General features: G+C 35.2%; 1 pseudogene; it reads right to left on the bottom strand.

The window, feature by feature from the left end:
• Nucleotides 1–11,867: 11,867 nt before the first annotated feature.
• On the bottom strand, nt 11,868–12,772 carry LOC101718302 (small ribosomal subunit protein uS2 pseudogene; annotated as a pseudogene).
• Nucleotides 12,773–60,948: the final 48,176 nt, after the last annotated feature.

Raw genomic sequence — 60,948 nt, 5'->3', positions numbered from 1 at the left:
ACCATGCTTTTTAGATTTTGCATATCACCAGTGATAAGAACATAATCATCAGTTTGGACAGTGAAAAGTAATAATAACATTAATAGCTAACTTTAAGATTCTACTACATTCTAATTCTGTGATAATGACATAACATATTCTTCATATAATCTCTGCAACAATCCTATGTAGATGAAAATCGTTTTCATTTTGCATGAATATTTTCATATAATCACACAGCTAATAAATTTGATTCTAAAACTTATAATATCAACCACTATATTTGACAGTCTTCCCATTAATTTCAGTAGAATTTTTTCACAATCCTCTAGAAATAGTGAATTAAAACTTGAGCTGAAAAAGATAGAGATGAGTGAATACTGTTTCTGGTAACTTGTGTACCTTGGCTAAGAAAAGTCATATTGGGTATGAATATTTTCTATGCCTCAGTTTACTCTCCAGGTATACTAACATGTTTTAGTAAATGATAATGAGTTGATTTGGCTTTTTAAAAATATTTGGTCTATTTCATCTGCAAAACGTGGCTTTAAGTTAATTATTTTACCAATTTTGGAAATAAAATTCTGTTCAGCACAGAAGTAAGCATAACATACAAATAATAGCTTTTCCTAAGGTTTTTAGTCTTGGGAATAGGTTTAAAGTAGTGGAAATAAATACTAATGGTGATAGAATAAGAACACAATGAACTTCAAGTGATGAATTAGATGGTATTGGTATTGACCAAAAGATCTTTGAAATATTTTGGCTTTTAAGATAAAAATGTTTTATGGCAAAAGTGTTGTTTAAAGACTTGATAAATGTAAAAGGTTAAAATCAGAGTATGTGATTGTTGTTTTGATCAAATGGGATTTACAAGATGAGAATATTTGCATCTAGACCTGAATACAGCCTACATGGCTTTGGAATGCCTAAGGGTACAAGGAACAGGTTGCAAAGAAAAAGCAAGAGAGCAAGAAAAATATTGAGTACAGAGCAGAAGAAGGGGAGTTTAGAAAGTGGAATGTTAGAAAAAAGGTAATATTGATGGAATGAAAGGAGATCAATAGAAGAAAGCTCTCTTCTTGGAGGAAATAATTAACTGTTGCCTTAGATGCTTATGTCATAATCTTTATCTTTAAACACTGGTGTGGTAGAATTTATTTGATCACTGAATGCTGTCCTTGTTTGGGTTGCTATACAAATACCACAAACTAAGTACTCAATAAGCAATAGAAATGTATTTCTCATGGTTCTGGGTGCTGGGTAGTCTAAAAGGAAGGCACCGGTAGTATTGGTGTCTGGTGAGGGCTGTTCTGTTTTTCCAAGATGGTAACTTGTATTCTTTGGAGAGGAATGCTGTGCTGTCACATGGCATGAGAGTGGAAAAGCTAAAAGAACCTATATTAACTTTTCTGAGATGTGATGTGATTAATGTGATGCATTAATCCACTTATGAGGTCAGAGCACTTATTACTTCATCTCCAAAAGCCACACCTCTTAAAACTGTTTCATTAGGGAAAAAGTTTCAACACACATTTTGGAGAGGATAACATAGTTCAAACTGTAGATCCACTATAGGACAAACTACATGGGGAACCATTTATTCCTTTTCTTTCTTCTTTTCAAAACAAAAGTAATATAATATATAGCTTTCTGCTCCTTGCTTTTTTCTTTATTGAACGGATTTCATTTTTTAATTTATATGTTAATTGGTACATTTTAGGTGTACAATACATTTACATTTATCATTGGGTGCTTGTACCTGAACATGATGTATCTTAATTCTTATTTTTCCCCCCATTACCTATGCACCCTTCACCCCCAACACCCTTCCCTATTTACATAGACTTTGTTTCCATTTTTTTTTCTTTCTCATAATTTTTCCTTTCCCTTCTTTCCTTTCCCCTTCCCCTCCCGCCACCCCTACACCTTTGGACCTTTTCCTATTTCAAGTTATCAGTTATTCATTTTAATCATTTTCATCCTTATTTACACTTTCAGTTTCTCACACTAGAGAAACTATTTGGTATTTACACATGTGTGTCCTATTTATTTCACTTAAGAGTATGGCCTCAATATGTATCCATTTAGCTATAAATGACTCTAGTTTCTCATTCTTTATGGCTGAGTAGTACTCCATTTTATAAAAAAACCACATCTTCTTTATCCAGTTTCCAGTTGATGGGCACTTGGGCTGTTTCCAAACTTTAGCTTACAAACTGTGCCACTATAAACATAGGTGCACATATTTCGCTGTAGTATGATTCTTTTAATTCTTTGGGGAAGATACCCAGCAGGGGAATAGCTGGGTCAAATGGGACCTCTAGCCCTAGTTCTTTGAGGTATCTCCATACAGATTTCCACAGTGGTTGCACCAGTCTGCACTCCCACCAACAATGGAGAAGAGTTCTTTTTTCTCCACATCCCCACCAGCGTTTGTTATTGGTTGATTTCTTGATAGCAGCCATTCTTTCTGGGGTGAGGTGGAATCTCAGTGTTGTTTTCATCTGCATCTCTCGAATGACCAGTGATGTTGAACATTTTTTCATATATTTATTTGCTGTTTTTACTTCTTTGTCTGAGAAATGTCTGTTCATTTCAGATGCCCATTTTTGAACTGAGTCCTTGAATTTGGGGGGTCTGATTTTTTTCAATTCTTTATATATTCTAGATAGTAGACCTTTGTCTGAGGTACAGCTGCTAAAAATTTCTTCCCATATTGTAGGTTGTCTCTTAGCTCTGTTGGTAGTTTCTCTTGCAGTGCAGAAACTTTTTAATAAAATGAGATCCCAGTTGTTAATTCTTTGTGTTAGCTCCCGTGCTTACTGAAGATTTTTTCATAAAGTCTTTTCCTATGCCAATGTCATTGAGAGGTCTACCTAATTTATCTCCCAGCAAGTTTACTGTTTCTGTCTTGATATTTAGCTCTTTAATCCACTTCAATCTTAGTTTAGTGCATGGTGATAGGTATGGGTCTAGTTTTAATCTTTGACAGGTTGAAATCCAGTTTTTCCAACACCATTTATTGAACAAGCTATCTTTCCTCCAATGAGGGTGGTTGGCTCCTTTGTCAAAGATGAGGTGGCTTAGTATGTCTGGAGTTGTTTCTGCATCTTCTAATGTATTCCACTGATCTTTGAATCTGTTTCTTTGTCAGTACCATGCTGTTTTTATCACAGTAGCTTTGTATTATACTTTCAAGTTGGGGATTGTGATACCCCTAGCCATGTCTCTGTTGCCTAGAATTGCTTTTGCTATTCTAGGTTTCTTCTGCTTCCAAATGAATTTTTGGATTGTTTTCTCTAGTTCTGTGAAGTATATTGTTGGAATTTCAATTGGTATTGCATTGAATCTATATAGTAGTTTTGGAAGTATGGCCATTTTCAGTACATTGATTTTTCCTACCCAGGAACAAGGGATATCTTTCCATTTTCTTATATCCTCTTTGATCTCCTTCTTCAGAGTGCTGTAGTTTTCAGTATAGAGGTCTTTTGCTTCCTTTGTTGGGTTGATTCCTAGATATTTCATTTTTTTTAGATACTATTGTAAAAGGAATTATTTGCCGAATTTCTCTCTCAAAGGGTCTGCTATTTGCGTATAAGAAGGCTATTGTTTTTTGAGTGTTGACCTTGTATCCAGCTACTCTACTGAATCTGTCAATTAGGTCTAGAAGACTTTTGACTGAGTTTTTTGGGTCTTCTATGTAAAGTATCATATCATCAGCAAATAATGACAGTTTCACTTCTTCCTTTCCTATCTTTATTCCTTTGATTTCTTTCTCTTTTCTAATTGCTATGGCTAATGTTTCCAGAACAATGTTGAACAGGAGTGGTGATAGTGGGCATCCTTGTCTTGTTCCTGATTTTAGCGTGAAAGTTTTCAGTTTTTGCCTATTTAGTATGATGTTGGATGTTGGTTTTTCATAGATAACCTTAATCAGGTTGAGATAAAGCCCTTCTATTCCAATTTTCTGTAGCGTTTTTATCATGAATGGGCATTGGATTTTGTAAAATGCTTTTTCTGCATCTATTGAGATGATCATATGGTTTTTGTCCTTGACTCTGTTAATATAGTGTATTACATTTATTGATTTATGGATGTTGAACCGTCCTTGCATCCCTGGTATAAATCCGACTTGGTCAGGGTGTATGATCTTCTTTTTTCATCCCAAAACCAGGGAAAGACCCAACCCAAAAAGAGAACTACAGACCAATCCCACTAATGAACATAGATGCAAAAATCCTGAACAGATTTCATTTTTAAGACCAATTTTAGTTTTAAAGCAAAATTGAGCAGAAAGTACAGTCATTTCCAAGGTCCACAAATATGCATAGCCTCTCCCATTATTAACATCCCTCACCAGAGTGGTACATTTGCTATAGCTGATGAACCTACGTTCACATGTCATTTTCACTCATTGTCCATAGCTTGCATTAGGGTTTACTCTTAGAATTGCACATTCTATAGATTTGAACAAATACATAATGACATGTATTCAAACATGATAGTAACACACAGAATAATTTTTACTGCCTAAAAATATGTGCTCCACCTATTCATTCCCATATCCTTCTTCTCAGACCCCTGACAACCATTGATCTTTTTACTTTCTTCATAGTTTTGCCTTTTTCCAGGACATAGTATAATTATCATATAGTAGATAGTTTTTTTCAGATTGGCTTCTTTCACTTAGTAATATGCATTTAAATTTCCTCTTTGTCTTTTCATGGATTGATAGTTCATTTCTTTTTAGCCTCGAATAATAGTCCATTGTATAGATGTAAGTACCACAGTTTATTTAACTATTCACCTACTGAGGAGTATATTGGTTTCATCCATATGGAATAGCAATTGCACTCACTAATATTTACCCAAGAAGTTAAAACAAGGGGTTTTTGAAAATATATAATAAATGGCTACTGGATTATGTCAAATGCTTTTCAATATCTACCAATGTCATTTTGTGATTTTTCTTCTTTAGACTATTAATGTGATGGAATACACTGATTAATTTTCAATTGCATATCTGATTAAATTGCTGTTATTTGTAGCATATAACTTTTTTACATTTTTTGATTTGATTTGCAAATACTTTTAAGGATTTTTACATTTATGGTCATGAGAGATGTTGGTATATAATTTTCTTGTAATGTTTTTGATTTTGTTATTAGAGTGATACTGCCTCATATAATGAATTAGGAAGTGTGCCTTCTGTTTCTGTAGAGATTATACAGAATTAGTTTAATTTTGTCCTTAAATGTTTGACAGAATTCACCAGCAAGCCTGATACTTTCTCTTTTGGAAGGTTATTAATTACTGATTCAATTTCTTTAATAGATATAGCACATTTAGATTTTCTTACTGTGTATGTTTTGGCAGATTGTGTATCTCAAGGAATTGGCCTATTTCATACTAGGTTATCAAATTTGTGGGGATAGAGTTTTCCATAGTGTTCCTTGTTTACCTTTTCAATGTCTTTGGGACCTGTAGTGATATGCTCTCTTAGATTTCTGAGATGAGTAATTTGTGTCTTTTCTCTTTTTGTTTTCTCCCTTTGGGATAACCAGAGGGTTGTCACTTTTATTGATCTGTTTAAAGAATCAGAGTTTTGTATCTTTGATTTTCTTAATTGATTTTCTGTTTTCAGTATCTTTGATTCCCTCTGTAATATTTATTTTTTCTTTTCTTCTAATTATTTTGGATTTAATTTGCTTTTCGTTTTTTCTGGTTTCCTTAGGTGAAAGCTTGGGAGATTGATTAGATCTTTCCTTCTTCTAATATATGCACTCAATGGTATAAATTTGTCTACAAATAAAGATTTTTTTTCAGCCCACAAATTTTAATTTTGTTCAAGTTATTTTAAAATTTTGATTGACATTTAAAAAACCATGTATTATTCAGACATGTGTTGTTTAATATCCAAGTATTTTGGGATCTTCCAGTTGACTTCCACTTACTGATTTCTAGTTTAATGTTATTGTAGTCTAAGAAAAAGACATTTTATGGTTTCTAATCTTTCAGATTTGTTAATCTATGTTTTATGGTCAAGAACGTGATATATCTTGGTTATTGTTCTCATAGCAGCATGAGAACAACATGTACTCTGCTGTTGTTTGATGGAAATTTGACCTTAAAATCATTATATTAAGTCTCTTTATTCCTGATAGCTTTCCTTGCTCTAAAGTTTGTTGTGTCTGAAATTAATATAGTTACTCTTTTTTTTATTAATGTTAGTATGGTATACCTTTATTTATCTGCTTACTTTCAAGCTATATGTGTCTGTATATATAAAGTGGTTTCTTTTAACAATAATCTTCAAACTCTTCTAAAAAAAATCAAAAAAAAGAATAAATTCAAACTAATTTTATGAGATGAGCATTACTTTGATACCAAAGCCAAACACAGATGCTACAAACAAACTATAGGCCAATATTCCCAATGAAAACAGATGTAAAAACTCTCTACAATGCACTACAAAATTGAATTCAACAGCACATTAAAAGTATTATATACATGGCCAAGTGTTATTTCTTTTTGTCATATAAGAGTAGTTAAATATATCTAATCAAAATTAGCACATCACATTAAAAGAATGAAAGGTAAAAGCATGATAATCTCAATAAATGCTGAAAAAGTAGACAAAAATCTAATGCCTGTTTATAATAACAGTTTTCAACAAACTAGCTATATGAATTTACCTCAACTTAATAAAACCCATATATAGCAAGTTCCCAGTAGCATTACACTCAATGGTGGAAAATGGAAAGATTTTCTTCTAAGATCTGGAGCAAACCAATAATGCTCAGTCTTACAACTTCTCATTAATACAGTACTGGAAATCCTAGCCAGAGTGATTAGAAAAGAAAAAGAAATAAAAAAGGATCAATCTGGAAGGGAAAGACTAGTAATCTATGTTTTCAGGTGACATGTTTGTGGATGTATGTATAAAGACTCCAGAAAATATTACTAAAATTTACAGCAAATTCAATGAAGTTGAAGTATACAAATGGAGCATACAAAAATTGGGCTAACTTATGTACAATGAACTGTACAGAAAGAAAGTTAAGAAGATATTCCCATTTTACACAGCACTGAAAATAATAAAATAATTAGGAATAAGTTTAACCAAGGTAGTGAATAACCTGTGCATTGGATATATACTTATACCACATTGATAAAGAAATTAAAGAAGACACAAATAAATGGAGAAATATTTGTGTTTATAGACTGGAAGACTTAATGCTGTTAAAATATCAGTAATATTCAAGACAATCTGTAGAGTTAATGGAATCTCTAATAATGCATTTTTTTTACAAAAATAGAAAAAAATCCTAAAATTTAGATGGTACTACAAAAGACCATAAGTAGTCAAAATAATTTTGAGCAAAAACAAAGCTAGAGACATCAAATTTCTGATTTCAAATATTACAAATGTATAGTAATTAAAACAGTCTGGTACCAACATAAAAATAGACATGCAGACCAATGGAACACAGTACAGAGCTCAGAAATAGACCTACCTTTATATGGCCAACTCATCTTCAAAATTGATGGTAAGAATAAACAAAGCAGAAAAGATGGCTTAAACAAATGATGTAGGGATAAATGGATATCCACATGAAAAAGAAGCAAATTGGATCCTTTTTGTTTTAAATCATACACAAAAATCAACAAATTGATTAAAGGTTTAAATGTAAGATCTGAAATTATATAACTTCTAGAAGAAAAAAGGAGGAAATATGACATTTGTCTAGACAATGAGTTCTTATTTATGACACTAAAACAACAAAATCAAAAATAGAAAGAGGTATTACATCCCTAAACTAAAAATTTCTCACAGAAAAGGAAACAATTTAGAGTAAAAAGGCAGCATACAGAATGGAAGAAAATATTTACAAAGTGTATATTTGATAAAGGATTAATATCCAAAATGTATAAAGAATATTTACAACTCAATAGAAAATACATTAGAGATTGATTAAAATGGAAAAAGAACTTGAATAGACATTTTCACAAAGAAGATGTACAAATGGCCAGAATGTATATGAAAAAGTTCTCAATATTACTAATCATCGGAGGAATGAAAATCAAAACTGCAATGAGATATCACCTCACATTTGTCAAGAGAGCTGTTATTAAAATAGGTAACAAGTGTTGGTGAGGATATGGAGCAAGAAAAACCTTTGTACACTGTGGTTTAGAATTTATAATGGTGCAGTTGTTGTGGAAAACAACATGATGTTTCCCAAAAATTTTAAAATAGAACTATTATGTGATACAGCAATCCTACCTTTAGATATATGCTATAGATTGGACAGAGTTTGAGAGTATTCTTCAGGGCTTCATCTATTAAAATTTAATCCCCATTGTGAGGTATCAAGAAGGAAGAAACTTATTCTGATTATGGTGTTTAGATGTGGGGCCTTTGGGAATTTTTAGGATTAGAAAAAGTATCATGTAAAGCCTCTATTACTATATAGTGGTGGCTTTCTGCAGAGGGAGATGGGAGACAGAGAGAGAGAGAGAGAGAGAGAGAGAGAGAGAGAGAGAGAGAGAGAGGAGACAGACAAACATATGTAAACATGTATGCTCCTTGTTCTCACTGTGTGATTCCTTGTGTAGCCTAAAGATTGTGCCAGCCAGAGGCTATTACTAGATGTGGCCTCTTGATCTTGGCCCACAACTATGAGTCAAAATAAACCTCTCTTCTTTATCAAGTTTCCTAGCATCAAGTATTCATTATAGCAATGCAAAGTAGTCTGATATAATTACCATATTCTGAGGCTACTGAATGATTTATCTTCTGTTGTCCTTATCTTAATTTTCAACTTCAAAGTGTTAACCTGTGCACGGCACTCAGAAAAAAATTTGGGAAAGTATCATCTCAGGGACATGAGGGCCCAGTTAAAACACAGACAATGAAGCTTGATCACCTGGGTTTGAATCTCAATGCTGCCACTTCCTGCTTCTGTGACTTCAGGCAAATTATTTAGCCTTTCTCTGCCCCAATTCCTTCATAAAATGTGGGGTATAATAATAATCCCTACCTCAGAGATTATTGATAGGATTACATGAGTAAATGAGGATATGCAAAGAATATGAAATATACCCAGCCAGCAGTAAGTTGTTATTATTGTTTCAGATTCCTTGTCCTCATTTCTCTGGGCCTCTTGGCTCTATAATCTGCCATATCAGAACTTGGATACACCACTTCTTAGATATTAGAGAGCAAATGCCACTCTTATCAAGGGCATTTCTCTTTAAAACACTCACACTGAATGGTCTTGAAATATTTGATCCTCTAAGCGCTGAGTATACCTTCTTGGCATAGCTCGTTACACCACACTTCTAGTTCCAGTCTTATCTAAGACATCTGCATCCTTTCATCTTTCCTCACAAGTATAGAGACATAGAGCCTTTCAAACATGTGTTGCTTTTCTTTTCTTATGCGGATACACTTTAACTAGGAGCTGAATTGGTGACATGACTTAAGTTTTTAAGTTTGTTGTTGAGCTCTCAATATGTGTGTCAAAAGATCGTAAATATACAGAATTTTATGGATCAATTAAAAATTTAATAATTCATCATAAATGAGCTAAAGTCATGACTTCATATCTATCACTGTACTTCTTTTTCATGTAACTTGCATGTTCTGTGCTGAGTTGAGAGCAGGGGTAGAAATCAAAGCTCTGATCAGTAGTTGGAAAGTCAGTATTATGTTATTGAGTTTCCACAGGGGAGAAATGTAGGGGAGCATAATCAGAGCTATTCCTTCTCCATCTGAAGCTTTCTGCTCTTGTATCTGCTATTCCATGAAGCTTTTTTCCCCAGCAATCTGCTGACATCCTTACTGCCTGGTTACTGCTGGATCTCAGACTTCTGGTTTCCTCCACCAAGCTTCCTACACAGGCTCAGTCCTGGTGGTGGACACAATTCCTGGAACCTGGGTTCCTGTCACACTCACTCTATCCACTCAGCCAGGCTTTACTTCCACTTGTTCAGTTTTTATTTCAATGCTCCCCTGTCTCTTCCTCCAGTCTGGGCTCTTTGGAGTACTCCCAGATCATACATATCTGAACCACAATTGCTGGTCATGTTTAAGTTCTTTCCTACAGAGCTCCTGAGACCCTCATGGATCAGAGTCTCTGGACATTCTATGTCAGGAAACAGTTTGAACCATTCAGAGCACGAGGAAATTTCTAGAGGGTGGTGTGGCCTGACTCTTCAAGTCACTCTAAGGATCCTTAACTGGAAGCTGGTCCAGAATACTTTCATCTCACCCAAGTGAGGAGCAGCTGCCTGAGTTTTCAAGTGAGAGTGGCAATCAATTTGGTGGAAGAAAGCCCAGAATCTTAAAACTTAGAGAGTGATAATTATTTGCAAAGTCAAATAAAAGTGTTTTCTATGAAATTCCATGGGTGAAAAATAGCAGTGTTTGAAAAATTTTAAAATGACTATTATAGAAAAATCCTAGACAGTGTACTCATAAAGGTTTGAATGGAATGTCTCAATCTATGATTTATCGATACCTAAAAGAGCCACATAATGTGGTTCCTTTCCTTTTGCCTATTAATAATGTATGTTTTTGTTTCACAAATTTATTAGACTGGTCATGACTCTTGGCTGTCTCTGTTCTATGAACAATGATCTGATGACGGGCATGACAGAGAATCTCTTTAAGCTCATGTTTAGTATTTTATTAGACTACATTTTAGGGATTTGGGAATCTAGTCATTTCACATGCATAAAAAGTAAATCTTCATAATGCAGAGGGACAAATGTTTGAGGACAAGGAAGAAAAAAAATCAGTGGGGAGGCCAGATGTGTGTACTGCTACATATAACACAGAAAATGCTATGGTATCATATGATAACATATATGGAATTTAGAGCTTAGAATAATGGAAATTAATTAGATTTCACAAAAGTTTTTACATAAACAAGTTTCACAAAACAGCACAAAGCCAGAGCAAACTAGAGATTTCCAGGGTGGAACCAAGGAGACATATGGGAGGCAACTACAGGATATCCCAGATGCTCTGACACAGGATTGGAATCTTAGACACGAGGTAAGGCAAGACCTTCCTCCTTGTAGGCCAGAGAGGAAGGAAGGTCATCTAAAGGTCATTGTATCTGGATGGAGGCATTTCTAAAATAGTGAAATAGCCAGAAGTCTTGGCTTGAAGCTTCAAAAACTGGTTTCTGGCTGAGTTTAGTATTATTACAAAACAGAAAGAACAAGTGGTTAAAATAATTCAAATTCTTGCTAAAAGTAAGCATTATCAATAGCAGAAATCTCTTCTAATGCAAAGCTTATTTTACATGAAAACCATCCAAAAATTGGTAGGATTTACAGGGATAATATATAATTCTTTTTCTAATTCCCACTGAAGAAATGGAAAAGCTTTTAGTCCAGTTGAGTGAGCACATAAACTCTATTGAGCTGCAAAATGAGCTCAATTTAGTTGTGACATAGTCTTTCATATATGGAGATGAATCTATTAAACCACCTTTGGAGGAAATATCTTTTGAGGATTCCCCTAATCACCTCCTTCAAAGGTGAGGTAATTGGGTTGATGCCCTGTTCTCACTTGATTACTGAATAGCTAACAGTGATAGCTACCAGACAAAACAGTGTGGAAGGTACAAGAAACACAGAGTTGTGTGATGTGGTGTATCTTGTCCCAACTTTCATACAGTTTAAAATCTTGAAAGAAGGCCATAAGTAAAAGCAATACTAGTTAAGATACTTTTAAGGCACACACTAAAGACTTGAATCAGAGATCAGTAATGGGGTTCATCCATAAGCCTAGAATTTTTTTTTTTGAAACTTGTGTTTTATTTTCCATCAACCTCATTTCCATTTTGTATAAGTGTCTGCAGAACAGCTCAAGACCACTCAGTGGTGGTTCCTACCCACTCAGTGGCCTGAGGAGTGGGGGCTGCAGACCAGTCTTCCGTGGCTGGTGGAGCATTCCAGTCTTCCGTAGGGAACTGCTGAATGGGCACAGAGGGCACCTGCACACGCTCAGACCAGTCTGCAACTTCAGGCTGAGCAGCAGTGAACTCTGGAGCCGGTGCAGTCCATTCGCCCTGAAATTTCTCCTTGGTCACAGCCTTTTCAGCAGCAGTCTGCTCTTCTTTTCCAATCTCTTCAGTATCCCTGTAGAAGTAGAGATCAGGCATGACCTCCCATGGGTGTTCACGGGAGATGGTGCCACGCATGCGCAGCACTTCCCGGACCAGCATCCACCACATCAGACCCACTGAGTGAGCCCCCTTGTTGTTGCACGGGATGGCAATGTCCACATAGCGCAGAGGAGAATCTGTTACACAGAACAACGGTCGGCAGATTGACATAAGACGCCTCCATGAGGGGCTGGTGGTCAGCCCTGGGATCCGTCACCACCAGAAGACGCGGGTCTCGGAAGGCTGCCTGGATCTGGTTAGTGAAGGTCCCGGGAGTGAGGCGGCCAGCGATAGGAGCAGCTCCAATGGCAGCCGCAAACTTCAGCACAGCCCGCTGGCCAGCGTTCCTAGAGGATATGACGCTGACATCAGCAGGGTTTTCAATGGCGACTATGGCTCGTGCTGCCAAGCAGAAGTTTTTCCCAGGTGCGCTTCAGATTTATGATGTGGATTCCATCGCTCTTCCTTTTGTAGATGTACTGTTCCATCTGGAAATCCAGGTTGGTGCCACGTAAGTGGGTTCCTGCGGCGAGGAATTTGAGGACGTCCTCCTTCATTTGCAGGACATCAAGGGCTTCGGACATTGTGAAAGTTTCCCTGTAAGTTACGATGGGATTCATGAGCAACGCCGTATGGACCCCGGCCTGGGCAGCGTGGAAAGCAAGCCTAGTATTTTTTAAAAATCCAGAATATCTATAGTATGTGCAAGCAACTGAGGCCAGACATTTCTCCAAACTTTAATTAGGACAATTCACTGAAAATCAATTTCCAAGACATCAATTTTTGAACACTGATGAATTATGGAAAATTCTTTTCAAGGTTGTAATTTTGCTATAATCTTTTCACTTCAATCATTTTACTAAGGATTTTTTTGTTCAGTTTAGCTGGACACTAATTTCCCACATGTTTTGTAATTTAGGAACCTGATATTTCTCAAATGCTTTCTGCTTTATTTCTTAATGGCTGTTCTTTTTCTTAGAGTATACAATCTTCTCTACGTTGAAAGACCCCAAAACTTTCCTCAAATTTGTTACCGCAATGTTTCCTGTAGTCTTAGGATATACATTTGACCTTTTCCTCCAGGTATTTATTTTTGAGTGAGTTTGCCATGTAGTAAAATGGCTTCCAATAAATTGAAGTTTAGGAAATTAATCCAAAGAAGGTCAAATCAACCTATACTTTCTAAACTATCTCTTAATTTTCTATCTCTTTAATCAAAGTCTTTTTAAAAAATACATTTCTGTCTTTATTCATCCTCACTTCCTTTTCTCTGGCCTTGGAGGATGAAGGTTTTCTTTTTAAAAAACATTGTATATATTTTTTATTAGTACGTGTTTGCAGTTACTAATGATTACAATTGTCATAGGAAGTTGGTTCATGTACATAATGCATCATGATTTTTTTTCTCTTTTTAAATTTTTGTCATTTAATCTTCACCTCCCTCCCTGCTCCTTCTAACACTTGGTCCCCTTCCCATTTGCAAAAACTTTATTTTCATCATTTTTTCCTCTTCAATTCTTTTTTTATTCCTCTTTTCTCCTCCTTTCTCTCCATCCCTTCCTTTCTTGTTCCCCTGTCCATTTGAAAAAGTGAAGTATTTATATCTCTAACTTATAAAATTAGAAATCACCTAATTTTTTATTGAAGTCAAACTACTTTTTATTATCTTTCCTCCCAGAATTGTTGGTGGTATTGGGCTGGGGATGTAGCTCAGTGGCACCATGCCTGTCTGGCAAGCAAGAAGCCCTGAGTTCGATCCCGAGTACCAGGAAGAACTGATGATAGTATTAAAGGTAATCTTTAACATAATTCTTAAAAGCCTACCTTTTAATCTCTTCAAGGAAAAGAAGCTTAGATCTAGTACAGTTTAAATGAACTGAATTGATATCAGAAACTTAGATTCCAGTCTCAAATTACTTAAGTAAATTCCTTAACTTCTGAGTGCTTAAATTTTTATCTTTACAAAATAGAGCTAATATATCAGGTTCTTCTTTCCTGTGAATAATGTACAGGAGAACTTGAGGTGGTAAACTACTATGATCATTTAGAGAGCAAAGAGTAGATTAATTGAACTTTATTTCCAGTGAGTAACCAAGCACTGAAAATTTTAAACAAGAGGTATGAAGTAGAATATACAAGAATATACTTAATCTGGCAGTAGTGTTTGGGGTAATTCCAAGAGGTGGATGTGAATTGAAGAGTACAGGCCAAAATAAAAGGAATTTCAAGTATTGGAAAGCAGAAACCTGATGAGCAGACAAAACCTGTTACCATTTCCTAGGCATGAGCCATAAATCTAATAACTACAGTCATAAATAAATAGTGGTCTAGGACAAAGGGCAAAGTCTTCAACAGGCTGTGTAAGGTCCCTTTTGATCTGGTTCTTATCATCTTCTTAGCTTTCTCTCTCACCACTTTCCCCAAATCTTCTCTGCCTCTGCATGCACCACATACATCTGTCTAACTATTCCATAAAAGCCTCAGTACCTATTTCTTTGCTTTGTCTTCAGCCGGGAGGACTTTGTCCTTCTCTTTTGTCCAGTTAAATTACAGTGATTCTTGTTTTTCCAGTCTCTCTTTCCTTCACCCTCTTTTTATGCTGATTTATAGGCTCTTCTTTTTAATTCCATACCCTCTCGTAGATTTTGTATTCTGTTGTTGTAACTGTCTATTTTCTTGGCTACCAATTTTGGAGAGCTAAGACCACTTGATTAATCTCTCTACATAGCAGCTAGCATAGCCAGGGACACTGAGTAGGTGCTCAACAAATGCTGAATAAATGACCAATTTAATATAATATCTCAAGTATTTATTTGGTAAGTTATATTCTCAGCATTTGTATAAGCAGTAAGAAAATAAGAACAAAAGAAGGGCTAACCCTTTAACTGACAAGCCAAAGCCATCTACCAATATTGTTACAGCAAATACATAGCTGTGCATTCCATGTTTTAGAGGTAAATGCCAAAAGACTTTAAAAAAAAGATGGCTCATGGTAGGACTAGTGAGGGGAAGCTTTTCATAAACTAAAACAATCAAGTAATAAAGGAATTAATGCTTGAAAAAAGAGAACAAAGGTCAAGTATGGTCAAAGCATTACTGAAGGTTTATCTGTTACTGGGATATGGGGCTTATTTTCTTTTAGATCCTTCCTCATACCTTGTAAGTCACTAAGTAAAGAACACAAAGGCCAATGTGAGAAAGAGAAAAATCCACTTGAAGCCACGAAATACAGACATCACAGAATTGTTTCAGCAATATTTTGTTATCAGGAAATTATTTAAAAGATAAGTCAGTATGAGTTGCCAGGGGTTATGCTATGGGAATTTTGATTATCAAATGACTAAGAACTACTACAAGAGGCATATTTGCAGTCATTCCTTGCTAGAGATGAAAGAGGATGATGTAAGCTTTAAAAGTAAAGTAATGTGTGATAGATTTTGGAAGAAATAACTGGAAAAAATAACAAAAGCTTCTGTCTTGTTTTTTCAGGAGTAGAGTTAAGCAGGCCAACATTTTATTAAAAGAAAAAAGTGCATATTACAGAAATGAAAAGACAACTTTGAATGTATGAGGAAGGGCTGTAATGTTTTAAGCTGGATGAATAAAATGGAATGTGGTAATGGAAATATAAACAAGAGGCATAGAAAATGGAGCTAGAAAAAAAATCAGATGTAGGAAATTCTTTCCTGGGAGGAGATAGAAGTTAATACTGATAAGTGAAATCAGTATACACCTATTCTTATCAATGAATTTGTGAATACCGAGGAATTGGTTGACTTGTGCTCACATGTTAAAATATTAGGAAAATTGTATTTAATGCAGGGATAAAAACCTTAATCTTGAGGAGGAACATATATTCTAGGCCTTTAAAATAAAATACATAAATGTATTTAAATGTATTTAAATAAAAAATATGGAATAAAGAAAAAATAGGAAAATCAAATGTCACTGAATTTGTTCCTGCTTATGTTTTGCAGAAGCAGATAAAACATCTTTTAAGAACAATATTTTTATTAATTAGAGAGTACAATTATTCAGAGGGAATGGAGAACATAAAGTCTGGAAAAATTTTTGCATGGATGAGACAACAACCCAGATTTTATTTTGTAACCACTCACCTACAAGGCGGTACTGTGCATCTTCACCTGCTTTCAATTTTTTGTTTTATTTTTAGCTATTAGAATAACTGAAATGACATCCTTGTAACTAAATTCTGCTGGCAACATTATCTTAGGACATGGATTCCAAAAATTATATTTTATGCATAACAAGGACTAGAAAAGAAAAGATGTAAAAAGAAGAAAGAAAATATTAATGAAAACTGACAGCATACCCATTTCAGAAAAGGACAATGTAAGGTAAAGTAAGATACTGGGGAAACATCTGGCCAGGACCCAAATTATCAGAGAAAGGCCTTAGAAAACTAGAAGGGGACGCAATGATGGATCAAAATCTATCTGATATCTTAACGTGCATTGGTCCAATGAGTAGTAGAAATTCTAAGCATCTTTATATTTAGATTTTTCTGTTTTTGACAATAGAAAACCATTTTGGAGGCCAAATTATCATGAGACAACTAATCAAAATAGACAAGTTTCTTACTCTTTTGTCTTAAATCTTTGGCATATTTTTATGTCCTATGAATACACTGAGTTCCATATAACAGAAATGTAATATGCCTTTTGATAGTTCAAATTCACATATTAATTCATGTTTTATAATTAATAACTCATATATATTATAATTCATATAATGTACTAATAGCTAAAGTGTACTGAATGTTCTGTGCAATAAAGTATTTCTGTACACTAGCGGATCTACTCCTCATAGCAACTCCTTGCGGGTGGTTCCGCAGTTTTTACCATTATAAAAATGAGAAAACAGACAAGGAAAGAAGTAACTTGCTGTTACCCATAAGTGATGGAGACAAGACTTAGACCTAGGCAGTTCATTTGGAGTTTATGTCTAAAATTTGTGTTAACGTCATATATCTTCTTTGCTCTTTGAAAAGTCAATCTTTAATGTATTGAATGCCCTGAGAATTTCTTTTCTGATAACAAGAACAAAATATTCTTGTTCACTGGCCTTTGTGTCTGTTTATGCTGAAGTCACAGTAGGTTAGCTGGGTAACGTAACTTAGGTCTAACTTGATTAATTGGAATACAGAGCCCTGGATTACTCTCAGGCCTAAAGAATATGTGCTATATAATTATGTTTATATCAAAGTCAAGAAACTCCCATTTATTGTAAGAAAAATCAGAACATGGTGAATTCTAAAGGATGAGGATAGCTTGGGAAGTGGCACCAGAGCTCTTTCTGGGTAACAGAAATGTTCTATGTCTTTCGAATGTAGCTGTATAGTTGTATGTTTTTTTCAAAATTTATTAATATTTACACTTAAAATTTATGCATTTTATTATGTGTGAATTATGAGATATTAAAAACACAGTGAATGTCTAAAAAATTCAAAAAATTATGACAGTAAAAGGCATATTGCCATTAACCCTGCTCAAAATACTCTCCTTTTCTTTGAACACACTTATGCCATTGTTCTTGCTACTTTCTGTAGCTGTTCTGGAAGTCATCTTTTGTTTCTTTTTGTGGCTGTTTCAATGTCCTGATGAATTTAAAACATTTATTGTAACTACTGTGAAATAAAAATGTTAAAGTGTATCCTCATCCTTATTCATCAAACCTGCACTGTGCAACTTCTAACTCTTCCCCAAAGTGAAAATGACCGTAAAAAGTATACATTTTGAATTGGTTCAGGACATCAAGGCAGCTACAACAGTACAACTAAAAACACTTACAAAAGAGGATTTCCAGAACTGTTTCAGAAAATGGTAAGATGATGGGATAAATGTGTTCAAAGTGAAGGGGAGTATTTGTGTGGGGTTAATGGCAACCTGTTTTTTACTGTAATAAGTTTTTTCAAAAAATTAAAACCTTCATGGTTATGTTTTGATCACACCTTGCATGCTGAATAAAAAGATATGAAAGTCCATAGAAAATTGTTTCCTTTATTTTTATCACTGAAAAATTGTAAAGGAATAGCTGTAGGTAGTTATGGAGGAAGTTATGCAAATTCTAGCAACTCTCATATCCAAAGTTTTCTTGTCAGTATAGCTGTTGATCTTGAGGTGGAAGCTGCATGGGCCAGGATGCCCTGTATCATTTGTGTCTTAGCACTTGTTTTGTGTTATAAATGAGTCTCATGAAGAAATAGCTCTTCCATGGTTCTGCTGGTGTCTTTTCCTGGATTGATTTATAAGAGGAAGATTAATGACATGAACCTCAATCTTTACCATTGATGTTGGTTTCAGTTTAGATCTACCCCCCCCCCGCCCCACCAAATCTCATAAATTTGAAAAGTGATTGGATCTAGGGGTCCTATAGTCATCAGTAGATTCATCCATGGATGAGTTCAGTAGCTGAATGTGTGGTTAGCGGGTAGGGGCTTGATCAGAGGTGGATCACTGGGAATGTGATCTGGAAGGGTATGTTTCTTGTCCCCAGCTCCTCCTCTGCTTCTTAGCTGCCATGTGTTAAGCAGCTGTCTTCTCCCAGGACCCCTCATCATCATAATTTCTGTCTTGGAGCTGGCCAACTTTGGACTAAAACCCACTGGAAACTGTGAGCCAAGTAAACCTCTACTCTTTTAAGTTATGGGTGTTGGGTATTTTGTCTAGGCATCAGGAATGTGACTAAATACATAGAGTCACTGTAGTATTAATGATTTCCTTCCTCTATTACCCATTCTAGCTCCTCTTCTCTTAGACAACACTCTGCTGGTTTAGGTGAAATAACCTGAATCCTTATCTCTGAATGATCTGAGCCCTGGGTCATCATGTCCCTTCCAGATTCTGCAATTTGAGTGTATTTTCCATAAAAATAGGCAGAATATTTCCAGAAGATACTCTACAAAGTTTTCTGGGAGCTGATCATATCTTTTCATATTCCCATAGTGAAATGGAGTTGTGGTGACTTTTCCTTTCTTCCTTATCACTTTTCAAAAGTTGCTCAAAGTGCATGGAGAATAACTAGCTCAGAATTTCTGAAACTTTGTGTTGTCCAGTGGACGCATTCCCGCTGTGCTAACTGAGCCCTTGCACCTCTCCTGTAAAGGATCAGATAGTAATACTTCAAGCTCTGTAGGCCATACAAGATTTCCTCCTGTTCCTTTCATAGCTTCCTCCTTTTCTTTTGTTCCCTATCCACCTTCTTTCTTTTTTTGATACTGGGACTCAAACTCAGGACCTTGTGCTTGCCAGACAGGCGTGGCACCACTGAGCTAAATTCCTATTCCCCCATCCATCTTCTTTTCTTCCCCAAACTTTTAAAACTCTAAAAGCCATTTTTAGCTCATGGGCAACAAAAACAGGCCATGGACCAGATTTGGGAGGGAAAAGTTTACTGACCCCTGCTATAGACCCTTGGGCCTTAGAGTTCTGGCAACATGAAGCCTTGATTCTCCATAAGCCTTCCTTAGGCTGTGAGGCTGATGATAAACAGAACTGCTCATTTCATCCTGTGATTCCAAGACCTTTATGTTCTATTTAATGAGAACAGAGCACCATGAATCTTATTTTATGGTAAATGCTGCTTCATGGAGCAGGGCACCCTCTCATTGTAGGGCATTATCTTCAAGCTCTTGACTCTGCTATGCTTTCAAAAGATCATTCTACATATATATCAGGGTGGCAACTTCTGACATGTGATGAGATTAGAGAATCTCATGCTTATGTGTCCACTACCTAACTTCTTTTATTTTTCAGTGGGTTATTTTGTTCCCTATAATATTATGTGAATCCCAAATCAGTAGGTCAGATGTTTTACAAGCACTCTGAAGTGACATTGGCTGAGGCCCTGTAGGCAAGAAAGGCAAATTTACATTAAGAATATGTATTGGTTCTAGCTAAGGTAAATTACTATATTTTCAAGTATGAAAGGACTGTAATGTAATCAGCTTGCCACCAACTTGATCTCCTTGAGAAGTAATGCTATACTAGGGGCTCAGTACTGGTTTTTGTTGCTATGAGTTGACCATTAGGCAGAAACAGTACCTAGATCAGCCTTGATGAGTGGGAATAGATATGATCATGCTCATGTCTCTACCTACCATCCTAGCTATCCTAATCATGTATGCATCATGCCCAGGAGCCAGATAAGAGTGGCCAAGTACAGAAGCTACTGATTTCCACTGGCTAAATCATTCTGCTTATTTCTTTGGTACTCATTTTCTTTGTGGTAGGTGTGTGTGTGATGGTTAAGCTTGACTGTCAACTTGACTGGATTGAGAAATGCCTAGGAAATTAGTAAAGTAGATTTCTAGGTGTGTCTGTGGAGGATGTTCCCAGAGATGACTGGCATGCAGGACAGCAAACTGGGAGGAGAGTCAACCTGAATGCAGGTGACACTATCCAATGGGCTGGGGGCCCAGATGGAATAAAGAAAGAGGAAGCCTACCAGCACAGCGCTGACTAGCTTCTCTGCTTCTTGGCTGCTGTAAGGTGAATGAATAGTTTTATTGTACCATGTCCTCTGCCACGATGTTCTGCTTCACCTCTGGCCTAGAGACAATGGAGCTGGACTGAAACATTTGAAAGAGTGAGCAAAAATAAACCTTTCCTCCTTTAAGTTGTTATTCCCAGGTATTTTGCCAAAGTGATGGAAAGCTAACACAGTGTGCTTGATGAGTTGCATGCAAAATTTCCTACTCTCTCCCACAGATTCATCCACATAGTTTTTCCTAGATCTCCTGGCATTCAGCCTTATTATTTAGTGTTTATAAAATGTTTATTCTTGCCTCATTCTCCTTCTCCTTCCACACGAACTGGATGGCCAGATGGATTTCCAGAACCCTGTCCCTTGGGAAGGAGGCATTCCCTCATCACTGTTTCACAAGGTCACCTGGAGTAGGGCTGTAGAGTTATAGCCATTTGGTTTTGATTTATACTGACATATTGAACTGTTTTTTTTTCTATGAACCAGATGTAGCCATTTCCTCCTGCACTTGATGATTATAATGGGCTTCTCATGGAGAGGTGTGTGCTGAGAGGGATTTCAGTGATAGTGATGGGTAACATGAGGGTCTAGAATAGCTTACTTGTGGCCTCACTAGTACCCAGTAGGTGGCATTTGCATCCTGTTATGAAATGCTGCTAGGTCCATGCATCCTGGCAACTTAGTGGGTCTGACAGAACATAGGTTGTGAGAGATATGAAAGTCCTATATAATCTCTCAAATCTTTAATGTGAAAGAAGAATTCTGTAATTCATTGAAGTTACTATAGTTGAGTCTGTCTTAGCAGCTGAATAAAAATTCTGGAGCTCATTTCTGGAGTGAGGGTAGGAGGGAAAAAGAGGGGAAGAGGAGGTGGAGGAAAGGGAAAAGGGGAGAGAGGTAGAGAAGCAGAGGGAGAGGGAAAAAGATAGGAAAGGAGACACATAATCCCTACTACCTAACTTTGCTATATCTTTTTACTTTCATTTGTGTAAATATTCACGCTGAAAGTTTGCTGTTTCCCCCCATTTTTTCATAAATAATTGGTACATAGAACTGCCTCAGTTTAGCTGTGTTCTTTTTTTTTGGCATTGGGGATTGAACTCAGGACTTTGTGCTTGCAAGGCAAGTTTAGCTGTGTTCTTAAAAAGAGGTGACTACTACAGTAGAAGTATAATCAAACCAGAAAATCAAACCAGAAATTCAAGTCAGTCTCCACTGACTTCTGGTATTCTGGGTAACTATTTTTGTTTCCTTTACTCTTTAGCTGAGAAAGGTGATAAGTAAAATAGAGGCAAGGAAAGTAAATATCTACTTAATTTTTATAAATCTTTCACCTGGTTTAACTATTTTAACCTATTAACTCATGACTGTGATGTATGAAGTGATTCATGTAGAATTTGCCCTTCATTGCCTGTTTCCAATAAATTTTTTCTGCTTGAGTGCTAGGTAAACTTTCATTTCTGGCTCCCATTGCTTAAGGTTTTATCTTTCTATTGTATCCCTACATTTGTTCATTATTGAATCGAAGCAAAGTTGCTACCTGCATACCAGCCACTCTGTTCTCTTTAGCAGAGGAAGGGAAGAGTTCAATTTTTAAATAGATGAAAACTTTACCAAAAATGTAGTGAACATGGAATGCTTTACCACTTAGGTTAAAGACAAAGGTGTCAAAATTTAAAGACCTAATTAAAAAATGGGCATCTAAAATAAACAGACATTTCTCAGACAAAGAAGTAAAATCAGCAAATAAACAAAAGAAGAAATGTTCAACATCACTGGTCACTTGAGAGATGCAGATGAAAACAACACTGAGATTCCTCTTCACTCCAGAAAGAATAGCTGCTATCAAGAAATCAACCAATAACAAATGGTGGTGGGGCTGTGGGGAAAGAGGAACCCTGCTCCACTGCTGGTGGGAGTGCAGACTGGTGCAACCACTGTGGAAGTCAATATGGAGATACCTCAAAGAACTAGGACTAGAGGTCCCATTTGACCCAGCTATTCCCCTGCTGGGTATCTTCCCCAAAGAATTAAAAGAATCATACTGGGCTGGGGATTTAGCTCAGTGGTGTCACCTGCCTCGCAAGCGCAAGGTCCTGAGTTCGATCCCCAGTACCAAAATAAAAAAAAAAAAGACTCATACCACAGCGATATATGTGGACCCATGTTCAATGAGGCACAGTTTGTAATAGATAAAACTTGGAAACAGCCCAGTTGCCCATTGACTGGAGACTGGATAAAGAAGATGTGTGTTTTTTTTTGTTTTTTGTTTTTTAAATAAAATGGAGTACTACTCAGCCACAAAGAATGAGAAACTAGAGTCATTTATAACTAAATGGATGCAAATTGAGGCGATACTCTTAAGTGAAATAAGACAGACATGTGTAAGTAAATACCAAATAGTTTCTCTGGTGTGAGAAACTGAAAGTGTAAATAAAAATCAAAATGTATAATAGATAATGTGAAATAGGAAGAAAAGGTCTAAATGGAGGAGGAAGTGGGAGGAGTAGGGGAAAGGAAAGAAGGGAAAGGAAAAAATATGAGAAAAGGAAAAAATGGAAACAAAGTCTTTGTAAATAGGGAGAGGTAGAAGGGTTGAAGGGAGGGCAGGGGAATGGGGAAGAATAAGAACCAAGCTATATTATGTAAAGGTACAAATTCCCAATAATGAATGTCATCATATTATATACCTAAAATTTACCAATATACTTAATGAAGAAAAAAAAAAGATAAAGGTGTCAGGAGATAGACTGACAATTTAAAAAGTTTAGGGAGGCAAGCATGGTGATGCATGCCTGTAATCCCAGTACTTGGGAGGCTAAGGCAGGAGGATCACTGTAAGTTCAAGGCCAGCCTGGGCTACACCGTGAGTTCAAAGACTCACTGAAGCCTGAACTACATAGTGAGACCCTGTGTCAAAAAAAGAGTTTAGGATATTTTATGCACTTTTTAAGGTTAGGGGATGGTAAAAACAATCCTTAATTTTCATCAGAGAGACAAACTTACAAAATCAGATTCTTAGAGCTATAAGGTATTTAGAAAATGATTTTCTATTGTGATCTTTTTACCTCACAGATAAAGCAACTGAAGAAAAGAAAATGTAAATGAATTAGCATGGATCTGAAAAGATACTCTTTCAAATGTATTAGTAAGTATGAAACCTTCATCAGTACTACATTTCATATATTGAGGATTATGGCTGGGATATTAGAAGGCAGCTTTCAGTTAAAAACATATAATTTGCAAAGATTTATTATCATCTTAAATGCATTTTTAATATTTCTAATGGATTAAAAGAACTTTTTATTTTTGTTAGTGTAAGTTTACAGTACATAATGATTATGTTCATCATAGAAAGTGGTACACATATATAACACATCTTAATTCTGTTTTCATCCCCTTCCCCTCTGTTTCCTCCCTCTCTTAATCCTTTTTCCCTTTGCAAAAGATCTATCTCCCTGTTTCATGTTATCTATCTTTTACTTTGCTCTTTAATTATTTATAGTTTCATTTCTCATATAAGACAAACCATGCTATATTTAAGCTTCTGTGAATGAAGTACTATTCTACCATAAAGAATGCTAAACTTGAGTCATTTGAAGGAAAATGGATGCACTTTGAGACCATAATGTTAAGTGAAATAAATCAGACACTTACATGCAACTTTTAAATTATATTCATGTCAAAATTTTTCTCTAATTTCAGGACATATTGGTATAAATATTAGGTAAATCTGTAAGAGAACAAAATTTATAAGTAATTTCCACTAATCTTTTTAGCAATGTACTAATAGTAGTAATAAAGCAGGACTAGACAGAATGTTGAGGATTAACTAAAAGATGAAATATAAATTATGATTGAGATTAAACAAAGACATAAAGTAAATGAAGAGTAAAGAAAGGAGAAAAAAGCAACACTGCATAAAGTGATCAGGAAACAGCAACTTTATGTGTGCGTTTGTATTTATTTGTGTTTTACTAGTAGTGAAACTGGAATTGTTTTATGTAGCTTGATGGATTCTATTAATAAAATATGATTAAGTCATTAGAATCAAGGAGTAGAAACATCTTATATATGTTTTAGCCAAACCAAATGCATTCTTTAACTATTTTTTGAATTCTTGTCTCCCTATACGAATTACTTTAGCCAAATGCTAGTGCCACAGAAGCCACCAAAATCTCAAGGGAGGGAGGGAGAAAAGAAGGAAGGAAGGGAAGGAGGGAGGAAGGGAGATAGAGACAGAGAGAGACAGAGACAGAGAGACACAGGGACAGAGACAGAGAGACAAACAGAGAGAGCAAAAAGGTAGAGATTTTAAGTAAAAGCAAGTTCAAATTAGAAAATGAATCTAATATTTTTGGAGTTATTATAAGGATTTATAATTCCAATCTTTCTTTTAATATACTTTAAGGATAATATTTTCCTAATATTCACTGAACCAAAATGAATTCTACAGTGCAGAAAGGTCAATCAAAGTCAAAGTCCTAAGACAAAAATGAGAAAATTGAGTACAGTCCTCCTTCATCTAGTTTTGGGACTTGAAAAAACCTTACGCTAAAGTAGAAATAATGTATGAATGGGCCGGGGATTAAGCTCAGTGGTTCTGTCGCTTGCCTTGAAAGTGCAAGGACCAGAGTTCGATCCCTGTTACCAAAATAAATAAATAAATAAATAAAGTATGAATGTTTTGTTCATGTCTGGCTCAAAAACCTCAACATACAATTCTTCCATAAGGAGCTTTTGAAGAATAGAAATATTCATAAAATGGCCTGTGCAAGTACCATATAACTAATCCGTGAACAATTTAGCTCTACTCTGGCATTTTGAAGGGAAATCTTATCCATTCCAACATATTTAAAGTTTTCAGTTTAAAAATATTTTACTCATATAACTTTATAGTACACAGCAAAAACATACACATAAAAGTTAAAAAACTGTTGTGCAGTGAATCTGCCACCGATTGGATCTGAGCATGCAATTAAATGGGCCATACTGGAAGGACGAAAGATCAGCTACTGGGCAGTTGCCAGTGACATCCTTTAATTTTTTTGTATATTCTTTTATTGGTACATTTTAGCTGTACAATATAATGACATTCATCATTGGAAATTTGCACCTTTACATACTCTCTTGGTTCTTATTTTTTCCCCCTTCCTCTGCCCTCCCTTCAACCCCTCCATCCCTCCCTATTTACAATGACTTTGTTTTCTTTTTTTATTTTCTCATATTAATTCCATTTCCTTCTTTCCTTTCCCCTTCCCCTCCCACTTCCGCTTCCCCTTTGTCCCTTTTCTACCTATTTCACATTATCTGTTATACCTTTTAGTCCTTATTTACACTTTCAGTTTCTCACACTAGAGAAACTATTCGGTATTTACACATGTGTCCTATTTATTTCACTTAAGAGTATTGTCTCAATGTGCTTCCATTTAGCAATAAATGTCTCTAGTTTCTCATTTTTGATGGCAGAGTAGTACTCCATTTTATTTAAAAACCCTCCACATTTTCTTGATCCAGTGTCCAGTTGATGGGCATTTGGGCTGTTTCCAAGTTTTATCTATTACAAACTGTACTGTTATGAACATGGGTGCACATATATCACTGTGGTATGATTCTTTTAATTCTTTGGGGAAGACACCCAGTAGGGGAATAGCTGGGTCAAATGGGACTTCCAGTCCTAGTTCTTTGAGGTATCTCCATACTGATTTCCACAGTGGTTGCACCAGTCTACACTCCCACCAGCAGTGGAGCAGGGTTCCTCTTTCCCCACAGCCCCGCCAGCATTTATCAGTTGATTTAATGATAGCAGCTATTCACTCTGGAGTGAGGTAGAATTTCAGCATTGTTTTCATTTGCGTCTCTCGAATGACCAGTGATGTTGAACATTTTTTCATAACTTTGTTTGTCATTTCTACTACTTTGTGTGAGAAATATCTGATCATTTAAGATGCCCATTTTTGTATTGGGTCTTTAAATTTGGGAGGTCTGATCTTTTTTAAGTTCTTTATAGATTCAAGATAGTGGACCTTTGTCTGAGGGACCGCTGGTGAAAATTTTTTCCCACATTATGGGTTGTCTCTTCACGCTGCTGGTGGTTTCTCTTGCTGTGCAGAAGCTTTTTAGTAAGAAGAGATCTCACTTGTTGATTGTTTGTGCTAGTTCATGGGCAACTGAGGTTTTGTTCATGAAGTCTTTTCCTACCCCAATGTCTTCAAGAGATCTACCTAGACTGTGTTCCAGCCAGTTCAGCGTTTCAGTTTTAATATTTAGATCTTTAATCCATTTAGATTTTAGTTTAGTGCATGGTGAGAGATATAGGTCTAGTTTTAGTCTTTGGGAAGTTGAAACCTAATTTCTCCAGCACCATTTATTAAAGAGGTGATCTTTCCTCCAGTGAGGGTGTTTGGCTCCTTTGTCAAAGATGAGGTGGCTGAGTGTGTCTGGCATTGTTTCTGCATCTTCTAATCTGTTCCATTGGTTCTCAAGTCTGTTTCTTTGCCAGTACCATGCTGCTTTTATCACAGTAGCTTTGTAGTATAGTTTCCAGTAGGGGGTTGTAATACCCCCTGCCATGTCTCTGTTACCTAGAATTGCTTTTGCTATTCTGGGTCTCCTCTTGTTCCAAATGAATTTTTTGGATTGTCTTCTCAAGGTCCATGAAGTATGCTGCTGGAATTTCAATTGGGATTGCACTGACTCTATATAGCAATTTTGGAAATATGGCCATTTTCACTATGTTGATCCTTCTTACCTAGGAACAAGGGATGTCTTTCCATTTTCTGATATCCCCTTCAATCTCTTTTTTCAAAGTGCTATAGTTTTCAGAGAAGAGGTCTTTGATTTCTTTTGTTAGGATGATTCCTAGGTATTTCAGTTTTTTTGATGCTATTGTGAAAAGAATTGTTTGTCCTATTTCGTCTCAGTGAGTCTGTTGTTCCTGTAGAGGAAAGCTATTGATTTTTGTGTGTTGACCTTGTGTCCAGCTACTTGACTGAATTTGGTTATTAAGTCTAGAAGACTTTTGGTGGAGTTCTTGGGGTCTTCTATAGAGAGTATCATGTCATCCGCAAATAATGACAATTTGACTTCTTTGTTTCCTATCTTTGTTCCTTTTATTTCTTTCTCTTGTCTAATTGCTTTGGCTAATGTTTCCAAAACTATATGGAACAGGAGTGGTGATAGTGGGCATCCTTGTCTTGTTCCTGATTTTAGAGTGAAGGATTTCAGTTTTTGACCATTTAGTATGATATTGGCTGTTGGTTTTTCATAGATGGTTTTTATCAGATTGAGGTAGAGACCGTCTATTCCAATTTTTTTGTAGGGTTTTCATCATGAATGCATGTTGGATTTTGTCAAATGCTTTTTCTGCATGTATTGAGATGATCATATGGTTTTTGTCCCTGGCTCTACTGATAGAGTGTATTACATTGATTGATTTGCATATGTTGAACCATCCCTGCATCCCTGGGATGAATCTCACTTGGTAAGGGTGTATGATCTTCTTGATGATCTTCTGCATTCTATTTGCCAGTATCTTATTAAGGATTTTGGTGTCTATGTTCATTAGTGAGATTGGCCTGTAGTTCTCTTTTTCAGTTGGGTCTTTCTCTGCTTTGGGGATCAAGGTGATGCTTGCTTCCAGGAATGATTTTGGGAGTATTGCTTCCCTTTCAATTTTGTTGAAGAGTTTAAATGGTAGTGGTGGTAGTTCCTCTCTAAATGTCTTGTAGAATTCAGAGGTGTTGTGATCAGGACCTGGGCTTTTCTTGGTTGGTAAGTTTTTAATTACATTTTTAATTTCATTGATTGATATTAGGTTGTTTAGAATTTTTAGGTCTTCTTCCTTCAACTTTGGTAATTCATATGTATCTAGGAATCTGTCCATTCCTTCTGTGTTGTCCATCTTATTGGCATATAGGTTCTGGAAGTAGGTATTGATGATCCTCTGGATTTCTGCTGGGTCTGTTGTAATTTCACCCTTTTCATTCCTAATGGCATGGATTTGGGCCTTTTCTTTCCTTTTTCTGATAAGGTTGGCTAAGGGATTGTCAATTTTGTTTATTCTTTCAAAGAACCAACTCTTGGCTTCATTGATTTTTTTGTGTTGTTTTCTTAGTCTCCATTGCATTGATTTCTGCCCTGATCTTTATAATTTCCTCCCTTGTATGAGCTTTGGGTTTGTCCTGCTCTTCTCTTTCTAGAAGCTTGAGATTCAGCAGCAGGTTGTTTAATTGGGCTCGCTCTCTTTTCCTAGTATGAATATTCACTGCTATGAATTTCCCTCATAAGACTGCTTTCATTGTGTTCTATAGATTCCTATATGTTGTATTGTCTTTGTCATTTAATTGAAGGAACTGTCTGATTTCTTGTTTAATTTCCTCTGTGACCCATTGGTTATTCAGAAGTGTGTTGTTCAATTTCCACGTGTTTATGAAATTTTTTGAGTTTGTTTTGCTATGGATCTCCAATTTCATCATGCTATGGTCTGACAAAATACAGGGGATAACTTCAATTCCTTTGCACTTACCTAAATATGTTCTATGAGTGAATATGTGGTCTATTTCGGAGAATGACCTGTGTGCAGCTAAAAATAATGTGTATTTTGATTTTGTGGGGTGAAATACTCTGTAAACATCGGTTAAGTTCATTTGTTTAAGAGTTTGATCGAGTTCTAGTATTTCATTGCTTGTTTTTTGTCTAGTTGATCTATCTATTTGTGACAACGGGGTATTGAGGTCCCTAACTACTATTCTGTTAGTGCTTATGTGGTTTTTCTTGTCCATTACTATTTATTTTATATTGGGTGCACTAGTGTTTGGTGCATAGATATTTATGATTGTCATCTCTTCCTCTTGGATTGTTCCCTTTACAAGGATATAGTGTCCTTCCTTGTCTCTCTTAATCAGTGTTGGTTTGAAATCCACTTGATCTGCAAAGAGGATAGCTACTCCTGCTCTTTTGGGGGTTCCTGTCACAAAGAGTATTGTTTTCCACCCTTTAACTTTCAGTCTATGCATTTCTTTTTGAATTAAGTGTGTTTCTTTTATGCAGCCTATTGTTGGATCTTGCTTCTTGACCCATTCTTCCAGTCTGTTTCTTTTGATTGGTGAGTTGAGACTATTAACATTGATGGTTATAACTGATACGTATTGAGTTATTATTGTCATGACTTCTTCTTTTGGTTTGATTGTCCCCCTTTGCATTTAATTTCTTGTCGTGCCCATTGGATTCATTCTGCTAGACTTCCTGGGGTTCTGATCCTTATTGTCTTTTTCTAGGATTTTGTCTAAAATTCTTTGGAGTGCTTGTTTGGTATTCATGAAGTTCCTAAGGTGCTCTTTGACATGAAAGTATCTTATTTCTCCATCCATTTTGAAAGATAGTTTTGCAGGGTACATCAATCTGGGTTGAGGTTGTTTTCCTTTAGGGATTGAAACACATCACTCTAAGCTCTTCTTGCCTTGAGGGTTTGCATTGAGAAGTCTGCTGTGAATCTGATGGGCTTTCCTTTGTATGTGATTTGTTTCTTTTTTCTAACTGCTTGCAGAAGTTTGTTCTTCTGTTGGGTTTCTGGAATTTTAACAATTATATGCCTATGTGTAGATTTTTTTTATTCAAGGCTAGTTGGAGTCCTATATGCCTTGCTTATCTGTATGTCAAATTCTTTTCCCCTGCTTGGAAAGTTTTCTGTCTTCACTTCTTTGTACAGTTTTTTCATGTCATCTGCATTCTCTCCTGTTTCTTCATTGACTCCAATTAATCTTATGTTATTCTTCTTTACATCGTCTAGCAGCTGCTGGATTAATTACTGGTGGTCCCTTACAATTTTGAATCAATTTTTCTTTTCCGGGTCACTAATTGAAATCTTATCTTCTATATCTGAAATTCCATCTTCACATTGGCTTATCCTGCTGCATAGACTTTTGATTGAGTTTTTAATCTCCTGGAAATCTGTTTGCATCTGTTTTATGGATTCAATTTGTTTCCTATGGTGGCATTCCATCATGTTCCTCAGCTCCTCTATTTTTTATCTGTATCCTCTCTAGATTTATTAATCATGTCTTGCACTATGGGCACAATCTTTGCTGTTATGTGAGAAATTATTTCTGATTTCATTTTTTCCAGATCCTCTTTCATTGCTAGTTCAGGGAGTCCAGGTGGTTAAGAATCAGAGTGTTTCATTTCGTTTCCCTTTTGGGTTGCTGTAGGTGATCTGGAAGTCTGGTTCTGAGGCTTGTTTATGTGTCTTCTCATTTTGATGGGAGTGTGGGGGGGTGGTGTTCTGCGTGGCTCACCTCCTCTGTGCTGGGAGCTGTGGCACGCCTACCCAGAAGCCTCCTCCTGGCTGGGAGCTGTGGCATGCTGACCTGGAAGTCTCCTCTGGGCTCTTGAGGTGACATTTTAGATATAAGTCATACCAGAAGGATCACACAGTTTCAGAAGTTTCGGTCCATGCTTGGTAGGCTCAAACACAGAAATAATGCAGTGAAAGCCTGCAAGAGGAGGAAAGGGACTTTTAAAGAATTTTAAAAATTTACTTATATCAACTTTACAGAGACATGTATGCTTGTGTAATGTGAGGAGTATTGAAAAAAAGGACAAAGAATCTGACCACATGTGACTAGCTGTGTAACGAGGAACTGGTCACTCCATTACTCTAGGTCTCTGATCCTTGTTTAGAAAATAACTTTTAACTAGTAACTAACTTGAAAAACAAAACAAAACAAAAATAAAACAAAAAATGTCATTAAAAATAGATTTCTGGATTATTTTGAAAAATTGGAATATCTGATAACTCAAGACCCATTGTTCTGTAAAGCAACACTACATGCACAGGAACAGAGTGCAGAGAGCTATCACATCTAAGGGGAAATGTTCTCTTTAAATTGTCCTGCTGCCAGCTGCAGGTCCCATCCCTTTTGCTGCATTTATGTACTTTACATGTTTGAACTTTTGCATATCTTAAGTTCCATCTCTGGTTTCTAAATGTGTTTTTCTGAGTGCTAGTTGTTAGAGGAACCACATGGGGACAAGACCATGAGTGGGTGGAGGAGTGAGGTTTCCAGACTCTTAGCATGGCCCTTCTTCAAAGAGATCAATTTTTCTTTGTTTTTCATTTTACAATTAAAATGACTTCTGGGCTTTAAATTGTCTTCTAAAACCTCTTGTGTCCTTCCTCCATAATAATTGAATTTTAGCAAGGCAATGGCTGTTTAAAATAAACAGCCTCTTTTGCATCTAGGTATAGCCATGAGATCTAAAAAGAAATGATATGTACAATATGTAGAGGATACTTGATGCAGGAAGGAGGTGAGGTACAATATTGGATCATGTGGACAGCTATCACACTAGTGATGACAAAGGAACACACTGGGATCCTGGGTTCCTGGATGCCTCAGGGAGCAGAGTATCCCCCATAAGTAGTATTTACCTACTTCTGCAGTGTTTCATGAGAGAAGGCTTAACTTCTGTCTTGCCAGTACTAATTTGGATCTTTGTTACATATATCTAAATTTATGTCAGATTAAAGATAGCCTCTTTGGTTCTTTCAAACCCAAAGAGTCTCTTTGATTTTGAATTTTAGTATCTTTAAATAATTTTCACTGACAAAAGTAAAAGCATTACTTTGAACTTTTTGCTTTTCCTCCTTGAATGTTTTTTGCCAAGAGGAGCTTTAAAAAATTTATTTTCAGTCATGCACCTGGTTATGTTTTTATGAAATCATTACACAAAAATATTAGTGACCTAATATATGTTGAACAGGACTTGTACATTCTGTTTCCTTTTAAATGATCAAGTATTACAGACTCCCATTATAGTCCCCTTTCATTCAGAGACTAAATTTGCCCTCAAAGAGTGGAATTAAATTGGAAAAGAAATGATGTGAGTTTATTCTGCTTAACTATGTAGATAGCTTGAGTAGAAAAAGATAAAGTCACTAAGCTACCTAAGAGTCTTTGAAGTAGACTCTTTCAGATTCAACTTAAAATGTATTGAAGGTGGTCCCTAAAGTTTCGATTGCTATAAATATTATAAATAAACAGAAGATTTTATTTTTCTAAGTTTGAGAAAATAACAGCTTTTTATGGCAATAAATTTTATTTTTTAAAAAATTAATGTACCTGAGTGAAGATTATGAATGTAGCTTATCATTGTGAATACACGTAGCTGGCTAACAAAATCCAGAGGTTGTTCAAACAAATAATAATAAAAAAGAAATCCAAGACAAACCAATCTTCGACATTATTCAAGGGATACCTTTGGAATGTTTTTAGTGAGTTTCACATTACTTCCTTCCTGCCCTAAAATTTTTTATATAATATTTACAAGATCTTGGAAAAATTTCAAATTCTAAAGTCTAGAACTAAGTCATCAGCAGAAATGAAAAATTTGAGCTTGTTCTGATGTTGTCATAACCATATACTTGATTTTTGGAAAATAAAATTCATTCTTCTTGTTGTATATGGGGTGTATTTGTAATGGTATAAGTATCTTACAATAATAAACTACTCCTTGAACAGAAACAAGTTATTTTAGACCAACAGACCATCATAAAAAACCATAGCTATTTCGCTAATAATGTAATACAGATTTCAAATGTCATCAATTTTCTCATTTCAAAATTTGATTTAATAAACTACAGGAACTATTCTCATAAAGGCTAGGCAGAAAAAACATTAATTTTTAAGTTATAAATTATCATACAATAAATCATTTACATGTATGGAATTAAATAGAGGAAACTATTTTCTCTGTGAGTTAAATCAGAATATTCGGAGTTAAGAGTTATTATAAGAGCATTAATCATATTCTTGGTGCCTATTAGTTCAAAGACATGTTAAATTCCTCTTTTCTGGTTGAATCTCAGAGTAGAACAAATATTCTCAAGACTTACTGAAGAAAAATTTAACGTTTCTTTCTATTTACAATATCAGTAATTCAAATAAGGGATACAAAAGTCAATGTCTTTCAGGAAAGTGTATGAAAGCTGGGTCTTTTAATCTCATTCTGAAGTAGGCGTATTTATCTCACAAATCTGTCTTTGCATATGCCAAAGCGGTCTAGAGAACTCTTTAGTCTTGGATGTTTGTATGTTATTGATGCTAAGGTTCTGGAATTCACATTATATATCTATGCACAAAAATATATGAGAGAAGACGTCTTATATAAAACAATGATTTGGGAGTAATCTCAATTACTTAACATTAATTTTAGTGAATAATTTGACTTTTTTATGTCTTACTTTCCCAACAAAACAATATATAATTTTGGTAGTTATTGCCTTAGGATGCTGTCATATTTATCTCACATTTTATTCTACAGTGCTGGGAAGTGATGAGTATCTGAGCAACTTAGTGAGACCTGTCTCAGAAAATAAAAAATAAAAAAGGTCTGGGGATGTAGCTCAGTGTGAAGGTCCCAGGTTCAGTCCCCAGTAGTGGAAAAATAAAATGAAATAAAACTAAAACAAGCAAAAATTCCACAAAATAATACGTATTTTAAGCAAACACTGAAATGAATTCTCTAATGTAAAATAAGATGCTATATTCTGAATGTAGTTAAATATTGGTCCCTGTAGTAGCCATGGAAAAATTCTTTTAGAGCTCCTGTTGCTCCTGATGTCCCAGTGGTTGTATTCTGAATCCAACATTGAATTCACACATTTACATCCCCCCCCTCCCCAAGTCTGTGAGTAAACAAGGTAGAAACACTAAGACAGGCATTACTTTGCTAGGAAGAACTCCTTTGGTGGGAATCTTTGGTCTAGGATCCACAGAAACCTTGCAGAACTTCCTTAGAATTGCACTACATTTTAAGATGCTTCCAACCCACCCTTCTGCCCTTCCCTCATCCCTTTACAAGGGTTAGACCTACAGCATACATGGCCTCACTCAGCTCTCCAAGCTGCTCCTGGGTGCTTCTTTATTTTCTCTCACAGATATATTTCCTCCATGAAATCTCTTACATGATCTTGATGTCTGCTTTGATTGAATCATTCCCTTTGAAATTGTACCATGAGATTTTTCTATGATTTTGTAATTTGGTAGCTAAATTTTCTGTCAGTCTACTGCATTCATTTACTTGGAGTTAAGCCATAGCCCATTTTATAGCATATAACAACATGGATACTTCCAACTATTAAATTTTTTTCTTTTTGAATAATAGGAATGGTTTGTAAGAAATACATTTGATGATTTTTATGATACTGACTATTCCAAAAGAATTTGAGTTAGTAGCCTCTTAAGAATAGTAAGAATAACCTGCAAAGGAAGCATGCATAAATTGCATGGTTTTGAGTCAATGTGACTATTCATTTCTCTAATTCCTCCCAAAACACCCATCAAAATATCAAAAGCAAAACCAATGGAAAGTATTTTTATTTCTGTATAACAAAAGAATAATGATTAGAGCAGCTTACATAAACAAAGTGAAGTGGAAATTTAGCAATAATTTAGGCACAAGTTTTGTTTTCACTGAATAATTGTGACTGCCACTTAAATAAAAATATTTGCAGCACTTTTTTTTTATTTATAATTTTTTGTACCCAATGATAAATGTAAGTGTATTGTATACCTAAAATGTACCATACAGAATTTATAATTTTATATATTTTAGTTATAAGCATATTTTATTGCCTCTTAATTATCTAAATAATTATAGGATATTGTAACTAGAGAATATATCATGTCTTATATAGTGTATTCGGCTGAATATCTAGATTGCTCCTAATTTTGTGTATGCTAAAAATAATGTTTCTTTGTGCAGTTTTATAAATTTCTCATTTTTAGGAAGAATTAGTAAGGATATAATTATTAAGATTATATATCAAGTAATTAAAAATATTTGAATCACTTAAGAGTATGGCCTCAATATGCATCCATTTGGTATAAATGTCTCTAGTTTCTCATTCTTTATGGCTGAGTAGTACTCCATTTTATAAAAAACCCCACATCTTCTTTATTCAGATTAAAATGATTAAAACAAATAATTGATAATTTGAAACAGGAAGAAAAGGTCCAAAGGGGTAGTGAAAGTGGGAGGGGAAGGGAAAAGGAAAGAAGGGAAAGGAAAAATTATGAGAAAAGGAAAAAATGGAAACAAAATCTTTGTAAAGAGGGAAGGGTGGAGGTGGTGAAGGGAGCACAGGGAATGGGGAAAAAATAAGAACCAAGATGCACCATGTACAGGTACAAGCACACAATGATAAATGTAAACTTATTGTATACCTAAAATGTACCAATAAAAGAATTTAAGCAAAAAAATATTTGAATCAATCTGTACTTCTAGATAACAACCAAAAGAGATTGTCCATCCCTTTCAACATATCCTTGCCAAGCTGTTAGCATTGCCTTCTCTTAGAAACATAATTAAAAACTTCATGTTATTTTCCATACAGAAGAGAGGATTTGACTGAAGTGGGGCCAAATATTTGTTCATATGTTTATCACCAAATCCTATTTGCACTTTTGTAAATTATTTTTCTTGTCCTTGTGCATTTATATTTTCAGTGTTTTCCTTATTTGTATTTTTTAACTAACAAAGAAATTACACTTGGTCTATTGTATTGTCATCAAATACCGCCTCCTCCCTCATTGGTTGTATTCTCTTATTTATTTGCCTTATTCATTCATTAAGCTAATAGAGAACTTAGTTTTTTTCAAGGTTGCCTGGAACTAAGGATACCATTTTGAAAAAAAGACAAGACATTATCACAGCTCTCTTGTAATTTCTACAGAATGTCAGCAGAATGAAAACTGTAAGCAGTTATCAAAAATATATGCTATGTGAAGAAGGAAGAAAAGGTCTAAAAGGGTAGAGAAGTGAGAGGAGTAGGAGAAAGGAAAGAAGGGGAAAGAAAAAATATGAGAAAGGAAAAAATGGAAACAAAGTCTTTGTAAATAAGGAGGGGTGTAGGGTTTGAAAGGAGGGCAGGAAAATGGGGAAAACATAAGTTCCCAATGATGAATATAATTGTATTGCATACCTAAAATGTACCAATAAACTTAAAGAAAAAATATGCTATGTGCTAGTTTGGAAATTAGGGAAAGGAGGCTGTTAGTGTTCTTTTTAAATTTTTCAAAAAATGTCATTATAGTAAGAAGCCTGGACAAGAGATCTACCTCTTGTCCTTAGTGAAGTGTACAGCAAATTGTTGACTGTATGTATAATGCTTTACAACAGAACTCAGAAGCTTGTTCATCTTGCTTACCTGAAATTGTGTACCCTTTGATTAGTAAGTCCTCACTTCCCTTTCCATTTTCCCATACCCATAATTCTATTGTTTGACTCCATAAATCTGTTTTTTTTTTTGTTTCATTTTGGTTTTTGGTACCAGGGATCAAACTCGGGACCTTATGCTTGCAAAGCAGGCGGCGGAACCACTGGGCTAAATCCCCAGCCCAATCTGACTATTTTAGATACTTCATATAAGAGGAATCATCTAGTGCTTATCTTTCTGTGACTGGCTTATTTCGCTTAGTATAATGACCTCATGATTTATCACTGCTGTGGCATATTTCAGAATTTCCTTCCTTTTTAAGGCTGAATAACTTCCTGTTGCATACACATGCTACTTTTTAAAATTTATTTATCTATTGATGAACATTTATTGTGATTCCACACTTTGGCCATTGTAATAGTTCTGTCAAGAACATATCTCTTCAAAGTCTTGATTTTGAGTCTTTTAGATAAATGCTTAGAAATGAAATTTCTGGACATGGTACTTCTAGTTTTAATTTTTTGAGAAATGTTCAAATGTTTTTCCACAGCAGTTACATCATTTTGCACTACCACCAACACCATGGAACAGCTGCAATGTCTTCACATCCTCACAGCTTTATCAACATTTGTTGCCTCTTACTTGTTTTTATTTGCTTTACTCTGATGATTAATGATATTGAGCATCTTTTCCTATACTTGATGGCCATTTGTATGTTTTTCTGAAGAAATTTCTATTCAATTTCTTAGCTTATTTTAAAAATAAGGTCATTAGTTTATTTACTGTTGAATAGAAAATGTTCATTACATATTTTGAACATTAACCCTTTACACCATATGTGTAGTTTTCAAGTATTTCTTCCGTGTTGTAAATGTCATTTCACTCTGTTGACTGTTTTCCTTTTTTGTGCAGAAGGTTTTTAGTATTATGTAGTCTTATTTGCTTATGTTTGTCTTTTATATATATATATATATTTATTGGTACATTTTAGGTATAAAATACATTTACATTTATCATTGGGTGTTTGTACCAGAACATGATGTATCTTAGTTCTTATTTTTTTCCCTTTACCTGTGCACCCTTCACCTCCTCGACCCTTCCCTATTTACACAGAGTTTGATTTCATTTTTTTTCTCATAGTTTTTCCTTTCCCTTCTTCACTTTCCCCTTCCCCTCCTACCATCCCCCAAACCTTGGACCTTTTCTTATTTCAAATTATCAATTATTAATTTTAATCATTTTCATCCTTATTTACACTTTCAATTTCTCACACTAGAGAAACTATTCTGTATTTACACAGGTATGTCCTATTTATTTCACTTAAGAGTATGGCCTCAATATGCATCCATTTAGCTATAAATGTCTCTAGTTTCTCATTCTTTATGGCTGACTAGTACTCCATTTTATATAAAAAAAACACTGCTTCTTTATCCAGTTTCCAGTCGATGGGCACTTGGGCTGTTTCCAAACTTTAGCTTACAAACTGTGCCACTATAAACATAGGTGCACATATATCACTGTGGTATGATTCTTTTAATTCTTTGGGTAAGATTCCCAGCAGGGGATAAGCTGGGTCAAATGGGACCTGTAGTCCTAGTTCTTTGTGGTATCTAAATACTGATTTCCACAGTGGTTGCACAAATCTACATTTCCACCAACAATGGAGAAGGTTTCCTTTCTCTCCACACCCCACCAGCATTTGTTATTGGTCGATTTCTTGATAGCAGCCATTCTTTCTGGGGTGAGGTGGAATCTCAGTGTTGTTTTCATCTGCATCTCTCGAATGACCAGTGATGTTGAACATTTTTTCATATATTTATTTGCTGTTTTTACTTCTTTGTCTGAGAAATGTCTGTTCATTTCAGATGCCCATTTTTGAACTGAGTCCTTGAATTTGGGGGGTCTGATTTTTTTCAATTCTTTATATATTCTAGATAGTAGACCTTTGTCTGAGGTACAGCTGCTAAAAATTTCTTCCCATATTGTAGGTTGTCTCTTAGCTCTGTTGGTAGTTTCTCTTGCAGTGCAGAAACTTTTTAATACAATGAGATCCCAGTTGTTAATTCTTTGTGTTAGCTCCCATGCTTACTGAAGATTTTTTCATAAAGTCTTTTCCTATGCCAATGTCATTGAGAGGTCTACCTAATTTATCTTCCAGCCGGTTTACTGTTTCTGTCTTGATATTTAGCTCTTTAATCCACTTCAATCTTAGTTTAGTGCATGGTGATAGGTACGGGTCTAGTTTTAATCTTTGACAGGTTGAAATCCAGTTTTTCCAACACCATTTATTGAACAAGCTATCTTTCCTCCAATGAGGGTGGTTGGCTCCTTTGTCAAAGATGAGGTGGCTGAGTATGTCTGGAGTTGTTTCTGCATTTTCTAAGCTATTCCACTGATCTTTGGGTCTGTTTCTTTGACAGCACCATGCTGTTTTTATCACAGTAGCTTTGTAGTATAGTTTCAAGATGGGGATTGTGTTACCCCCAGCCATGTCTCTGTTGCCTAGAATTGCTTTTGCTATTCTAGGTTTCTTCTGCTTCCAAATGAATTTTTGGATTGTTTTCTCTAGTTCTGTGAAGTATATTGTTGGAATTTCAATTGGCATTGTATTGAATCTATATAGTAGTTTTGGAAGTATGGCCATTTTCAGTACATTGATTCTTCCTACCCAGGAACAAGGGATATCTTTCCATTTTCTTATATCCTCTTTGATCTCCTTCTTCAGAGTGCTGTAGTTTTCAGTATAGAGGTCTTTTGCTTCCTTTGTTGGGTTGATTCCTAGATATTTCATTTTTTTTTAGATACTATTGTAAAAGGAATTATTTGCCGAATTTCTCTCTCAAAGGGTCTGCTATTTGCATATAAGAAGGCTATTGTTTTTTGAGTGTTGACCTTGTATCCAGCTACTCTACTGAATCTGTCAATTAGGTCTAGAAGACTTTTGACTGAGTTTTTTGGGTCTTCTATGTAAAGTATCATATCTTCAGCAAATAATGACAGTTTCACTTCTTCCTTTCCTATCTTTATTCCTTTGATTTCTTTCTCTTTTCTAATTGCTATGGCTAATGTTTCCAGAACAATGTTGAACAGGAGTGGTGATAGTGGGCATCCTTGTCTTGTTCCTGATTTTAGCATGAAAGTTTTCAGTTTTTGCCTATTTAGTATGATGTTGGATGTTGGTTTTTCATAGATAGCCTTAATCTGGTTGAGATAAAGCCCTTCTATTCCAATTTTCTGTAGTGTTTTTATCATGAATGGGTGTTGGATTTTGTAAAATGCTTTTTCTGCATCTATTGAGATGATCATGTGTTTTTTGTCCTTGACTCTGTTAAAATAGTGTATTACATTTATTGATTTATGAATGTTGAACCATCCTTACATCCCTAGGATAAATCCGACTTGGTCAGGGTGTATGATCTTCTTGATGACCCTCTGTATTCTGTTTGCCAGTATCTTGTTGAGGATTTTTGCATCTATGTTCATTAATGAGATTGGTCTGTAGTTCTCTTTTTGGCTTGTGTCTTTCCCTGGTTTTGGGATCAAAGTAACACTTGCTTCCAGGAATGAATTTGGAAGCTTTGCTTCCCTTTCTATTTCCTTGATGAGTTTAAAGAGTAATGGCGATAGTTCTTCTTTAAATATCTTGTAGAATTCAGCAATGAAGCCATCAGGACCTGGGCTTTTCACTATTGGTAAGTTTTTTAATTACATTTTCAATTTCACTCATTGTTATTGGGGTGTTTAGAATTTCTATATCTTCTTCATTTAATTTTAGCAATTCATATGTATCTAGGAATCTGTCCATTTCTTCTGTGTTTTCCATTTTATTATAGTACAGGTTCTCAAAGTAGGTATTGATGATTCTCTGGATTTCTGCTGGATTTGTGTTGTGGCTTCCCCTTTTTCATTCTTAATTGCATGGATTTGAACCTTTTCTTTCCTTTTTTTGATAAGGTTGGCTAAAGGTTTATTGATTTTATTTATTCTTTCAAAAAACCAACTCTTGGATTCATTGATTTTTTGTATCATTCTCTCAGCCTCCATTGCATTGATTTCTGCTCAGATCTTTATAATTTCCTTTCTTGTACGAGCTTTGGGTTTGTTATGCTCTTCTTTTTCTAGGAGCTTGCGGTTCTGCATTAGGTTATTTAACTGAGTTCTCTCTGTTGTCCTAATATGGGCATTCACTGCTATGAATTTCCTGTGCAGAACTGCTTTCATTGTGTCTCACAGGTTCCTATATGTTGTACTGGTGTTATCATTTACTTGTAGAAACTGTCTAATTTCTTCTTTAATTTCTTCTGTCACCCATTGGTTGTTCAGGAGGGTGTTGTTCAATTTCCATGTGTTTGCAGGAGTTTTGCGGTTTCTTATGTTATTGATCTCCAATTGTATTACACTATGGTCTGATAATACACAGGGGATAACTTTGATTCTTTTACATTTACTTAGATATGTCCTATGAGCTAGCATGTGATCTGTTTTGGAGAGTGACTCATGTGCAGCTGAAAAGAATGTGTATTCTAATTTTGTGGGGTGGAACACTCTGTAAACATCTATTAAGTTCATTTGTTCAATAGCTTGTTTCAGTTCTAGAATTTCATGGTTAATTTTTTGTCTAGGTGATCTGTCTATTTGTGATAGAGGGGTGTTGAGGTCCCCCACTACAATTGTATTAGTGCTTATTTGGTTTTTCATGCCCATTAATATTTGTTTTGTATAGTTGGGGCATTCGTATTTGGTGCATATCTATTTATGATTGTCATCTCTTCCTCTTGGATTGTTCCTTTCACAAGGATGTAGTGACGATCTTTGTCTCTCTCAATTAGTTTTCGTTTGAAATCTACTTTGTCTGCAAATAATATTGCTATGCCTACTTTTTTCTGGGTTCCTGTGGCATGGAGAACTGTTTTCCATCCTTTTACTTTCAGTCTATGAATTTCCTTTTGAGTTAGGTGTGTTTCTTGTATACAGCATATTGCTGAGTTTTGCTTCTTAATCCATTCTGTCAGTCTGTTTCTTTTGATTTGTGAATTGAGGCCATTAACATTGATAGTTATAATTGAGAGACGTTGGCTCATCCTTGTCATGATGTTTTACTCTTGTTAGCTCTTTTATTTCTTATTTTTCCCCCTTTCACTTTAGTGACTTACCTTGTGTGGTGGCTTCTCTCTGCTCAGCTTCATGGAGTTGTGACCTTCATTGTCTTTTTTTGGATATTGCTTAAAATTGTTTGGAGTGCTGGTTTGGTGTTCATGAAATTTCTCAGGTGTTCTTTTTCATGGAAGTATCTAATTTCCCCATTGATTTTGAAAGATAATTTTACAGGATGTAACAGTCTAGGTTGGAAGTTATTTTCTTTTAGGGCTTGAAATACTTCACTCCAGGCTCTCCTTGATTTGAGGATTTGTGTTGAGAAATCTACCATGATTCTGATGGGCTTTCCTTTGTAGGTGATTTGTTTCTTTTCTCTAACTGCCTGTAGAATTTTGTTCTTCTGTTGGGTTTCTGGGATCTTGACTATTATATGTCTAGGTGTAGTTTTTTTTGGTCATGGCTGGTTGGAGTTCTATATGCCTCCTTTGTCTGTACGTCCAATTCTCTACCTCTGTCTGGGAAGTTTTCTACTTTTACTTCTGTGAACAGTTTTTTATGTCAGTTGTACTTTATCTTGTTTTTTTATGGACTCCTATGAGTCTTATGTTATTCTTCTTTGCATCATCTAGCAGCTGTTGGATTGATTTCTCATGGTCCCTTACTATCTTTAAGAAATCTCTGTTTTCATGGTCCTTAACTGCTATCCTGTCTTCTATATCTGATATTTGTCTTCAGATTCTCTTAGTCTGCTCTGCATGCTTTCAATGGAGTTTTTAATCTCCTGGATATCTGTTTGAATCTGTTTCATGGATTCCATTTCTTTCTTATGTTGGGCGATCATGCTTTCCATTTCTTTCTTATGCTGGGTATTCATGGCTTGCTTCCAGCATGTTTCTGATCTCATCTATTTTCTTATCTGTTTCTACTCTAGAGCTTCTAATCATGTCTTTCACTCTGCTCACCATGTCTGTATTTATCTGGGAGATTATTTCTGTTTTGAAATTTTCAAGAGCCTCATGCATCTGCTTTGTTACTTCCTGTGCTATCAGTTCAGGGTGTCCAAGTGGTTGCTCATCAGACTTTTCCACCTCATTTCCCCCAGAATTTCCTTTTTTTGGTGTGGAAGCCTGTGTTTGTGCCTTGCTTAAGTGTCTTCTCATTTTTTTTTGGTACTGTCCTTCATTTAATTCCTGGGTTGATATTTCAAAATTGCTTAATGTAGGTATCTTTGTTGCTTGTGTTTGAAACCCTTGTGGAATGACTGCTTTTCAGAGGTGTCTTCCAGATATAGCTTGTGTTTGGGTTTTGAGACTCTAATGACTCTGAAGTGATTTTATTTTTCTTATACCAGAAAGAAAAACTAATTAGATGAATCACAACATGTTAGCCCAAATGACATAGTCAGCAATACCATAGCATCAAGCACAGCTTAGAAAATGACAGTTTGTGGTAGTTATTAATCTATCACTTACCAACCCAACATAAGTTTATAATGAATAAACTCTACAATATAGCAACTTTACCCTTTGGGGTGGGGAGTTAAAATGAGTTGGGGAGGGAGGGACAGGTAGAAAGATCAGGTAAGGTTAGCGGTGAGGCCCAAAGACAGAAAGATCACACAAACTCTAAGAAGTTGTTAAAGGCAAGAGAAAAAGGCAGAATGAAAGAACAAAGATGTGAATAGAATCATCTAACAGCAACAGGGAGGCTAGATATTGAATGTACTTTCCTTTAAGCCTAATGATAATCAAGAGAAGGAAAAAGAGAAGAAAAAAACAATAAAGGAGAAATCTGAATTCAGTGCAGAAAGGAACAAATGGGGAGATGAGGAGCAATGTGGGATAGCGAGAGAATGAGTGAGAGAGAGAAAGAAAAGATGAAAGAAAAGAAAGAAAAACAAAACTTTGAAGGGTAGAAAAAAAGTAAAAATTAAGAATTAAAAATAAGAGAAAAATTTTTTTTTTCTTTTTTGGAGGTAGCAATAAAAATTATGAGCCTCCTTCAGGGTATGTCTCTGTTGTCACAGTAGGCAACGTAAGAATCCCTATGCATATACAAGTCAATGAGTCTCAGCAAGCCAGCAGCAGACCAAGTACAGTGGTCTGATGTGCCTTTATTGTAGAGATTCTCTTTACTTTTCTGCTGAGTTTCAGTTTTCATCGAGGAGCCTGAGAGGTCCTCTTTCTGTTACTAACTTCTGCTCTATCTTGTGGTGCTCAGGACAAGGGTCTTGATAATCTCCTGTGCCTCTGTAGTGTGGGACCATGTAGCAGAAAAGCCAGAAGGTAGGCGGCGCACGGGGGTGGGGGGCCCGGGGGGACGGGACAGGACGGGACTGGGTGTTGGAGGTGCCCAAGCGGCTAAGCGGACCTCACTGTGCCCTGGGCGTGGCCCGGGACAGCAGGGGAGCTTCAAGGTGCTTGTCTCTCCTGGCCGGTCGCAGCTTTTATGTTTGTCTTTGTTGACAGTGTTCTTTATGACATATCCACGAAATAATTGCCAACACCAATGCTATGAAAATTTCCCCATGTTTTCTGTTACAATCTCAACTTTTAACATTTAGATTTTTTCCATCTTGAATTGATTTTTTGTGTACAGTGTAAAATAGGTTTCAATTAATTTCATTCTTTTACATGGAACTACTCAGTTTCTATGGTTTAAAATATAGTATGGTTTCACCAAAGCTCCCATTGAGGTTTAATTTGTCGATGAAGACATGTTGGAAGGTGGATCCTAGAGGGATGTGTTTGAGTCATGAAGGAGCAGCCCTCATAAATAGATTCATGTAGTCTTTCAGGAGTAAGCTCTTGTTCTCATAGGGTGGAGTTAGTTACCATAAGAGCAGGTTGTTATTAAAGCTTGGTTACCCCTTATGTTTTGTCTCTTTGCATGTGCCTACTTGACCCTGGACTTTCCAACATGAGATCTTCACAAGAAGCCAAGTAGATACTGGGTGACATGCATTTGGACTTCTAGAACTATGACCCATAAAATATTTTTTAAAAAATAAGTTATGTAGTCTCAGGTATTCTATAATAGCAACAGAAGATGGATTAAAACATCAATTTTCACAACATCATTTCATGAAGAGATTATCTTTTTCCCATTATGTGTTCTTGGTGTTGTTGTTGAAGACAGTTGGCCCCTGATGTGTGAATGTATTTCCAGGCTTTAAATTACAGTGACATTGAAATCCAGACATATGATGCTTGTAGCTTTTATTTTTTTCTGAAGATTAATTTGGCTATTTGTGGTTTTCTGTGGTTCTATGTGAATTTTATAATTTTTATCCAGGGCTGGGGATTTAGCTCAGTGGTGCTGTTGCCTGCCTCAAAAGTGCAAAGTCCCGAGTTCGATCCCCGTAACCAGAAATAAAAAAGAATTTTTGTCCACTTCTGTAAAAAAGCCATTGGGATTTTGAGAGATATTCTCTTGAATCTGTACATTATTTTGGGTAGTATGAACATTTTAACAATATTACATCCTCCAATCCATGAACACAGAGTGTATTTTTATTTGTTTCTTGTTTAATTTCTTTCATTAATGTTATATAATTTTTAGGACACAAGTCTTTTTCTTCCTTGTTTAAGTTTATTCCTAAGTGTTTTAGTCTTCATGAAGACATTGTAAATGAGATTGTTTTGCTAATTTTCTTTTCAGATAATTTTTGTCAATATATAGAAATACAAATAGTCTTTATATGTTAATATTGTACCCTGAAATGTTACTAAGTTTTTAGTTTCCAGAGTTTTAAAAATGGAGTGTTTAGGATTTTCATAATTTAAAATTGTTGAATGTTTGTGTCCCTCCAAAATTTACGTTGCAAAATCAACTTCCAAGGTGATAGTATTGAGGGGCATTTGAGAGGTGCTAAGTTCCTGAAGGTGGAGCCCTGCAGAATGGGATTAGTCCTCTTATAAGAGAAGCTGGAGGGAACTTGTTTACCTGTATATCACGTTAGAATAGAGAGAGAAGTCATCTACCGGAAGATATGTCTTCAGCAGACATTTACTTTAATGGCACCTTGATTGTAGACCACTCATTCTCTAGAACTTTGAGGAATAAATTTCCATTGTTATAAACTATTTGTAAGTAATGCTTACAAGTAGCTTCTGATATTTTGTTATAGGAGCCTGCATAGACTAAGACAAAAGTCATGTTATATATAAATAGGGACAATTTTTCTTCTTTCTGTTCAGATATCATTTATTTCTTTTTCTTTCCTATGCTCTGGCTAGGAGTTCCACTACTGTGTTGAATAGGGGCACATGGAACAGATATACTTACTTTGTTTCTGATTTTAAAGAAAAAAGCTTTAATGTTTTTTACATCGAGTATGAAGTTATCCATGAGCTTTTTATATACAGTCTTTGTTATGTTTAAGTGATTTCTTTATATTCCTAGGCTGCTGAGAGATTTTAATTATGAAAGAATTTTGCATTTTGTCAAATACTTCTTTTGCATCTATTGAGACAATCATAACTTTTTACCCTTTATTCTGTTAATGTTGTTTGTCACATAAATTGATTTTTAATGTTAAACTATTCACACATCCAAGAGATAAATTTCATTTAGCTATGATATACGATGCCCTTAATGTGTTGTTGGATTTAGTTTATGAGTATTTGTTAAGGATTTTTACATCTATATTCACCAGAAATATTGGCTTGGTCATTTTGTTTGGTAGCAGTATTGTTGTCTGCCTTTGGTATCAAAATGAGTTTTGAAGTGTCCCTCCTATTCAATATTTAGGAAGAGTCTGTGAAAGATTATTGTTGACTCTGAATGTTTGTTGGAATTCTGCAGTGAAACTGGCATGCTGTATGTTTTTAGGAATTTATTCATTCTTTTAGATTATCTACTTCATTTGTGTATAACTGTTCACAGGTTTCCTATGATCCTTTATATTTCTGTGGCATCAGTTGAAATTTTCTTTGTTTCACTTGATTTTATTTGAAGTTTTCACTCTACTTTTTTTCATTATTCTAGTCATGAGTTTGTCAGTTTTTTTTATCTTGTCAAATAATCAACTCTGTTTCATTTTTTTCTATTTTTAATTTTATTTAAGCTCTAATCTTTATTATTTTCTCCATTCTGCTTATTTTGGGCTCAGTGTTTTCTTCTTTTTCTAGTTTTCTAAAATTTTAAATTAGGTTGCTAGCTTTTTTATAAATGCGTCTATCATCATGAACTTTTCTTACTAATACTTTTGCTGTATAGGTTTTGGTACATATGTTATCATTTTTGTATTATTATATATTTTCTGTATACTTTAATTTTTTTCCCTTGACCATATGATTGTTCAAGCCTGTATTATTTTTCAATCATGGTGTCAGATGTTTGTAATTCCAGCATTCAGGACATTGAGGCAGAAGATTGTGAATTTGAGGCCAGCCTGGACTACACAGTGATCTTAATGACAGCCTACATTACATGACATGACCCTGTCTTAAAAAATAAAAACTATCAAAAATAAAAACAGAAGACTGTTATTTAATTTATAAATATTTGTGATTTTTCCAGTGTTTCTTGTGCTGTTGATTTCTGGTTTTATTCCATTATGATCAGAAAAAATATTTAGTATGATTTCAATATTCTTAAATTATTAAGATCATGTGGGTGTGTGTATATGTGTGTAAGAAAGGGGGAGAAAGAGATAGGGAGAGACAGAAACAGAGAGAGAATCTATCATGGAGAAATATCTTGTGTGTACTTGAGAAGAAAGTATTGTGTATTCGGCTCTTGTTAGCTGTAATATTCTGTGTGTGTGTGTGTGTGTGTGTGTGTGTGTGTGTGTGGTCTACATTGTTGCCCAAGTCTTCTGCTTCTATGCTGATACTCTTTTGAATGTTCTGATCATTATTTAAAGTGTAGTATTGAAGTCTCTTCATATAATATTACTGTTATTTCTCCCTTCAATTATGTTAATTCCTGCTTTATATACGTAGGGTTTCTGATGTTGAGTTCATATCCATTCACAATTATCATATTTTCTTGGTGAATTGACTCTCTTACATTGTTTAATAGCTACATTTATTTATTTTAACTATTTTTAAAATTAATGTCTACTATTGTGTAATATAAATGTATTAACCAGTGTTTTCTTTTGGTTATCATTTGCATATAATAATTTTTTCCATTCCTTTTACATTCACCCTAAGTGCGTCCTTACATTTAAAATGAGTTTTTCTTTATAGAGTGCATAAAAAATTCATTCAGCCACCCTATGACTTTTTAGTTTGTGTGATACTGGGAATTGAACCCAGGGCCTTCACCTAGCGCTTTGTTTGTTTGTTTTTTATTTAGAGATAGGACCTTGCTAAGTTATTATGTTGCCCAGGCTAGGCTCACAATTGTGGTCCACCTGCCTTAGCCTACCAAAGTGCTGAGATAACTGGCATGTACCATCATGGCTGGCTCACACTATGATGTTTGATCAGGGAGTTTACTCCATTAACATTTATAGTAATTAATGATAGGGAAGGATTTACTATATCTATTTTACTAGATATTTTATGTTAGTTTTATGATTCTTTTCCTGTTTTTCCTCTTATTGTACTCCTTAGTGTTTGTTCATTTTTTGATTTAATATGCTTTGATTTTCTTTCTTTGTGTAACTTTATTGGTATGTTTTTGTGTGGTTGCTATGAGAAATACAGTCTATTTTAAATTAACAACAAATTCAATTTCATTCAATACTCCACAATTTAACTTTTCTTTCCTAATTTATATGATTGTTGTCAAAGTTTATATATATTCATATTGTATATCTTTTAACATACTTTCAGTCATACTTATTGTGATATAATATTAAGTATATATTTTTGTCTCTATCATGGTTCTGACTTATAGCTCCTAAAATCCTTATAATTTCCTAAATTTACTAGAGTGAAAAGAGGATGTTTCATTATATTTGTGTTTCCAATGTTCTGGGATTTGGTTCATGAAATAATTCCAGGGTCATAAAAGTAAAAATGTGTTTTATTATTCATAACACAAAAGCTTTTCAACCACATCTGAGTTTATGTTGTTTAGGTGACTTTTACTAAACACACGATGAGTGTTGGTTACCACAAGAATCAACCATAAGATTAGAGAGAACTTTCCTCCCCACCCAGATTTCTGTGGATAGACAAAGAAGTAGAGATTGAGTTAGCTACCAGTGACCAGTAATTTAATAAATAAAGCCTATTTATTAAATCTTCCATTATAAGTGAAAAGTATGGGTGGGGTTCAGAGAATTTCCAGACTAGTGAACAAGAACATATCCATTTGCATACCCCAAAACTCCACAAGGAGAGCAGCTCCAATGCCTGGAATCCTTCTAGACTTCATTGATGTATCTGTCATCTGGAAGTTCATTTGTGATAAAAGAGTAATCTAGTATATAAATCATTTTTTATTCTGTGAGCTATTCTATCAAATGATCAGATTCAAGGGCTCATGAGATGTTAGTCAAGTGAGACATAAGAAGTGGGTAACCTGAAGAACCACCACTTATGATTGCACTGGAAGTGGATATGTAGGTAGGCAGTCTTGAGAAACTGATCCTTTAACATGTAGGGTCTGTGCAAACTCCAGTCAGTATCAACATTACTTGGTCTGAGAGACTCACAGCTGATATCAGGAGTGCCCTGTGAGTAGTTAAGTGGGGAGGAAACAGGAGTTTTCTTGTTTTTTTCAATTTAATGAAACTGAATAGGCAATTGGCAATAAGCCATAGGCAAGACGTTCTGCAGGATTTAGTAGAATGGTTCAGACTGAGTTCTGATTTTTAGAAGAACAAAGTTTATACCTAGTTTTTCCCTAACATGAAGGCAATTTTGAAAAATACCATCACTTCTTGAGCCAAATGATTCATTCATTATGTTTCAGGGGTCAGAGTGGGGTGAGGTAGTGGTAAGGAAACTTTTTCATGTATGATTGGCTTCTGTTGAATTAATTTGCAATTCAGCAATGTGACTGACTTTAATTTTTCTTGGAATTTTGCAACTTCATACCACTTTGGAGTTTAAGCCAAAACACTGACCCTTTTTTTGATAACCTTTTGAGAAATGACAGAAAATTCATGAAAGAGATCAAGCTCAACAACATTGTAAGTAGGTATTTATTCATAGAATTCTGATAGTCACTATTAAAAGTTTACACTTTTTAGGGCCGGGGATTTAACTCAGTGGTTCTACCACCTGCTTTGCAAGTACAAGGTCCCAAGTTTGATCCCCGGTACTCCCCCCAAAAAAGTCTGCACATTTTAAATTAAGTATGTAAATCAACAACTAGTGTTCCTCAACTCCCTGTATATAATTGCATAATATTGTGAACTGTAGGTCTAGTGAATGTGAAGCCTTTTGTATCTAAGGTGGTTTAGAAAGGGAATGGGTATATTATCGAGAATATAAGTTAGAGAAAATTAAGCACTTGAAATCTTACCCCCAAAAGACAAGCAAGACAAATCTGGTTTCATAAATACCAACAAGAGTTCTAGGTGCTAAGAGAAAGGGTCACTGAAATATATGAAGAACAAAATCTTCTCTTTGACATTTTTTTAAATTAACAAAATGAAAATCGGAAGCACATGAGACTTCATTTCAACATTGTCTCACCTTACTCTCTATAATTCTCTCCTCCATGTAGTCTCAAGTCTTAGTACTTTGATGATGCCCTAAGTGTGGCACTGCAGCGTGTCATTAATATCTAATGCCCAAGGCCTCAGTGACTGGATATGTCGCTGTTCCTTCCCTCCCCTAACCCAGTCAAAAGTTTCAATACTGAGTGGATTTCATCTCAATCATCACTAGGAGGAGAGCAACTGGATCAAACAATTTAACTAATATGTTAGATAGCAGCCATATAACCTCAAACACAGTATTTATATATTTTTTTAAAGATGCTTTTCTAATCTAATAGAAGGTCAGTGGCATTCTGATGAGAAAAATAGGATCAACTGCCAAGAGCTGGTTTCATTTCCCACAGTTTCTTCTCCATCTTTGAATAAGGTATAGTATTTAAGAGCCCCTTGTGTTTTTTCATAATGGTGCCCCAAGCAATAAAAATGGAGAATTCTGCTTCAGAAAGTAGGCTTTGGGCAGGATAGTCATTGTAAGCTCGAGAACTGTCTGATTATAAGAGTAGAGAGCAAGGCTGTTCACTCAATCAGAAACCCTGACAAAGAGGTTTAAGTTTGTTGAATTTTTGCACAGTATGGTTATAAAAGAGTAAGTAATTCATACAAATAGGGCTTATACATAAATGCTGAAATTGTGTGAATCATCTATCATGTATCAATGGAAAGAAAAGATGCTATAATTCTCTCTTCCCTGCATCTATTCTTTTTCTATTCTGTTGTAAACAGAATCACATATTTAATAATTTTAGTTACTTTGAATGATCCAGATATAATGTCACATTGTATCACAAGATTCCAAAGTAGTAAATATTACCTTAAGATCAGAAGATTAGATTAACAGCAGTGGAACATACAGACGTGGCACAGATTTTAGTGCTCTGTAGATGTTCACTGAAGATTGATTATAATTCTCTATGTGCATGACAGCAGTAAAGCAAACCCAACATTGTGTATATAACTTAGGGTTTAAGGTGAAAGACTGGTGTTTAAGCAATGTAATAGGTAGTTATAGAAGAATTAGCTAGATACCATGTTTGTCTCTAAAACTTCCCACAGCATTTAAGTTTTTCTTGCCTTGGGGGACACTTTACATGCACCAGCATCTAGTAATTTTTAGTAACGATAATGGAAAAGTCATAAAATTGAATTTCATTTTCAAAGAGTTGTGGGCTACTTCAGATTGTTAATATTTTTTCTTCTAAAATACACATATGCTTCAAAAATGTATCTAGAATAAATGTAAATAGATTTCCCTGTATACTAGTTCCATTTATAGGTAATATAGTAAATTAAATGTCTTCTACCACAAATATTTTTCTCTGGCTTTTTGGGGCCTGGAAATCCCTCTTAATGCTTTACACTTTGAAGTTAAGTTTTTTCGGTTATGCTTGCTATCGTTCAAAAACTAAATGTATCTAAATAAAAAAATTATGAAGCTTCCTACTTTTAATAATCACAAGTAAATTCCTCTAGTCATTAAGTCAACAAAAAGCTATTGAACACCTATTGTGTGTCAGATACATCACTAGCACTGATAGAAGAGTGAGAACGTAAAGATCCTGTCTTTAAGACGTTCAGTGTTTTAATTCTTAGCTTAATGGCACTAGGGTTTATTTTTAGTCATCAATGGTATACATGTTTTTTTAATGGTTTATCAGCCTTTCTAGCTCAATGTATATATTATAGTAATCGAATGTCAAAATAAATGAAGAGGAAAAATGTGAATTCTGAATGAACCATCTTATGTAAAGCATACGTGATTAATCAAAAGCCTTTTCAAGAATAACTGAGTGAAATCATGAATATCAGCTCCCTGCCCTGGTGGATTCTGTACTAAATTATGACAATGATTTCTCTGTTGTTTCATAACTACACTGTGTTAACACAACACGTGGCCATGCCTGGTAACATGGTGCACCCATCAAGCAATCAAAAGCAATTAAATGAGTGATTTGGATTAAGTTAATTTTTATACAATCTATGCATATTGAAAAACAAATTCAAATAAACCCCAAATAAGACAAATCTAATAGTCAGTGGGTTTTATGTCTTACGACTCCTTTACATATAAGCAACACATACAGCATGCTATCCTGCATGTGTCTCAAACTTGGAGTAAGTAGTTACTTCAATGATCCATTTTTGTTAAACTTCATAAATGCTATAGCCTGCTTTGAATTAATGGGAAAACAATACTTTTATAATTTTTTAATCATAAAGATGAGGAAAGGACAAAAGTAATGATTTCCCTTAGTGACTCATTTTTGGAAACATCTCCAAAAATTTCACCTTCAACTGCAGTAGAACTTGTTCACATGGGCACAGATGAACATTCAGTTCAGGAACCAGCTGAATGATTCAGAGAAAAAAAAATGGACTAATTTATGTCCCCAGATTAAACAGGGATTGAATACTTCCCAGAATTTTAAAGCATCTGGAAAAATCTTTTTAATATTTTCTGTTCTTTTGGTCCTAGCTTTTCACTTATTTCTATCCAAAATGGGAAGAAAAAGAAAAAGACTGAAATGTCATGAGAAAGTTATATTCAGCTGAAGTTTATGTGAGAAGAATCAATGCTTTTTCTTACTTGACTTCAATCCTAATGTTGCATACTTTTAAGGGCTGTTCTTCTAAGCATGACAGCATTCCCCTGAAATAAAATAAGCAAACATTTGAGTATTTTGAATTTTCTTCTGCAAAATTATACTTAATTATCCTGGGATCTTAACAGAATAAAAAACACTGCTAAATTCTCAAATGTTTTTACATTTATCTAAATACACAATGATGTAGATGAAGGTAGTCACTGGATTTACCTTTTTCCTATCCTACAGAATTTCTGACAAAGCTGGATTCTTACCTGAAACCTAAGGGGCAATCAAAGAAAACCTTCCTCCTTTTCTTCCAGAGTCTTATGATCTACAGACTAGTGGAGGATCTTAGCAAGATCTAGTCAAGGAAGTTCTGCTACAAGACATTGTTTCATGAACATTGTCACTTTGTTAGAAACTACTGTACTTTAAATGAGCCATTAAAATGTCTTGTGAAAACATAAATTTTACTGCTATTGTATGTGAAAGATCACAACTCACCTGAGACCTGACAATTTTTTACTGCTTTTGTAAGTTCTTGTCTCCTACTCACATCCACAGCTGTGCCACTCTATCCCCTCTTGCATATGACACTAGCCTTTAATTCTCCCTATTCACCCATTTCAGTCAAATCCAGACTGCCCAAACAATGGCTCTTACTACACAAGAACAATCTATTTCCACTTCTAAAACTAGCTGGGTTTCAGCCAATCCCCTCCTACTAATTCTAGCTTAACTTTGGCCAATTCCTTCTGCTAAAGCCATATAAAACTTTCAACCATTTGTCTCCATGTTAGAATGTGATTTCAGAGCCTTCTTTCTGAGTCTTATGATGATATTCTGCTTATTTTTTTATACATATATAGTTGTGGTGCTGAGAGTTGGGCATTACTGAACTCTCTGCTGTTGAGTTTGAGGCCAATTTAAAGAGGAGAGTGTCATTCCTTATATTAGATCAGTGCCTATCTCTCTTGGCCTTAAAGGGTCATCTAAACCTTTATTCTTTCTCTTTATTGCCTTTGATATGTTACTTGTCCTAATAGTACTGCCTAGGTGACCTAGCTGCATTTCTACTATGCCTTAATCTTGTTTCGCTTTGAGGGTAGGATATCTGTAGGCCAGAAGTTCCTTTTCAGGTGGGCTAGTCAAAATTGGCTGGATCTATTATGGCTGCCAGAGTGACCACCTGACAACCTCTAACTTTATTATGGCCCAGATGCATGCTAAATAATATACACTAATACCATGACAGTTGACAATTACCATGACAATTACCCAAAAGAAGCATACAAGGAGTGAAAAGAGGTGGCATCCAAATTCTCAGAAAATCTCCCATTCGCAGGAAAGACTTGATTAGCCTATTACTCCTCTTTACTGATTTTACCCAGTATATATAACCTTTTGACTTTCAATGGGTGGAGAATTTGATTTGCAAGTCTGTCTCCCTCTTCTCTCATTGGTCAAGAATAAAAGTCCCTTTATTTGCTCAATTGGTGTTTAGTGTTGTTTGGTGGTTCTACAATTCTGAGAGAAAGGACTCAGACTGGGGTCAAACACTGGTAATGGTATACCTATTTTGGGTTGATTTAGTTTTTTTAGTTGAAGTTCTCAGAGTTAAGGAGGGGGCATACTGTTGATGAAAGATTTTTAGTTTGTTAGGTCCTTGGCATACAGTTTTATTATTATTGGGCCAATATGATAGACATTGGAATCTGTGGAAGGCTCTCCTCTAAGGGTGATTCTAGAACTTCAGTGGCCACTTAAGAAATTTCAGATAGGACTAAGGTAATCTATTTGTGTGCATCCTTAGAACCAAAGGCTTTAAAGATCCAAAAAAAATCAATGGTCAGTGTTTTTAATTGATGTGACAATCTCTTTTAAGAGAAAACAAAAGACAGCAAAATTGTTAAAGTACTTCTCCTTTGCAAGCAAAAGCAAATACAAATGTGGAAAATCTAAAATCCAAATTTGAACTTTCCCATTCCTTTCCGACCCTTCCTTGACATGACTATCCTTTTGGTCTCTATCTCAACTTCCTCTGTTCCTTGTACATTTTCTAATTCCCTTTTCCATTCTTCCACTGTCCCTCCCTAAATAGAGCCCTCTCACTAGAAAATACCCTTTCTAATAATATATTTTAATGTAGATTGACATGTATTACATCTTCCTCAGTATTTCCATAATATAGATAAGGACTTTATAATATCTTCCAAGGGAAGATAGTATTTAAGTATTATCTTAGGAATTTATAGTTCTAGCTTCCCTAATCTCTATTAACTAGTTAATCTCATTGTGGGAATTAGAGATGCTAGACCTTGATATGAAAAATGGAATTTATTACTAAAATAAATACAGATAAGACAAAGTTTAACTGCAGGTGGATATAAAAAGCATAAAAATAAGATCTCTTAGCAGTTATTCCTGTCAAAATTGATTGGTAAAAAAAATCTATTTATGTAAGGAGGACAAAAATGGATCCTTCCTCAAATGGATGTCAAAGACTACTCCTTTCCAGAATACTGTGGTCTCTATAGGGGTGAAGATATCACAACTGTCCTAACCACTTGTTTATTGATGGGCTAAATCTGGGGGCATAAATTAACTTAGAAAACAGAAAATAGCCTGGAAGACTACCGCTCTCCTATTTACAAAAGCTTGATGAACACTTTGAAAATAATTTGTCTCAGAAAAAAAAGAGACTAATAGCTCTTCAGATTATGCAATTATTTTCAAGAACAAGAGCATATCTATGTCTATCTAGACAAATATACTTGTGAATATCATAAGGAAAGTGGAGATAGGGAAAATACTTGCTCCATTTTAACTTGAAAAATAAAATCTGAAATGATAAGGGAAATTCATTTTGATAAAAGAATGATTTCCACTTTTTCTTAAAAATTTTTATTAGTACATGTTTTTGACACATAATGCTTACATTAATTGTGAGTAGTTTTCCACAGTTTCTCTTAAAACAAAAGGGAGAAATTTCCAAGCAATTACAAACAAAGGAAAACAAAACAAACAAAAACCAAAAAGCAAAACAAACCCACAGAACAAATTAAAACAAAACAAAACAAAACCTTGGAGTCCTGTTTTTTAGTTGATACCAGGACTGCATATTCTACCACAAATTCTGAAACCTTTCCATAATTCCTTTACTTGGCAGGAACCATTGCAGTGATAGGAATCTCAAATATTTTTCTGATTGGTCAACATATTTTTCCATGCAGTGTTTCACATTGGTAGAACTGTTGAAATGAGGTCTACTTTGTACATGAGGAGTCACTCTTAAATGTAGGCTGGAGAATCCCTTTCTGGAATTCCATAGAAGAGAATTATTTTAAGTGGTAGAAATTGATTTTCTAGAACCTGAGCCGTTGCCTGGGACAGACATAATAGAACCTTGTGTAACTTAAAAAATGCCTGTCAAAAGCTCTGGTACTTAGACTCCTTAATTGCCATACAACTTCATTTCTGTTTGTATATAAAAGATACAAACAAGTTTTTTTGGGTTCTAACTTAGCATAATAGGAAACAGACACTCAGCACTTATAATAATATAACTCACTTTAACATATAGCAAAATCCTACCAAATTTGTACACAGTGGCAGCAACAACAAAATGAACTGAGGATTCTGTTGATTTTGTCTTAAGATCTCCATTTATCATTATGGTTCCTCATTTCATTCAGACCTAATCCTTGGCTGAAAAATTCAATGTTTTTCTGATTCTAGACTGACTTATAAAATCTTTATTTTTTAACTGTACATATTTCTGTCCCTCTCTGTAGCTCCTTATAAACACCCAACCTTCTTCCTTTTCCAGAGGAAGGAGAACCTAATGGCTGACATGCACTCAACTCAGGAATTTTTCTTGCCTCATTATAATTTTGAAACTCTTTTATATAAACCACATTTAGGACTATTTATGGATGGAGTCTATTCAAGAACTGATCAAGGGGCTATCAATCTTGTTATATGATCAAAACCCATTGAAACTTACTTGATACTTTCCAAGAGGAAAGATTTTGCACAAGTTGCTGAAACTGTTACACTTAACTACAGCTTGCAGGTTTTGTAGAGATAAGAGAGCAAATATCTATCCAGATAGCAAATATGCTTTCAGGGTTGCTTGGGAATCTTCATATGCTTTGGAAAAAATGTAGTTTCCTGACTGCATCTGGTATTTCAATAAACATGGCTGTCACATAAAAGTTCTATTAGATGCCTTGTTTCTTCCAAAAGAATTGGTGATATTAAGTTTGAGGCCAGGGGTAAAAAGCAAACTCATGAAACAAAGTGTAATACTTTAGCAGGTAACTACAACAAATGAGTTGCTTTAACAACTCTAAAATGCCCAACAAATCCAAGAATCAAAGCCAAAACTAACTCCTGATTTGGCATCTGGTGTTGATTTAACTATAGTATCAAACACTTGATTTTGAAGAGGTATATTGGAAAAGATCAAATTCTTTTCTCATCCCATATAGCTGTGGTGTTGGCCCCAAAATATTTCCTGTGTGCCCCAAGACATGGAAATGGACCTCTCAGAAAATGTCCTATGTTGTTACTCATTATGAAAAGGAAATTTTTAAAAAAATCATAAATAAACTTCATCAGGCTATGTCAGTAGATTACACAGGATATCTTTATTACACTTCTATCTGTCAAACCTGATATTTTTGGAAAAATTGTAAAGATGGCACATGTATACAAAAAGCCTAGGTCTCTTGGAATATATATCTGCAAATGGATTTATTTCATTTAGTTACTCACTTTGTGTCATTATGAATATGCTCATGAAACTTTGTCTCTATTTTCTGGTGGGCTAGAAGCCTTCCTCATTGTTGTAAAACAACTTGTTTTGATAGTAATCAAGATTTAGGCTTTGTGTTTTCTACTTGACAATACCTACCAAGTATTGTGTTTAGTGATACAAGTGCAAACTAAAACTTGTGAATCTATTAGAGGAAATCCAGTTGCAGTGGCCAAAGACTTTTCCATGAGCTCTCACAGCTGTTAGTTCCACTTTAATAGGAGCTCATAAACTATCCTCATATGAGTGGCCATCGGAGGTTCAATGTAACCAAGGATCTCATCCCCTATCCTTGACTGTTATTTTACAGTCCACCATGGGAAAGTATTATAAGGGGTTAATGCAGTATGCCCATGTTTACAACAAGTCTAGACATACCACAGGGACTCCTATGTGAGCTTCAACTTTAATTCTTGGTTAACTGTAAAGAATGTTAACATAAGACTCTTCTAAACCCTCTTGAAAAGGGTCGTATCGTTACTGTTAACCACAATCACTGCAATAAAACTCCATGCAATCAATCCTTGGATTTCTGTCTCTCAGTTAAAAACATAGCACAGATCTACTTCCTGAACTTCTATGTGAGCAGGAGGTCTAAATCAGAATCCCTTGTAATGATCTAGAATAGTGATGGCAAACTTTTTAGAGCTTTCAGTGATGCAAACATCCCGCTGTTGCATTCGTGCTATAGGTTTGCTACCACTGATCTGGAAAATAATATCATGAATGTGATAGCTTTCTCATAATCTTTGCATCAAGCAGTAGGCTGCTAAATCTGAATACCTTCTGTCCAAGATCTTTACCTCAAGATATCTGAGCCCTAACAATCATTAAATACCATGTCTTTCTTTGTCTCTTTTATGTTTTTTTCATAGCCATACTTTAGATTCTTTGACTTTCTCTTCATAGTTTTGTACTTCTGGATAAATCAGGATGATGAACAAGTATTACTCAAGCCTATTGATGTCATTCTGCATGGAGTCAAAGTGGAGATGGGATTCTCTTACTGGGATAATCCCAGATGAGGCAGGGCCTTGACAAAGAAGCATTGTTGGGGATATTTTTATTTTCATGTCTGCACTTGTCTGCACTTTTAACTCTATTATTTCTAAAATTTTAAAAGCTTCTGCACAGTCACTCAGTTGGCAAATAATTAAGATTCAGTTACAAAGGGAAAATTTACCAAGAGGACCAGAAAGCTATAATTTTTTAAAGCCCTGATTGCAGTCATTACCAAAGAATCTGGATGCCACTTGGGTAGTATAGATGTAGAGAAATAAACAAGTGAAAAGTTTGGTTAAATGACAAATATCACCATAGACCTAGAAGAGAGATGTTCCGCTTGTCTTTCACATGTCCTGGTTGCCTTCACTGTTCCTTTATGTCTGTTTTACACATGCTTTTAACTTGTAATTGTTCATCTTCGTTCTTAGTAAAATCAAGGCTACCTAAAAAAATGATGCTAATCCACAAGAACAATCCTTCTTTTTCCCTCTGAACTCTGGTTGAAGGTGTGAGGATGGAGCCAGTGCTTGGAGGAAGGAGAATGTCCTGGGTAAATCGGTAAGGTCAAGCAGTCAAGGCAGGTGGACTTCGTGGAACTTGAGGATATACCATGAATAAATCCAGATACAGCTTGACTTAAGGCACTTAACATCTTAAAGAATTATATTTGGGACAGGAGCTATGTTATGGAGTATAAAGTATATAAAAAAGAGGCACTAAAAGGCAATAACTTATAAAACAAAGTTCTTATCTCTTTCTCTTAATAGTCCTGAGCTCATCACTCAAGGCTTAGACATGTCTTTTGTCCAAGAGGATATTTAGAGATGTGCCATCTGGTTGGTTATAACAGAAGGTGGTCAAAGGAGCTAGCTTTTATTCTGCTAATTAGAGAAAGAAGGCATACAGAAGCACATGAATGTGCTCAGTGTCTTGAGGCCCAGACACAAGGCACACACCATTTCTGCCTCTAATCTATTGGTGAGAAGGTGGTCAAGCAGTCATACTGAGCTGGAAGAATGTCATATTGAGTAGCTGAACATTCATGTGACCGACTCTATGTCTATGTTATATAGAGCAGAAAGTCTTTAAGTTTCTTTCTTGATCTGATTTACAGTGGGCTATCTAAGCAGTTATAGAGAAAATTTCTAGTACAGATTGAATATCCTCTATCTGAAATGCTTGGGCCTAGAAATGTTGCTGATTTGGAATTTTTCCAGATTTTGGAAAATTTCCTTGTACATAGTGAAGTATCTTGAAGATAGAACTCAAGAATACACATGAAATTTATTTCTGTTTCATATACATCTTATACATATACCCTGGAAGTAATTTTACACACTCTTTTGTCACACTGGGACGTGTAACATTGAGAACAGGTGTGGAATTTTTCACTTGTGGCTTCTGGTTGGTCCTATAATGTTTCGGATAATGGGGTATTTTGAATTTTGGATTTTCAGATCAGAGATGCTTAATCTGTATGAATAAAGTAGTATGTCAGGCACTGATAGATACCTACCTAATATGTATCTCTTCCATTTTGGGGGAAGAAAATTCTAATTCTTCCAGATTTGGCACATACTTTTCTAGATGTAGATGGTCAAGTGAGACAATCTAACCAATGAAATAAAAATTGTGCAAGCTTTTGCTTATCAAACATAGGGTCTCTCCCTCCCCCTTCCCTCTATCCTTCTTTTTTCTTATTACACAGGTGCACAGATGTAATGCTTTGAGGAGAAGCTGCTGTCTTGTAATCAGAAACAACCAACATGAGGTTGAGAAACACAATCTCAGGAATGGTAGAGCTAAAATGTAGAAGAGTGACCACTAGGTTATAAATGTAGTTATGTGAATCAAATAACCTTCTTGTGTTTAAACCAATATAAGACAGATACCTCATCAATTAGTACAATTTGTGTAACTAT

This window comes from Heterocephalus glaber, unplaced genomic scaffold (assembly GCF_053883595.1).
Source record: "Heterocephalus glaber isolate CG9 unplaced genomic scaffold, H.glaber_assembly_v1.0 deba00001571, whole genome shotgun sequence".
NCBI classification, from domain to species: Eukaryota; Metazoa; Chordata; class Mammalia; order Rodentia; family Bathyergidae; genus Heterocephalus; species Heterocephalus glaber.
This window is presented reverse-complemented; position numbering and strand designations above follow the sequence as displayed.